The 68,889-nt window shown below is 37.5% G+C and overlaps 1 protein-coding gene across 1 annotated transcript; it reads left to right on the top strand.

The window, feature by feature from the left end:
- Nucleotides 1-29,324: 29,324 nt before the first annotated feature.
- On the top strand, nucleotides 29,325-57,860 carry SEC62 (SEC62 homolog, preprotein translocation factor). The gene is made up of 8 exons (XM_069475288.1): nucleotides 29,325-29,366; nucleotides 37,655-37,763; nucleotides 38,693-38,798; nucleotides 45,127-45,331; nucleotides 45,568-45,660; nucleotides 48,125-48,185; nucleotides 50,077-50,196; nucleotides 55,611-57,860. The coding sequence occupies exons 1-8, from the start codon at nucleotides 29,331-29,333 to the stop codon at nucleotides 56,039-56,041; spliced, it is 1,161 nt and encodes a 386-aa protein (XP_069331389.1). The 5' UTR covers nucleotides 29,325-29,330; the 3' UTR covers nucleotides 56,042-57,860.
- The last annotated feature ends 11,029 nt before the right edge of the window (nucleotides 57,861-68,889 follow it).

Here is a 68,889-nt window from a genome sequence, read left to right as displayed (position 1 = left end):
GAAGTACCACTTCTCAGCCTTTTGGCTAAGATCGGGTGTGAAATATATACTGAAATATGTACAAATAAAATGATACATGTTGTGTCTGGGATTTGATTTAATCCTGCCTACAACCTAATAAATTAGCCTGTTAGTATTTTATGGAGATTGGCAGAACACGCAAGCCTCTTGGGTTGAAGATGAAGGTCTTTATCACTTATGACACAGTAAGCAGCACAAGCATCAGCATATGTGTGTTGGTTCCCCTTTCCCACAGGTGCTTGTTGAAGCTGGCTTTTGAGTACGTGAGGTTCACTATACTACTCACACCAGAGCAACACAGACGGTTTCAGAGGATGCCTGCACATGCAGTTGGTTTGCTTGAAAGATGAGAAACACAACTTAGGGAACCTACCAATTTTATAGCAAGCTGTAAGCAAGCATGCTTTTAGTCTGGGGGTGGTGATGGGTGTGGAGGAATGGAGGAGAGATGTTACCTCATTTATTAAGGTACTATCTGCATAAGTAACCCTGAGAAATGGCCCTAGTAAAAGAACAGTCAAGGCCTTGCGGTCTTGATCAACCGAGCAACTGTGTAAGGAAAAAAAAGAGGCCCAAAGAAGAATGTCTCTCCCAAAAATATCATGACATTTATTTGCTTCCTAAATATCCACTGAGAGGGGAGGGTGTGGGTAAGGCATTGGGAGCATGGGTGAAACAAGTTTGGTCATGAGTCAATACTTGTTCAAGCTGGGTTTTGAGTACATGAGATTCACTATACCATTCATTCTTGTGTATGTTTGAAATTTTCCATCATAAAGTTTTTTTTTTTTTTTTTTTTTTTTTTTTTTTGTTGAGACAGAGTCTCACTTTGTTGCCCAGGCTAGAGTGAGTGCCGTGGCGTCAGCTTAGCTCACAGCAACCTCAAACTCCTGAGCTCAAGCGATCCTACTGCCTCAGCCTCCCGAGTAGCTGGGACTACAGGCATGCGCCACTATGCCCGGCTAATTTTTTCTATATAGATTTTTAGGTGTCCATATAATGTCTTTCTATTTTTAGTAGAGACGGGGTCTCGCTCAGGCTGGTCTCGAACTCCTGACCTTGAGCAATCCACCCGCCTCGGCCTCCCAGAGTGCTAGGATTACAGGCGTGAGCCACCGCGCCCGGCCGTATAAAGTTTTTTTAAAATCTGTTTACTAAAGAGAATAGGTGTGGATACCAATGTTTAAAGAAAACAGAATATCTGAAAATGAATATTTGCTATCTAAAATACGTGGACTATTTTATCCTGCCCACTAATACTAAAAATGTACTACTTCAAGCAAATGTAGTTTCTTATTATGGTAAACATGCACAGTTATTTTATTACAGATATGTGAAAGGTCTGTTTTATAGAGAATTGCAGTCAATTCACTGTACTTATCAACATATCCTCAGGAAGATGAATCCCTCTTTACATAAGTCAACACAAGGCCCAAGGTCTTTGACGTATCTGATAATAGCCACAAAATGTCATTGTGCAGCTGTGAGAAGCTAATCTCCCTTGTAAAGAGAATAGTTCATTAGAACATCATTGGGCACCATTTTGAAAAAATCTGAATGTTTCTAGGTTGTGCACATATTTTTATAAACTACATTTTTATAAACTACATTTGTAGTTTTTCTAAAACTACACCTTCCTCTTTGGCGTGTTCCCTAATTAGGTGATTTTATTTTGCTAGCTGGAGTTACAAAAAGTTTACTAAACTGATTGTTGAATTTAATTAATGTTTCATAGTGTTAGAAGTTATTCTCATCAAACACAACAAAACCAAGCACCGCAAACACCTTGTTACCATAAAAAGAATCTTACGCCTTTTTAAAATACAAGCATACCTCGGCAATATTTCAGATTTAATTCCAGACCATTACGATAAAGTAAATATTGCAATATAGCAAGTCACAAGAATTTTCTGGGTTCCCAGTGCATATGTTTACAATATATTGTAGTCCATTAAGTGTGCAATAGCATTATGTCTAGAAAATGTATATATCTTAATTTAGAAATACTTTATTGCTAAAAAAGGTTAATAAAGTGAGCACATGCTGTTGGAAAAATGGTGCCAATAGATTCACTCAACACAGAATTGTCACAAACCTTCAATTTGTAAAAAGTGCAATATTAGTGAAGCACAATAATATGAGGTATGCCTGTAGATTAGCCCGTAGTCCTTGGCAGGAGAGGAGGAAAACAAACTATAATTCTTCTAATTATTTTCAAACTTTGGGGAAACACTGGTGGTTTTTTCACAGTTATAAAATTAAGCTAATCATTTGTAGTTCCTAGACTAATCCTCCTCCTTTTAATATATGCATTGTATTAGTTCTCTTTTTCAGTGATCTACAGATTCTCAGAAATAATTAGGAAACCATCAGTTCTTCAGTATTGCTATTCAACAGTTCATTCACTGTGAATGGACTAAACTCTCCAGTCAAAAGACACAGAGTGGTTGAATGGATAAAAAAGCAAAAGCCAACTATATGTTGTCTGCGAGAAATTCACTTCACCTAGAAAGACACACATAGACTGAAAATAAAGGGATGGAAAAAGATAATTCCATGCAGATGGAAACCAAAAAAAAAGAGCAAGAGTAGCTACACTTCTGTCAGATAAAATAGATCTCAAGACAAAAACTGTAAAAAAAGACAAAGAAGGTCATCATATAATGATAAAGGGGTCAATTTAGCAAGAGAATAAAACAATTCTAAATATTTGTGCACCCAACACTGGAGCACCTAGATATATAAAACAAATATCATCAGAGCTAAAGAGAGAGATAGACCCCAAAACAATAACCGCTGGAGACCTCAAGACTCCACTTTCATCACTGGACGGTCATCCAGACAGAAAATCAACAATAAAACACTGGACTTAAACTACATTATAGACCAAATGAACCTAATAGATATTTACAGAATGTTTCATTTAACAGTTGCAGAATACACGTTCTTCTCCTCAGCTCATGGATCATTCTCAAGGATAGACCATATGTTAGGCCACAATACAAGTCTTAAAAAATTCAAAAAATTTTGAAATCATATCAGGTATTTTCTCTGACCACAATGGAATAAAACTAGAAATCACTAACAAGAGAAACAATGGAAAATATACAAACACATGGAAATTAAACCGTATGCTCCTGAATGCCCTATGGGTCAAGGAAGAGATCAAGAAGTAAATTAAAAATTTCTCAAAGCAAATGAAAATGAAACACAGCATATCAAAACCTATGGGATATAGTAAAAGCAGTAATAAGAAGAAAGTTTATAGCAATAAATGCCTGCATCAAACAAGTAGAAAAGTTTTAAATAAACAGCCTAATGATGCATTGCAAAGAACTAGAAAAACAAGAGCAAACCAAACCCAATATTAGTAGAAGAAAAGAAATAGTAAAGATCAGAGCAGATATAAATGAAATGGAAATTACAAAAAAAAAAAAAAAAAAAAAAAAAAAAAAGATCAGCAAACAAAAAGTTGGTTTTTTGAGAAAAGAAACAAAATTGACATACCTTTCACCAGACTGACTAAGGAAAAAAGAGAGAAGACCCAAATAAATAAAATCAGAGTGAAAAAGGAGACATTACAACTAATAATGCAGAAATTCAAAGTATCATTAGAGATTACTATGAGCAACCATATGCCAATAAATTGGAAAATCTAGAAGAAATGGATAAATTCCTAGACACATACAACCTACCAAAATTGAACCAGGAAGAAATCCAAAATCTGAATAAACCAATAACAAGTAATGAGATAGCAGCAATAACAAAGCGTCCCCCCTCAAGGAAAAGCTCAGGGCCTGATGGCTTCACCGCTGAGCTCCATGCATTCAAAGAAGAACTAATATCAATCCTATTTAAACTATTCCAAAAAATTGAGGAAGAGGAATACTTCCAAATTCATTCTACGAGGCCTGTATCGCCCTGATGCCAAAACCAAAGACACAATAAAAAAAGAAAACTATAGGCCAATATTTCTGATGACCATAGATGCAAATATCTTTTAAAAAAATACTAGCAAACTGAATTCAACAACACATTAAAAAGATTATTCATCATGATCAAACAGGATTTATCCCAGAGTTGCAAGGATGGTTCAACATATGCAAATCAATCAGTGTGATACATCATATCAACAGAACAAGGGACAAAAACCATATGATCATTTCAATTGATGCTGAAAAAGCATTTGATAAAATTCAACATCCCTTCATGATAAAAAACATTCTCAAAAAACTAGGTATAGAAGGAAGTTACCTCAACACAATAAAAGCCATATATAACAGACCCACAACTAGCATCACACCGAATGGGGAAAAACTGAAAGCCTTTTCTCCAAGATATGGAACAAGATAAGGATGTGCACTCTCACCAGTGTTATTCAACATAGTACTAGTGGAAGTTCTAGATAAAGCAATCAGACAAGAGAAAGAAATAAAGGGCATCCAAATTGGAAAGGAAGAAGTCAAATTATCCTTATTTGTATACAATATGATTTTATAGCTAGAGAAACCTAAAGACTTCACAAAAAAAAGAAGTGATAAATTCAGTAAAGTTGCAGGATGCAAAATCAACATACAAAAATCAGTAGCATATCTCTATGCCAACAGTAAACAATCCAAAAAAGAAACCAAGAAAGTAATCTCATTTACAATTGCTACAAATAAAATAAAATACCTAAGAATAAACTCAGCCAAAGAAGTGAAAGATCTCTACAATGAAAACTATAAAACATTGGTGAAAGAACTCAAAGAAGACAAAAAAATGGAAAGATATTCCATGTTCATGGATTGGAAGAGTCAATATTATTAAAATGTCCATATTACCCAAAGCAATCTACAGATTTGATACAATCCCCATCAAAATACTAATGACATTCTTAATGGAAATAGAAATAATAATCCTAAAAATTATATGGAACCACAAAAGACCTAGAATAGCCAAAGCCATACTGAGCAAAAAGAACAAAACTGGAGAAATCACATTACCTGACTTCAAATTATACTATAAACCTATAATAATCAAAACAGCATGGTACTGGCATAAAAACAGACACATACACCAATCTAACAGAATAAAGAACCCAGAAATAAATTCACACATGTATAGTGAACTTATCTTTGACAAAGGTGCCAAGAACATATACTGGGGAAAGGACAGTCTCTTTAATAAATGGTGCTGGGGAAACTGGATATCCATATGCTGAAGAATGAAACTAGACCTTTATCTTTCACCATATGTAAAAATCAAATAAAAATGGATTAAAGACTTAAATCTAAGACCTGAAACTATGAAACTACTCAAAGAAATTTGGGAAACACTTCAGGAAATTGGTCTGGGCAAGGACTTCTTGAGTAATACCCCCAAAGTACAAGCAATCAAAGCAAAATGGGATTCCATCAAGCTAAAAAGCTGCTACACAGCAAAGGAAACAATCAACCAAGTGAAGAGACAACACACAGAAAGGGAGAAAATATTTGCAAACTACCCATCTGACAAGGGATTTTAATAACTAGAATATATAAGAAGCTCCAACAACTCAACAGGAAAAAATCAAATAATCCTAATAAAAAATGGACAAAGGATCTAAATGGACATTTCTCAAAAGAAGACATACAAGCAGCAAGCAGGTATATGGAAAAAATGCTCAACATGCAGAGAACTGCAAATCTAAACTACAATGAGATATCGTCTCACCCCAGTTAAAATTGCTTTCATCAAAAAGACAGGCAATAATGCTGGCGAGGATGTAGAGAAAGGTGAAATCCTTGTACAGTGATGGTGGGAATGTAAATTAGGGAAACCACTATGGAGAACAGCATGGAGGTTCCCCTAAAACTAAATATAGAACTACCATTATGACCCAGCAATCCCACTGCTGGGTAAATATCAAAAAGAGGGGAAATCAGTATATCGAAAAGATATCTGCATTCTCATGTTTATTGCAGCACTATTCACAATAGCCAAGATTTGGAATCAATAAGTGTCCATCAATGGATAAATGGATAAAGAAATTGTGGTATATATATGCAATGGAATATTATATGGCCACAAAAAAGAATGAAATCCTGTCATTTGCAACATGGATAGAACTGGAGAATGTTATGTTAAGTGAAATAAGCCAAGCACAGAAAGATAAATCTAGCATGTTCTCACACATATGTATAAGCTAAATATTAAAAACAATTGATTGCATGGAGACAGAGAGTAGAATAATGATTACCAGAGGCTGGGAAGGGTAGTGGAGAGGAGGGATAAAGTAGGGATGGTTAATAGGTGCAAAAGTATAGATAGTTTGAATAAGCAATATTTGATAGCATACCAATCAAAGTGACTATAATCAACAATAAGGTAGGGTACACTTTAAAATAACTAAAAGAGTAGAATTGGAATGCCCTAACACAAAGAAATGATAAATGCCTGAGGTGATGGATACCTCAATTACCCTGATTTGATTAATACACATTGTATGCCTGTATCAAAACATCAGATGCACCCTCTAAAGACATGCAACTATTGTGTACCCATAATAATTAAAAACAAAAATTTTTAAAAATGCAATTCATTCACACAATAGGTATTTACTAAGAACCTATGTACCAGTCTTGGTACTGCACACTAGGGAAAAAAGGTGAAAAACACAGGTTCTACCTGTGCAGAGGTTATGGTCCAGCAGATTTGCTGATTAGAGCATTTATCACAGGCAGGAATATTCCTCTGTATTTGTGTGTGTGTGTGTGTGTCTATGTGTGTTTAGCTAACCCAAGTTTGACGAAAAAGGGGTAAATATGAGGTGATGCTCAAATCTTTTACCAGCCCATTCCCTGCCAGTCCCCTCTCAACATTCTTAGTTCTTTGATATCCAAAAAGTATTTAGCAATCTCAGATGCCCTTCTTTCTGTGCTCCTTTTTTGGTAATAGCTAGGTTTCCACACTTTTTTTTCACAGTTGTGCTCCTATATAGAGAAATAGCCTATTTCACTTTAGAAAGGGTGAGAAAGTTCCAGAAAAGATAATAAATCAGCTGTTATAAGAACCTAAAAACCCTGCTTCTTAACCACACATCTTCCTAACTATCTCCCTCCTAAGAGTCTTGAGAAGCACAAAAAGCTCAAAAAGAAAAAGAGTACATCTCCTTTCTGGGGCTCAGCAGCCACTGTGACATTCCTGCACCAGAGGCCTCAGTCCTCCACAGCCATTATGGGTCGTGCCATCCCACTGTTCTCCCAGAAACTGCTCTTCACTGAGTACCTGAAGACCAATGTCAAAACCAAGCCTGTGCCACTGATGTGTGACATAGTGGGCTACGAAGGGCCCACGCATCTGTGTCAGGGGAGAGAGGCCTCCAAGCAAAGCAAAATGTTTAATACATTCTGTTTAAAGCAAAACTTTCTAGGGCACTTCTTGCCTCAGAGCAAATGCCCCAAAACCCATCTGTAGCCTGACCAAAGGCACTCCGGAGAGAAAGCTGTGAAAGAGGAAGATGGAGAATCAGGGACAATGTGATCCTAGCCTACTGTCCAGCCCTACCCTTCGAGACAGTAACAGCTAGGGAAATTATGGCACCTACCATCCTAAGACATCCATTTTTTAAACTGATTCCAACCATCAAAAGGAAAAGTAACTCTGACTCACCCCTCACCCATATAGTCCATTCTGGACCAGACTCTACCTTGGCCCATAGGAAGAGGGAAGTTTCGACTGTACACCAGGTGGAGGGGAAGGGACTGCGCTATGGACTCACTCTTTCTGGTCACACCACCAGGGAAGATGAATGTCCCAGGGGGCTCCTGGAAGGTGGACATCCATCTCTGGCTTCTGGCCCCTGTCCTTTTCCAGCCACTTCCTTCTACTAACACCATCTTGCAGGTCTCCTAAACCGGGGCTCCGAATTCTCTCTCTGCCTTTCCTACACAAGCAAACTCATCCCATTAAGTTTTTCCCAATGAAAACTTCACTCGATTCTTGACGTCTCACCAATCTCAATGTGGAGGGATATTCCTCCCTGTCGTAAGGACCAGCTTGATAGCGTATGTATCTTCCACTTTTGTCCTGTCTCTTCACTCCAAATCCCTTAGGCCTACGGTCCCCAACCCGCAGGCTGCAGCCCAATATGGCGGGTCGTGGCCCGTTAGGCAAACAGGGCTGCGCATCATGGCCTGAGCTCTGCCTCCCTCCCCGCCGTCCCACCCGCCGGCCCCCCACCATCCGTCGAAAAATTGTCTCCTATGAAAAGGGCCCCTGAGTCCACTTGCTCAAGGCTTCCTGGGCGTGGCTCTGGGTCATAAAAAATAAAACATAAATGAAATAAATAAAGAAAACTGTCCCTCGTGCCAAAAAGGTTGGGGACCACTGCCTTAGGCCACCACACTCTAAATTCAGAGCACCTCACTTCCTATAACAGTAAGACATCTATTCTTTTTTTAAAAATTGTTCAATTTTCCTATAATGATCATCTCAAGCAGTCTCCCACTTACTGCCCCAAGGTCTCAGGGAATTTATATGCAAATGACACCCAGGAGACAGGGTCATGATTTCCCCTTTCTCCAGGGGCACAGACCTCCTCAGACACCACACTAGGTTACACAGTCTATGAGCTATATTTATAATACTCCATTGAAGTAGACTTTATATTGCATCTGTAATCCATCCTGCTGCTTCTCTCTGACTTATCTCAATCCTCAAGTTCTCTATTTTAAGCCCTTCTAAGCCTTTATTTCACATTGTTGTAAAGCTATTTAATTTAACTGGATACGTTGGACAATATCAACAAGGCAAAGTTTAGGCTTATCTTAAAAATCAGAAAAGCCTGTTTCTCTTCTAAGGTAGACTGTGCCACCAGCTGCTTTGGATCACAGACTGGAAACATCATTCACTTGTTCTATGAACACTGTTCAAAGTATGGAAACGGTAGAAATTTCTGTCTTATACGGGCCAGGCTGATAATTTGCTTAACTGTCAACCTGTTCTTTAACATTTGTGTGAGTAATCCAACAGGTTCTGTGCAGGAAGCACAATATTTGCTGGAGTTATTTCAAATACAGCGCTGTGCTTTGCTTTGATAATAGAACTGTGCTGCAGTTTTCTTTCACCTGCAAAACAGAGATTATAAGTGTTTACAGAAAGCATTGGTACAATCAGATAAATAATAGTTGAGAACAGTTCCCTGATATTTTCAAGACTTCAATTGCAGTCCTCTACTATAGCAACATTTTCTTTTCAGACACATATTTAGGTCCCCAAACACTGAATAAATAGAAATAGCTTCCTTCGAAACAGTAGAAAGAACTCTTATCTATGCTAGTTTTTCCTTATGAATTAGGGGATGATCAAGTGGCTGATTGTTATGAGATTGGAGTTACTGTCCTAGTCTAACAATTGATATAGAATCCTTTAATAATTAACTTTTCCTAAATGATCGACTTGGTTGTTTATGTTTTGTATTAACACCCATAGTTTTTTTTACTAAAACCACTCATTTACTTGAGCAAGCAAATAAATAAAGATTCACAGCACAAGGATCTGAATGAATCAGTCAACGTCTTGTGCAGGTCACGCAGACATGAGAGGGCCATCGGTAACTTCCAAAGACATTTCTACACGGGACTAAAAGGCAACATTTTTAGTCCTGGGAGCATGTGGAAAAAAATCTTTTTTCCAGGTTTTATGACTGTTCCCATGCCAGAGGCATAAAAATATCATTATTTACCAATCTGTTTCTATAACCACCAATCCCTTAGACAAACGACATCCATGATATGTATTCTAATCACTGCTTCCCTTACAGAGAACTGCCCAAAGTGAATGGTCTAATTGGGTTACTTCTTATGATTACTATGACTGAAATACTTAAATTATAATTTAGGACTTTGTTTAAAGAATTAGGGTAAAGGATAAGACTAAGAACTTTTAAAAAAACTATAGGTTTTAGTACATAAAAGAGGTGACTAAGTGTGGAAAGATGCTATGAAATGCAGTAACAGGTGAAAATTCAAACATTTTTATGAACATTAAAATCTTTAATTTAAAAAAAAGTAGTTTGTTTCAATTATCTTGGTGTATCAGTTAGGATGTTCTATTATGTAAATGACAGAAAACCCAATTCAAACTGGCTTAATCATAAAGGAAACTTACTGGATTTAGTAATTAAAAAGTCTAGATGTCTGCCTTCAGGCAAGGCTGAATCTAGTGGCTCAAATGATGTCACCAAGGATCCAGATTCTCTTTGTGCTGCTTTCTTTTGTCTTCAACTTTAGGTTCTACAGAAGTAGCTTCCAAGCAGCTCAAGACCCTCCTCTCAGGGTAGTAAAACACCTGTTACAGTCCACACATACCATTCTCCAATCATACAGTAGAAAGGAAGAGAATATGTCATTTCTAATAGATTCAAAGTCTAGCAGTCACTCTGTTTCATTGGCTCCTTTGGCTTTTGTGCCCAATCACTGTGACCAAGAGAGCCAGATACATTGATTGGTCCATCCCTGAAGTCTGAATTTTTAAAATCTTTTAGCCCCATAATTTTGTGTTTCATTTTTAACATCTCATCTCACTCTTTTGGTTGTTACTCCCTTGTGAGTGGCAACTATGACTTCTAAATTCCTTGAACTATTTCAAAGCACCCAAAACAATGAAGACTCAGCAAATGGGATGAAGTGAATGAATAATTTAAGGTAACCATTATATTTAATATTTTGTGATGATCATAATTGTCATTTATTTGTTTATGAACAAGGTACTTCGTAAAAAATATATAGTCATCACTGCATGACAATGTTTTGGTCAATGACAGACCACATATATGACTGTGGTCCCATAACACTATAATGCCGTATTTTTACCAAACCTTTTTTATATTTAGATATGCTTAGATACACAAAAACTTTCCAGGTGTTACAATTGCCATAATTGTAACAACATGCTGCACAGGTTTGTAGCCTAGGAGCAATAGGCTATACCGAATAGCCTGGATGTGTAGTAGGCTATATGATGCAGGTTTGTTTAATTAAGTACATTCTATGATGTACTCACAACAAGGAAATCACCTGCAGACGTATTTCTCAGAACATATCCCTGTTGTTAAGGAACACGTGATTCTATTGGACTCACAGGATGATCAATGTTTTCCATGGCCCTTCCAGATCCTTCTTCCACCCTCTCCCTCTTGCTCAGTGCCCAAGAGGCTGACTACAATAGACTGGGTCAAATGGCCTCCCTTCCCTCTAACTTCCACTTGGGTGCAGCCAATGGGAAACACGAAAAGGAGTTTCAGGAGTGGGAGGAAAGAGGGGAGGGAGTATCTATTTCTTAGCTCCTTTCCAGGGTGCTTTTCCTATGGCAGGCAGCCCTCTCCGCAGTTACAGACACACTCTTCCCAAGTCCTGGATTCTGGGAAACCAGTTCCTCCCCCTGTCCTTTCAGGCCTAGGGATGAGAAGGCTCCCTGCCATTGCTGGTTCTTTTTGGTTTCTCCTTCTCCCCCACAACACACACCTGTGTAAATGGTCATTCACTATCTCCTCGATTACCTCATTTAAGTGTGTGCCATTTGTGTACTGCCAGGGTCCTGACACATATGCACACACACTATTAGAAAACCCAACTCAAAGTGGCCTAAGTCATGAGTGGAATTTATTGCAACATGTAACGGAAAAATATGGACAACTGGCTTCAGGACAGTACAGTGGCTCAAATGATGTCACTGAGGCTATTAGAACTGGAAGGGGCTTTATTAATCAGATTGTTACCTTGATTATGGTATAATTAAATCTGTAGGGTGCAGGAGGGGTGAGAGGAACTTTTCTTGCCCCATTTTGCCCCATTTTGCCTCATTCTTTAAGAACATTAAAGAATGAGGAAGGTAGTTACTGGCCCAGTTGTGTCTGAATCCTATCTTAGCACTCTGTAAACATCTGAGATAAATAAATGAGAACTTTCAGAGGCCTAAAGCAAAAATTAACTCCATGGGAACATCCTAAAGAGAAAATAAGTGAATGGTCAATCACTTACATCTTTGCACATCATTAGCTTTATTTTTATTCCTCACAGTATTTACCACAGTCTGCACAAGGTAGGTCTTCAGTAAATTGATGGATAATGAAAAGTCCAAGCTAGCTCTTCTCTTTCATGTGATGCTAGAGATGGTGTAGCAACTGATGTACCCCGCCCCCCCCCCCCCCCCCCCCCCCGTTCCATCTGCTTGCTAGCTCCTCCGGCTAGCAAGGGATTTGTATAATGGAGAGACTGAAGGAGACAAAAGAGCACCAGTAAATGATTTATAGAAGCCAAGGACATCAAAACATAAACAGTTTTGATTATTTGAAATTAAGACTTTTGCTGTGTACACAATGTTTCCAATAATGCTACAATGCCAAAATTATGGAACAAGGTAACATAAGGTATGCTTAAAATTCTTCCATTGTTTCAAGCATTTTGAATTGTTTTTCTTCTGTGAACAATGGACAATTGCCCCACACAGCTGACCTTCTCTCATCTCCAAAGAAAAAAGTCGTCTTTTATACTTTCTAAATTTGAAAAAATATTGTAAATGTTTTTGACTCTCATTTATCTTTTCTGTAGGTAATCAATGAGTGTGTCTCCTTTGTCCCATGCTATTCCAAAGACAGCAGTTTGTTCCTTATGAAAGCATGGACAGAAATAACAAGCAAACCAGTAATGCGAGCATGAGAATTAGTGCAAAGCATTTGTTGCCCAAGAGGTGGTAGAGTGGTAAGATAGGGCCCGAATACAATAGCAATCTCCTCCACATCCATGCTCCTGCCCAACCAGGGCTTCTTGGGGCCACAGCTTTGGGGAAGACTAGAGACCACCAAAGACACTTCAGCATCAGGCTCAAGAACACCTGAGCACAGTCCGTTTGGCTCTCTGAAGGACATATACAGCATGCGTCTTAGTCCATTTGTCCTGCTGTAACAAAATACCTGAGACTGGGTGATTTATAAGGACCAGAATTTTATTTCTCACAGTTCAGGAGGCTGGAAAGTCCAAGATCAAGGTGCTAGCAGATTCAGTGTCTGGTAATGGCTCTCTCTTTGCTTCCAGGATGGCATCTTCTTGCTGCATCCTCTTATGGAGGAAGGGCAGAAAAGCAAAAAGAAATGAACTCTCCCCCTCAAGCCCTTTTATAAAGGCACGAATCCCATCCATGGGGGAAGAGCCCTCATGGCCTAGTCACCTCCTGAGGGCTCCACGTCTTAATACCATCCCGTTGCGGATTAAGTTCCAACATTTGGAAGGACAAATATATTCAGACCACAGCAGCATGTCTTAGTCAATTTTTTTTTTTTTTTTTGAGACAGAGTCTCACTCTGTTGCCCAGGCTAGAGTGAGTGCCGTGGCGTCAGCCTAGCTCACAGCAACCTCAAACTCCTGAGCTCAAGCGATCCTCCTGTCTCAGCCTCCCGAGTAGCTGGGACTACAGGCATGCGCCACCATGCCCAGCTAATTTTTTCTATATATATTTTTAGCTGTCCATATAATTTCTTTCTATTTTTTTAGTAGAGGTGGGGTCTCGCTCTTGCTCAGGCTGGTCTCGAACTCCTGAGCTCAAATGATCCGCCCACCTCGGCCTCCCAGAGTGCTAGGATTACAGGCGTGAGCCACCGCGCCCGGCCTAATTTTTTAAATTAAAAATCACTTTTTTCAAATTCTAAAAGTAATGAATGTTTATTATGCAGAATGTAGAAATTTAAGATTAACCCTCCTCCACAAAGGGAGATGGGAAAGGGTAGCCATTAATTTTACCACTTAGAAATGATTAACATTGTTACCATTTTGGTATATATCCAGTGCTTGCTCACTGCTTCTCTCTCTCTCCCTCTGGGATCTTATTATAAATTTTTTTTCAGTATCTTTACTCATCATTAATTTTATTCATCTGTCATTCCTCACAGAATCTAACACAGGTTCTACCTATGTGAGTAGGTATTCAGTAAAAGAATGAATAATTGCATGTCCAAACCAGCTTTTTCCATGTGCTGCTGGAGGTAATATTGCAACTGCTGCACCATTCTGTTCCTGTGTGCCTGTCAAAGGAATCCCATGTCAAGGCCTTATCTGACACCGTCAAGAAACCACAGTACTGTACTTACTAAGTCCATGGGAAACCTCTTCCTTAAGAGGAGAGAGACTTTACAAGCCCATTGGCAGTGCTTCACAAGTAAAAGTGCCCTTAATGTGGATCTAGAAGATCTGAGTTTGAATTTCACCTGGGTCATTTTATTTCTCAACTTATTTCGTTAAGCCTCCATTTTCTAATCTGTGAAATAAAGGCATCTGCCTATGACCTAGAAGACCCCTAGCAGTTAATACTCTATGGCGTATATCTCTATCCAAACACACACATACATGTGTGTATATGTATGTATATATATTTTTTTTGAGTGAAGAAAGGAGTCAAAAACTATACTTTAGGTGCTAGTATGACAAAATCTGAGTTTGCCTGCTTATTTTCTAACAAGTGAATGTACAGGGTGTCCCAAAAGTCTCCACGCAATGGAAAATTTTGTAATGAATATTTTGTAAATAAAGGTACTTTTAGCTACAATTTCCCATTTTCCCTATGTATGGTTGGTCACTTTTGGGACACCCTGTATTATAGGAAATCTAGCCAATATGTTTTTCATGCCTACAAACACTTTCTGTGGCTAAGTTGGGAAAAATGAAAGCAGGAAACCCAACAAAGAGTAACAGAAAAATAATAAAACCACTCTTCTATGTGTGTGGCTTTTGTTAGTTTTCAGTGAGATTCTCAGATAATTGTTGTTAATTCTGTCAGAAGTTCCCTTTCTTGCTTCATGGCTTTACACTTTGTTGTATCATTTCCGAAACACTCCCAAACTTCCAGGGTTACAAACAGAGAACAGCTCTTCCCTCGCTTGTGAACAATGAATTGTGTAGGAGAACATAACAGCTAAAGCAAAAGAAATCCTCATATCAAAATGGGTTGAGACAGGAAAATGATTAGTAGCTCAAGTGTCTGGTGGAAAGGGAGCATGAACTGTTGCCGCCTTCTCATTCCTTCCATCAAGCTCAGAGCGATTTTTAAACACCACATCAATTCCTTGACACTATTTAAGAAACAAGATGATTCCAACATGATCTTGGTTATGCTAAGGCACCTCTTCAACCCTGCCTGAGTGAGAGTAGGTTAAGTGTAGGGGAACCACAAGGAGCTGTGCTTGGAAAACCCTGCTCCCATGAAGTTTGTCCACTCACGTGCACCAAGGCTATGGAACTCACCACCTCCAGAGTGTCTGCTTTTTTCCAAATAATCAATCAGAACATGTTTGTTCATTCCCAATATGGATGATATACACCCAATTCTTACTCATTTCCTCCAGTGTGGGACATTTTGTCCCTATGCAAGTAGCACAACAATGCCAGCCATCTCTGGCTGGAAGTGTTGTCTTTTATTCCTGCAGTTGAGGCCAGACCTGCTGTCCCAGCTACCACTGCTGGCTGCCAGTGGGCATGTGCTTAGCACCTGGCTCTCCTGTTCCCGCAGTGAGTAGAGAGTGATGACCACTTCCACTTTGTCTGGTAAAGAAGTCCTTTTGTCTTCAGCAGCAGTTGCTCCTGCTGCTGCTACTCCTCAGACTACTTTTTTTAGTATTTAAATTTTATAGTTAAAAAAATTAAGACATATGGTCACAAGGCCCAAGAAGGTATACAGTGAAAAGCCTCTATTCCAATTCCGTCCTCCTACCACTAAATGCCCTTCTGTAACAAGCAGTGTACATATATTCTTTTTAACCTTCTATTTACGCAAATGTTAACATACTATTATACATTTGGGGTTTTTTTTTTAACATAACGAAGTATCTGGAGATTATTTCACATCAGTACCTATAGAGCTTTCCTGCTCCTTTTAAAAGTTATATGATATTCCATTACATGTACTTATCATGATTTATTTAAACAGTCTCCTGCTGATAGAGTTTTTCAGGCTTTTTCCAGTCTTTTCATTATATACAGTATATAGAATTTCATACAGGTACAGACATATCTGTAGCACAAAATCTTGCAAGTGGAATTCTGGGCCAATGGGCTCATGTGGTTATAATTTTCTCAGGCATTGCAAAATTGCATTCCATAGAGGTTGCACCAATTTATACCCTTGCCAGCAATATGAGTGCCCATTGCCCCACACTCTTGCCAACAGTTTTATCAAAACTTTTGATCTTTGTTAGTCTGACAGGTGAAAAAATCTCAGTATACTTTTAATTTGTAATATTTCCCATAGGAAGTTGAAAAAACAAAAAATCCCTGCTGTAGTTTCCTGTTCATTTTGTTTTTCTGGCAGAGGAGAGAACTGACCAGAGTGTTTCCTTCATCAAGCCTGCCCCACTCACAGGCATCCAGCATTGCCTCAGTTCCTAGTCAGGGCACTTTTCCCTCATATGGCAGGCCAGTGGGCATGCGGCTCACCCTGTCACAGGGTCTGGCTGGGAATCTAACTCTGCATAACTCCTGATACTCTTCTTACTAGAGGGCTCTTTGCCTATGTCCCTTCCTCATGCTAGTAGCAGCTGGAGCCCACCACCCCCAGCCCCCTGCCAAGTCCTGAAGGGCCAAGGGGAGGGAACCATCTCCAGAATCCAAATGAGACAGCTAAATGGAGAGGGCCACCTAGCAAGAGCTATGGTCTTAACCAAGGACACGACCAGACCACTGCCTCCTATCGGGGAGGTGAACCAGCAGATTAAACGACCTGACCTCCTCTCCCACCCTCCAGTCTCCTGCCAGGCTTTCCATTGGCCCAATCTAAACAGAAGCTGGGAGTCAAGGGAGAGAATTGATGTAGTCCCTCCAGGTCAGCCTCTGGATTAGAAAGCTAGTGGAGAAGGGCTGAGAAGGCATCTAGAGGGGCAAACAGAAGACACCCAACTTGTCTACAAAATGGCAAATCCTGTGTTCTTTTGGAATTTGCTCCTTCAGATTCTTTTACTCTTGAATTTTCCAAGCTCCAGGAAGGCTCAGGATATTGGCCCTAAAGATTTCAGTCATGACCACCCATGCTTCCCCTCATGTAAGATTTTTCTGGTAGATAGGCACTTAGCTGCACAGTAGTGATAATTGCCTCTGGATTAGTTATACATTTTTTTAAAGTTCATCATCTGGATCTTGGATACAGTCTATTAGTACAGTTAGAATCATGAGGAGAAAAAAAGTCTGAATAAGAAAGAGGAATTATTACTCATTTACAATAGGAAGATAATGTTTCATGAAGTTCTGCTTGTTTTACAGGTTGGAAATAGCTGAAATGTGTACTCTAGAGACCAAATAGGCTGTGGCAAATTATCATTCTAACTTTCGAAATACAGTGTCACACCATCAAAAGGCAATGGGTATGAATGAAGCCCATTGATTGTTAAAAGATAAACTTAAACACATTAAAATTTTAAAGAATTTATTTGAGCAAAGAACAATGATGCATTGAGCAGCACTCAGAACAAGACAAGGTTCAGAGAGCTCTGCTGCAGCAGTGTGGGCAGTGAGCTTTCCCAAGATGAATGAATGCAGAAGACAAAGAAAATATATTTGATTAGCAAGAGTGGAAAGAGGCTAGTTATAGGCTGGTTGGTGGTTTCTGACTGATGAAATCTCTAGTTTCATTTTATTATTACATTGGGCTTCAGTTTACCTACATAGTAACTTAAAGTGCTGAAGCCACTCCAACCTAATGCCCTTTCAATTTACAAAAATTTTAACGTGATATTAATATCTAAATCTCAGTAGTACCTCATTACCACTTGCTCAACTATGTGTAAGAGGTACAATTTTTAACAGTGTCTCTATTTCTGGAAATTTGCTAGAATCTTCAGAGATCTTACATGCACCCATGAGTCACTCGTTGTCACTATTTGTCATTCTGGTAAGCTGGACTAGGATTCCATAACCTCTGGGGCAGATGGTTCCATAGAGATATCACCCAGAACTGAAACTACTCCTGTGCCCACAGCTGTCCCCTGGGTACTTGTGGAGCGGGAACTCAACAATGCCTGGAGGTACATCCAGTGTCACTGAGCTATAGTCTTGCAGCTATGCTGGTAGAGTTGGAACTGAAATGTTGTCCTTGAGGCTAGAAGTCCAAACAGTTGATCTTATAAAGTGAGAAGGAGAATACTCCCTCTGGGTTACACTCTGGTGCAGCAGTACAGGGTCTCACAGCAAAGTTGCTGGGACCTAAACTATTAGACCATTTACTTTCACAGTTCTTTTAATTAATACACTAAGCAAATTTTGCCAGTGGCCATACTCATTGCCATAGCTTTTGTTGAGGCAAATTCTATAGTACCAGTCTAAAATCTCCACCCCCTCTGAAACCCATGCTCTGTTTCTGGGTCTGACTTGCCAGGCTGAGGTCCTTCTTCTCCTATAAGGCACTCCTTGCCCTCATGCCTCATGATGCTCTTTGCAAAACTCTGGCCTCCACGAGGACCAGACCAGTCCACCGGACGTGTTGTACTTGCCTTCACAAAGCTCAAAGTCTTTTTCTTAGAAAGATTTTCAGCCCCAGTGTAAATTAATGGATGCAAACAGATTCATAGCAGATAGATGTTCCTCTCCACAAAACCACACAAGCTCTTTTCCAGATTCCTCCCCCGCCAAAAGCCACACGTCTGCGTATATTATATATTATAAAAGGAAGTAGTTCCTATGGGGTGGGGTGGGAAATGCAGTACACAAAGGTCACCATGTTGACTCTCATTCACAAACCACTCCTAAATGATGGTCTCTAGAGGGTCAAGCCACATTGACAATTTAATAAGTAAGTCAATGAATAAATAAACTCTTCCCTACAGTAGTATCTCAATTATACATAGAAGGAATGATGGAAATAGAAAATCACCCCTTGGCAAACACCATAGTAATAATTATTTCAGGTAGAGGTAAGTAGTGAATACTAAAATTAGAGGACAAAAGTATGATGAAATACAGAATATTTACATAGTTTCAAAGTATCCTCTCAGAAGATGCTTATCAATTTCAAAGGAAAGAACAGTAACTTTACAGTGGTGAAACCTAGCAGATGCCACATTAACTAAGTGATCGCCAATGATGAGACATGTGGACTACATTCTTCCTGCTAGGATGCACTCAGAAAGGCAAAATGTCACTTCCGCGATATTCTTGCCAAAATACATAACCTGAATTTAATCATGAGGAAATACCAGACAAACACAAATTGAGCAACATTCTACAAAATAACTGGCCAGTACTCTTCAAAGAGTCAAAGTCATGAAAGACAAAGAAAAACTGAAGAACTGTTCTAGATTAAAGGAGACCAAGGAACCATGAAAACTAAGTGCAATTCAAGAGCTTGGATTGGATCCTGAACAGAAAAAGGACATCAGTAGGACAACTCGCAAAATTTGAATAAGGTCTGTAGATTACTTAGTAATACTGTGTCAATATTCATTTCCTGTTTTGAAAATGGTACTGTAATTACATAAGATGGCAACATTTGTATAATAGAAGCTGGGTAAAAAGTATATGAGAATTCTTCATGTTATTTTTTACAACTTTCTCAATAAGTCTGAAAGCATTTTAGAAGGAAAATTTGGAAAAAATAAAAATAACTTTTAAAAACTATGACTAAGCAAAATTCACTTACTACAATATTGGTTTGCAGAGAAAGTGAAAATACATATTAATTAAAAGAATTATCTTCACTCTTGAATTTAAGACTAGGCAAGTAAACTTCTCTTTTGATTAGTCATCTGTAAGATTATTCAGGCATTTCTTAAAAGCACACTCTAAACTTTTCAGCATTTATTTTATTACCAAAAGTTGAAGGTCAGAATAATAATTGTATGCGAAAGTACTTTAGTAATCCTGGTCTATTGGTCTACCGTTATTACAACACGAATAGACCTCTGCTGGGAACTATTTTATTATGACAATTGAGCACTAAATACACTGACCTTCAGATCTTCAATTCCTGGGTGTAAGATGGATAGAGGAGAAAATTTTCCATTTGTCAGATGAAAAATCAACACCGCAAAATCTCTTTCCTTAGAGGGTATAGCTTAGGAAGGGAACATAGCACTTTTGTTGTTGTTTGCCCTGAAATATACCACTTCAAATGCAGTAAGTTCATTTATCAGGGGAGGGAAATAATTTGCATAACTTAAAAAACACATGTAGAATAAAAACAGAACAAAGAAAGAAAATAATTGGAGCCTCAGGAAGCAGAACATCTTACACGTCAAATAAGAATATAAAAGGTTATATTTATTAATAGTAGTTTCTTATATAAATACTCAAGGAAAAATAATGGAATAACTGGTAGCCTTAATTTGGGGCTGAGGTCATAATTACCTCTTATAACACAGCCTCCACCAAATTATTTATATAGCTAGGTAAAAGTGAAAATATCCATAAGGTTTACTGGCCTACTCTTCTTTTCATTTCAGAGACATCCGCATTTTTGAACACCCCGCTGAACGATGTAGCACGTCAGCACAAGAGCTGTTGTAACATCATTTGAGGCCAATATATGAAGCAACAAATGTTAGGATTTTTTCCCAATTTATACGTGAGGTCCAGGTCATGAATTCAGTTTGATGAATTCTGTGCTGACCAAGCCTCCATTCTTGCTCTTTGCCATCCCTCTCCACTTTTCCCATCTTACTAGACATGGAGTTTGCACAGAAACAAGGTCTAGGTATACCAGTATCTTATGAGGTTTAGTTGCCTTTTCTTGCCCAAAAGATTTTCATTTTGCAGACTTAGCTTTGCCAAACCCTGCATTTCCTCTCAAATTCCTGGGCTGGAGGTAGGGTGAGAGGGTGTGTGGATCCTTACATCTGTTCTCAGGTAAGTTTACGCTTAAAAGGAACCTAGGCAATGTGACTGATTCCTGGAATCTCTCTTCTTGCACAGGGAAGGGCTTCCTCAACCAAATCTGGGGGAGACTCTTATTAAATTAGTTTTCTCTAAATTCCATAGAGGATTATATATTAATAGATAATAGAGGCCTCAGAATATAATAAAGGCTTCCCAACAGGATGATGTCCTTATAAGTATCTTTTTCTCACTGATGCTCCAGAGGACAAGAACTATGCCATTTTCATCATTCATTATTCACTCCATCAACACCCACTTACGCTGAGCTGGACGTTTGACTAGATATTAACAGAAGACTAAGACATAGTACCTGCCCTTGAAAGATTCACAGTCTGGTAGAAAGCAAAACAACAAATTATGATAGAAATTATATACACCATAGCAATGATTTTTACAAAATGTTGCAGGAGCCCTGGCAAAGGAAGAACTGAGTCTGCTGAAGAGGGAATTCAGGGAGGGTTTTACTGTGGAGATGACATGTTACCTGATCCTTGAGGGACAGGCCATGTGGGAAAAGGAAGGAGAAAAATAGAAAACACATGGGTGTGGAGGTGCATGTGGTGGTGAGGGAGAGTGGGAGAGAAGAGTGGCCTCACAAAGTGTACAGTTCTTTAGGAGAGCAGGAAGGTAGGAGGAGACTGGTTACTCTAAGGAAGAAGATAACGGTTTTGGATATGTTCGACTGGCACACAACCAGTATACTGGATGAAAGCTGAAGTCATTTCCCAGACTCCTTTCAACTACAGTTCTGGTTCTAATTAAATGCACTGATAGGATATTAGGAGGACAAACGTGATGAGGAGGCCATCTTCCTGCTGCTGATGGCCCGCAAGGTCATGGAGACAGGGTTTTTCTACAGCGTGGCTTTAGTGTCCCGTCTTGATCTTTGCGGGAGTGAGAGGCAACTGCAGCAGTGCTGGCAACAACTTTCTGATCCTAGCTTCCTGGCAGCTGGATCACAGCTGTTTCAGTAACTCCCTGAACTCGGTGTTGCTATGGTGGTCTCCTGAGTCCCCAAAGGTAGAGCTTCCGCTGGCTGGTTAGTTCTGCAGAGTCTGGCAGTCATCAGGCAGGCTCAGCGTGGAGCCTGTTCCTCCAAACTTTCAACAATTTTGGAAGCATCTAACTGCCCTAATTAAGTCCTTTTCTTATTAAAATACCTATATTAGTTTCTCTTTTTTTTTTTTTGCACTGAACTCTAAATAATGAAGCAAAATTAAGATGTGATCTGAGAAATCGAAATATTAATAGATGCCCCTTTATGAACTAAGACAGATGCTAAGGTTAAAAAAACAAAAGTTACCTATGAGTCAAGGGTTCAGGGCCTGGCTGGTATGGCAAATTTCTAAATTCCTGCTGCAACAAGAAAAACCACACTCTTGCTAAACTTCCCAATAAGAGGAGCTATCAAGTAAATTATGAGCTGATTGACAACCTAGATCACTGTAACTCTGATTGGACTGAGAACTGGCCTTATATTCTCTTCTGATAAGCAATTGCAGATCTTAAGCCAGCTTCAGCCAGCTTATAAAGGCTATGCACAAATTGTCTTTGTGTTCTAGAGTTCACCTTTTGATGCAAAGAGCCAAATTCCACTTCATTTTAATGCTAAAACCCCACCCCAAAGTGAACATGGGCTGTATGTTACATATATGTTTACCCGTTGCATATGCACTTAGCTCCTTTCATAAATATGTATAGCTTTCCCCCCAAACCTATTAAATATGTATGACTCTATTGTGTCATACAGACCCTCTGAGGGGTAAGAATCCAAACTGCCCCTTCCCTCCTCAAAGAGAGAGCACCTTTGGTCCACACTGGAGATTATTTCTTCCCAGTCTGCAAACTGATATTGCCAGTAAAGCTCTCCTTTCTACTATTTAGCCATCCTGGTGGTCTTTTGGACAACAGAGAAAATCATGAGAACTCTGTATGTGAATGAGAATGATACTGCTAATTTTTCTGTTCAAAATGACAAAGCAATTGCCATTTCCATTAAGAAAGCAAAGTGATGTTTTTATATGTTCTTAGTCTAAAATTAGCATGTTAAAAATGTATGTATTGTACTTCTCAAAACAAAGTATTTGTGTTTTTCAGTGTTACATACTCATTGTCTTATTTATGCCATTTCTTGGGTGGAAGTCTAAATAATTGATTTAAGATATTAATTCAGCCTCACAAACATGGTAACTAGCAAAAATAAAAATAAATTAAATTAAATATTAATTTAATTTTCAAATAATATTACATACTATACTTTATATTAAATATATTTTATATTAAATTTATTTTTTCCTTTGTGATAACATTAAATCATTAACATTATTAACTGTATATTTTTAAATGTTTTTATAAAAAAGGCCTGAGCATTATTTGCTTTAGTTCTCTATGATTCTTTTCTTTTTAATTTTGTCGCACATAAATGTTTAACACACAAAATGGACCCAGAGAAAGTATTATATAGAACAAAAAACTAAACAAATCAGCTTCCAGTTCACATATGTCTGATCAACCAGAATATATTTCTATATTATTTCCTTCCATTTACTGAGATGGTTAGATCCCAGGCAACTGAAATTTTCAAGTTCTCACCTACTCTTCAGTCTGCCAGAGAGGGGATCCAGATTGGAGAACCCTTTGTTTAGCAGAACATGCTAATGAATCTTTTAATTTACAAAAATATGCCCAAAGAAATTTAATATAGAGTGAAGAGCTCGATTTCTTCATTAGATAAAGCAGGAGAAATTCTAAATTTCAGAGACAGCCTTAGGGAGAAGTGACAGAGCCCAGAAAGGAGAAGAGATTCAGAAGGGTGGAAAAGTATTCTAAAGAGAATGAAGAGATGTAGACAGGGGCAGTGGGAAAGGACATGGGGAGGACCTAGAGGGATGGCCAGGGAACCCCTGGATAGCAACACCTGATACTGTTTATTTAAGTTGTGGGCTCTGCTATGCTATAGCTTAAAGTGTGTAAGGAGATAGGGAGGCCACGGGGCACTCCAACCTTGGGAGGAGGAGTGGGAGAGGAGAGTCCAGCAGAGGAGACTGAGAAGAAAAAATTACAGGTAGGAAGAAAAGCAGAAGGCTGTGAGGTGTCCTGGAGGGTTAGAGGAGGCACGTGATCCCTCAGGTTCTTGACTTAAATATCATCTATGCACTGATGACCCTGTAGGGGAGAAAAAATGTTTCCCCTACCCTTTTAGGTTTTGTACCTGAGGCCTGTGAATTAAACTGGCAAAAGACAGATTAACAGAAGAAAAGAGTATCAATTTATAATGCTCATACCCTTACCATTCACCAGAGCATCACAGAAAAGAAGTGCAAAACCAAAGAAGTGGTTAGACTCGGGGACTTATAAACCATCTTAACAAAGGATGATACACTGGGCAGAAGTGACTGATAAAGGAAAGGGGGTTTAGGCTTGGAGAGGTGGTAAATTGTGGGAAGGTGAATATATGGAGGAAACTAATGGATAAGGGTTACAGTAAGGTTTCTTTCTGCAGACTCATCTTGGTGCTGTCTCTGTCTCTGGTGATAAGGGTTGTTTTCCTCTACCTGGTATGGAGAAGAGGGGGGCAACTTCCTGAGCAGAATTCATGCCCTGCTTCTAGACAGATAAAAGAAGAGCAAAGCGCCCTTCATATGTCTCCTTTTTCTCAATTGCCTTCAGCTCAAAATAATCCTTATGCCAAAATGGCGTATTTTGGGGTGACGTATTCTAATCCCCTTCAACTCTCCAGCCTGAACCTCTTCCCTGAACTCTACTTCTCATATAGCCAGGTGTGCATTCCACATCTCCACTTGGATGTCCATTAGGCTTCTCAACATTAAGGTGCCAAAAACCAAATTCCTATTCTTCCTATACAAAATCTCATTCACTCTTATCTTTCCAATTTTAATAAGTTGCAACTCCATTCTTCTGGTTGGTCAAGCCAAAAATCTTGGCATCATCCTTGATTCCTCTCTTTGACTCATATTCAGAATCCCATTAACTCTACCTTCAAAACATATCCAGAATCCAAGCATGTTCCACTGCCTCTACAACAACCCCCAGAGTCTAAGACACCATCTCTCTCCTGTTAGCTGCAATAACCTACTAACTGAACCTCCCCGCTTCTATCCCTGCACCTCTTCCCACAGTCTGTTCCCAACACAGCAATCAGAATCCTTTCAAAATAGAAGCACTATTATGTCACTCCTCTGCTCCAATCCAGTTTTACACACCCTCACATAGTCTCCATTTTACTCAGTGAAAGGCAAACCATTACAATGGCCTACAAAGGCCTATGCAATCTAGTTCCATTTTCCTTCTGACCTTATCCCCTGTGACCCTCCCTCTTTGAATCTGCTTCACCTCCTTACTATTCCTCAAACACACCCTGCACTCTCCCACTTCTGGACTTTTATAGATGCTGCTCACTCCACCTCAAGCAACAGTTCCCTCAAATACCCACTGGGCTTACTCTCTCTCCTTCTTCATGCCATTTTTGGTCAAAGATAATCTCCTTAAAGAGGACTGCCCTGACTGTTTAAGTTACAGTTACACCCTCCTTCCCACTGCAAGCAGTCCCTTTGCTTTGCTTTGTTTCTCTCCTAAGGCTTTTAATATCCTATGGGCCCTCTGTGTCCAAGGGTTCCCCAACTGCGGATTCAATCCACCACTGATCAAAAATATTGGGAAAAAATTTTTTAAGTAAAAAATAATACAAATTTTAAAAACAATAGCACAAAAACTACTTACATAGCATTTACATTATGTTAGGTATTACAAGTAATCTAGAGATGATTTAGAGTATATGGGAGGATTTGCATAGGTTATATGTGTCTACCCAAAATAAGTAACTGAGGCAAAGATCTCATCAATGGAGGTTTTTTAAGCCAAAGTTGAGGACATGCCCAGGAAAAACACAAACCACAAAGCTGTGGCTGTTTTTCTGAAGGGGAATTTGGAACTTTCAGTATTTAAAGGCATACAGAAAGGAAAAAAGGCAAGGGGAAGGGTAATGAGACAAAATGGTTACATTCTTGTGAGACCCAGGAAAATCTACATTTTACATAAGACAAGGCAAATGTCAGAGGAGAAAGGAGTGAAGGAAGCATCAATTATGTAGATGTCCCTGGGTATGTGGAAGAAAGTCTGATCCCATGTTGTCTCTGGTTCTGCACCTGTGTAGTTAAACTTGTAATTCATTGTTAATGTGGAATTGGAACAGACTTTAGTTTTAGGAGCTAGATATTTCTTGGAGACCTAAAGTTACAATTCATATGTCCTTGTTTATGGGAGGCTAGCAAGAAATTTCCTTAATGAATGATATGTGGGGACAGTCCTTCCCTGGTGCCTGAGGTCTTTATCTTCTCTTTTGCATAAGGAGTTGGGGAGGGCTGAGATTTTTATTTTCTTTTACATATGCAAATACTATACCATTTTATATGAGAGACTTGATCATTTGCAGATTTTGGCATTCTAGGGGAGTCCTGGAACCAATGCCCTGCTATACCCAGGGACAACTGTACTATGTATTATACTTTGCTTCCTGTATTTTATTGTTTGTTCTCTTCTCTCCAAAATATAAGCTCCCCAAGAGCATGGATATTTGCTTCTTTATCACTGGTATATCCCAAGTACCTAGAACAAGGACTGGCACATAGTAAGCCCTCAATAAACATTTGTTTAATGAGTGAATAAATATAACTCTCCTCTTTCTCAAAAACCTCCAGTAAAGTCTTCTGTAACTAATAGTTTTGCTTCGGCAAAAGAAAGGAAGAGGGGAAATGCTCCTTATTAGGGAGAGAAATAACAGTCAAATGATCAAACAATAGGAGTGAGATTGCACATTCATTTTTTTTCCTTTTTTTTTTAGTATGATTTTGCAGTGTAGAGATTGCACATTCAAAGGTAAATAAGAACAAGAAGTGGCCAGGAGAAACTCCCCACTACCACCATCAAAGGTATACATAGGGTGCTCGGAAGAGGTTTGAGCTATTTTTACATAAATATTCAATAAAAGAGGGACCCAGAAATTTGACACTTAGGTTGTATGTGTGAACATTAGCCATCATTCATGTTGGCATACACAACGGGGAGTCATGGGAGGGTTTTAAACAAGGGAGTAGATGGTCTAGAGTATAAAGAGGGTAGAGTCCAGGAGAACAATTAGGAGGCTGTTTGCAACAATAGTTCACATAGGTAATGATAAAGACTTGTGCAAGGTAATGGCAGTAAGAATGATGAGGAAGGAAAGAATTCCAAATATCTCAGTTGTAGAAACCATAGGATTGATGACTGATTGGCAGGAAGGCATGGTTGGGATACCTCCAAAGTTTCTAGCACGAGTAACTGAGTGAATAATGATGCAGTTATTAGAATTTAAAAAATACATTAAAAGGGGCAGGTTTCTCCAGAGAGATGGTGATTTCTAGTTGGACATCCAGTAGAGACACCCAGAAGAAAGCTGGAAATAAACATTTATGCAATATTTTGAAATTAAGCTATAAGCATGAATGAGATTCCCCAGAATGCATAAAGCGAAGAGAAGGGAAGAAGCTGAGCGTGGAAGCATGGTGGCCAACATTGAGAGCTGGGTAAAGGGAGAGAAGCCAAAGAGAAATCAGAAGGAAGAAGGTGATATCATAATGCCAAAGGAGAAAAAGTCAAGAAGTGAATGACCAATATTGTCTAATGCTGAGTAAGATGATAGCTGAAAAGAAGTTACTGGATTTGACAAAAGAATTAATAATGAAACATGGAGGTAGAAACTAAATTGTTGTAATGTAAGGTGTGAATGGCAGTGAGAACAAGGGGTCATTAAATTAAAGTTCTTCTGAAGAAGGTGGTAGGGCAGTAACTTGAGGAGGAGACATTGGCCACAAGGGATTTTCATTCCCTACCATAGTCCTAGCCTAACATTTGGCATCTAGTAGGCACTCAATATCTATCAAATGCAATAATATTTTCATTTATAGACCAGGTCTCCTATGAAACAGTCCAGTGTTCTCCAGATGAAACAGCACAAAACAGACTCATCATTCTGGGTGGGAAAAGGACTGAAGGAAATAAAGACATTTCATATTCTATATTATGTTCTGGGTTAATTGGTAAGAATCATTACTTCTTTCTCACTCCTTCCCTGACTACACACACCCAAATTATAGATCATAGAGGAGAAAGGAACAAAATGGCTCACCTGAGACCAGAATTGCTTAGTCCAAAAAAGAACTTTAGCTATCTTTATTAAAAGATTAGGCTCAAGATGCTGCAATATGCCGTAATTATACATTTAATTGCTATTAGATTGGTATATAATTTAGGAAACTTGAAGAATTTTTAAATGGTACAATAAATGCTTACAACATAACATTCAGCGAAAAAAGCAGGTTACCATATTACATATGATCTCAATTTGGGGAATGGGAAAATATGTAAATACAAAGATACACGCACACATGCGTGCACACAAAAAGTAGGAATAGATACTAGAACAAAATAAACTAAAATGATTAAAAGATCTCTAAGTGGTAGAATTGGGAGTTTTTATTTTCTTCGTCTTATTTTTCTGTATTTTCCCAATTTTCTACAATTAAAAATGCTGTAAAAGTCTCCATAAAGTCATGGGAGTTTCTATCTAAGCTCTTGCCAGCAATTTAAGCCGCTTCTCTTTGGCCTAGGTGGCTCTAAAATAACAATAGTTATAACAATTGTAATTCACCAGACTTGAAGTAGCCTGCATCCTTCTTCATTCCCAACTTCTTAGAATTGTTCTCCTATTCATCTTATTTACACTTTCCTGGGTTCTCTCTGACTTCTGGGTTCTAAAGGTACGTTTTGAAAAGCAATATGGAAAATGGAATAGAGGATCCAAAGTTTGTTTGGGAAAAGATAACTGGCTTCGGTTTGGGCCCTGCCATCTACCACCTGCGGAGCCTTAGATAAGTCAGTTCATATCTCTGCCCCTCCATTGTCTCGGTTTTCTCATCTTTTAAATGGAATTTCATGACATTTAAACGGGGTGGGAAGGGCTTGCTGGGAATATTACAGGAATCGCCAAAGGTAAAGACTTCCAGGATCCCGTAGGTCTCAGGCGAGCCCTCAGTAAAAGGCCGCACCCCGAACGTGCTGAACCTGACTCTGTGGGGTGGGGCCCGGGAATCTGTATTTTAGTAGCTTCTCAGGTGATTCAGATGCTCAATTTGAGAACCTCTGATCCACTTCTTGTCTTCCTCCTGCTCCTAGCGATTCTCCAGTTCCATAACAGGAGCGGGGAAAAGAGGAAAGTTAAGGCGCCGCCAAGGACAGCAGGCCCCCAGACCCGCGGGACAGCTGGTCCCCCCTCAGCTGCCGCCAGCCGGCGGGTTACATAACGGGCCGCGAGGCGCGCTCTCGCGAGGTTTCCACAGCCCCCCACCCCTCCGTCCACGTCAGAAGGAACCGGGCGGAGCGGCCAACATGGCGGAACGCAGGCGACACAAGAAGCGGATCCAGGTAGCAAAGCCGAGCCCTGGGGTAGGGGGTCTCAGCGCGCTCGCAAGTGGGAAAAGCGGGGAAGGCTCCCTGAAAGGGCGAGCGAAAGCGAGGACGAGGTGGGGTGGGGTTCCGCCGCGAGGCTGCTGGCCGCGGGCTGCGTCGTTGTGAGGGGCCTGAGGGGGGGCGGTGTTGGCCACGGCGGAGACAGAGACCGAGGTGGTGGTGGAGCTTTGGCGGAAGCACGGAGGCGCCGGGCTCGGAGTCCGGCTGCCGGCCCCGGGTGCCTGTGGCCGCGCCATCCCGGGCCTGAGCTGGGAGGTCATCCTCCTTCTGGGAGCAGACACTGACCCTTCCCGGCACTCCTCCCCTGCTTTCACCCCATCATCTCGCCTTAGCTATCCCGAAATTAAGGCCACGGTAACTGGGGTAGAAGGAGGCGGAGGACTGACCTAAAGCAGCCTGTTCTTTGTGCGCATAGACCGTAGAAGGGGAATGATCTGGACTTGGTCGGCTGCCCCGGGGGCCCAGGCAGCGATCTGCTTATCCAGATGTTCAGTTGCGTTGCCCTCCTTTCTCCTCAATATTATTAATTTAGTAGCCCACTTGAAGCTTGCTGGCTTTCTTCCAGGCGGCACTGTGTAAACAACCACAACCCCTGTTGGTGCTGCAACGAGGTGGTGGCACCCAGAAACCTTTCGCATGCCAGTGTGTCATCTTCATAACCTACATAACAACCCTCCCTCATTCCACATGCATGTCATCTGTGCATTTGTTCCTTGCAGTTTTCCACCTGTTTTTGTTCTTTGTAAATATGTAGAACATCTTAGACTCAGGGTGTTTATTAGTTGTCTCATCAGCTCATGTCCTGAGAAACCTTCATAAGGTATCATAAATGGATAACATGTAGTAAATTGTTAATAATGCTAATCATAAATGGTTACACTCATCATTGCCTTGCCGTTCCTTACTATTTCATTGCTTAGAATGACTGTTTCTATCTTCTATTTTATCCCTCCATGTTTTTAAAGTTTACCAATTTGTGGGTCTACACTACAGGTGTTTTGAGCTATGCAAGTTAAAATTCTCCTGGAAACTTTTAAGTACTATGAAAGAGGTAAACATGATCAGTAAATTTGGAATTTTGGAATTTGGTAGAAATAAGAAAGTTCTGAACAGGGTAAAGAATTAATTAGCAAAAGGCAAATTCCACATTCAGATGGGTCAGATCAGGGCTTAAGGTCAGTAGAAAAAGTTTCTAATTATACCATTTCTAACCTTTTAAGATTTAGTGTTGCTGTTCCGACATGGATATACATATACAATATTTTACTAGAATTTGTATTAAAGTTGTCTGTCAGATTTGTACTTACTGAAGTCCTTATCTTTACACTTGACAGTACAATTTTATGTCCTTTAATATGCATTGTTTTACTATTTCAGCTGCTCCTTAATGTTGTAAAGGTGATATAATTAACCTTTTGAATAGCTGCTCTTGTTTCAGTTGTGATCTTATATTAAATAGAAAGATAGGTAAAGAGGCTGTATGGTACTGTACTGACAGCGGCAGAGAGCTAAAACTTGAGCCAGACTGTGCCTGTTTATACTTCAGCTCTACCAATTGTTAGCTGAGTAACTTTGAGCAAGTTACATTTTACCTCAATTACTGCATCTGTAAGAAGGGATATTTACCTCAAAAAAATAAATAAATAAAAAAGAACCTCAGGGAGGTAGGATTGCTATGAAAACAATAGGTAAGTCAATGACTTATTAAAAGTTATAAAAGATATTAAAAGTGCTTGACACATAACCCCTCCCACATATTCCCACCCCTCTTTGCCCTGTATGAAGGATTTATGTTGGATTGTTATTTTGGTTTTGTTAAGCACTCTTTGATATGCTAAAGAAAGATTAATAGCTCTCTATTCAATAAATAAGCCATTAGATTGTGAGTTATATAAAGTGTAGCTATTTATGTGAGGCTTGATTATTAAAAATCAGCTTGGCATAATGCAAAATGAAAATAAATGACATTTATTTTCCCATCCTGGAAGTTTTCTACATGGCTGTGTAGAGTGTGGGAGACCTTGGAGTACGACTTTTATGTAGTTCACAAATTTATAAAAATACTCTATCCTAGAAAATTCCTCAGTTTTATCCTTCCAGAGAATCAGAGACTCTAATACTGGCATCACTTGTGATAAAAAGATCAAATGTAATGAATGAAAAGTTCAGAGTTTAAGTGACAGAAAAGATTCTATTGTAGAACTTTTAGGCAAAAAGGTCTGCAATATCAACTGAGTTTTCTGTTGTTTGTTACTTGATGTTTCATGCTTAGAAAAGGTTTTTATGTTGAATAGGTTCAGTGACCTTGAACTGTAGTTTGTGCATTGGGAAAAAATGTTTGATACAAATAAGTAAGTTTAGGGTAAAAAACAATGTAACTATTAATAATTTATTTGCTTTTTCTAGTGCAGCACAATTTCAGATTCTGGTGTCCCATCAAACTTGAAAGGAAGAGGATTATTGTCACATTCCCTTCTTGGACTCACATTACTGGTCACTGAAAACCAGAAGTGAGCTATACATGTTCATTGACATATTTAAAAATTTTAATAATTGAGATTCTCCAATGAGAATGATCTCAGTCCAAATTAATGAAACATTTGAAAATAGAGATTTAAGTTATTTAACAAATGCAATTATGTAAGTTTTTAAGGACATACAGTAACTTCATATATGTTAACAAAGTGTTGTTTACTAGAAGTATTGATTTAAAATCCTGGTATCGGCCGGGCGCGGTGGCTCACGCCTGTAATCCTAGCACTCTAGGAGGCCGAGGCGGGTGGATCGCTCGAGGTCAGGAGTTCGAGACCAGCCTGAGCAAGAGTGAGACCCCGTCTCTACTAAAAATAGAAAGAAATTATATGGACAACTAAAATATATATATACAAAAAATTAGCCGGGCATGGTGGTGCATGCCTGTAGTCCCAGCTACTCGGGAGGCTGAGGCAGGAGGATCGCTTGAGCCCAGGAGTTTGAGGTTGCTGTGAGCTAGGCTGACGCCACGGCACTCACTCTAGCCCGGGCAACAGAGTGAGACTCTGTCTCAAAAAAAAAAAATAAATAAATAAAATAAAATCCTGGTATCATGAAATTTTAGAGTTGAAAAGAATCTAGTAGAGTTTGTTTGGAAACCTTTTGCACAAATTCATTCTTACATAAAAGCAGAGTAGTGGGCCCACAGCTTATTGATCTCACCCAATACCCTCCTTTTACAGATAAACTGAGGTCCAGTGAGGTTATGTGACTTCACCCAGAATCATTAATCAAGGTAGTAAAACCAAATTTAGACTAGCTCTTCCAATTCAGAATTGAATATTCTTTCCACCTCACCACTGATAAAAAATAAGTTCCTCTAAAATACTTTAATCCTGAACTTTTAATATTAGATTGTACAACATAAAGATTTAACATGACCTGTCCCTGCTAAAGAGAATCATCTCATTTAGTATTCTATTTATGTGTAAAATATCCAGTTGAGCTTTGAGACATTTAAATGGCTTACTAGTTCTTAGAACTTTCATAACCTCCATCAGTTATTTCTGTTGCACCCATCTGTCTCCCTGGCAATAAAATCCTGATATATCACGGGTTTATGGGCTTGATTTCAGGAAAGAGAAGAAAAGAGAAAGTTTGGGACTCTAAAGCCAGACTACACAAGTCGGACTCTGAGAACATTCTGAAGAAAAGAGAAGGAACCCAGGAAGCCAGTCCTAGTCTGAAAATGCCCCCCAGAGGCTTAATGAAAGGCCTTCCAGTTACCTAGCAAATCCGTTGCTAAACAGGAAATACAATCAAAGTGAATTGGAAGTATTACAGAAGAACCCTGGCATAGTCAAGATACAGACTCTTTATTAGTAACATGCTGTGTGATTTTGAGCAAATGATTCATCTAAGATCCCCTCCAGTTTTCAGATTTTAATCTGTTAACCTACTGTTAGCATTTTCACAAATATTTTGTACTGCTTATATAAAGATACAAATTCACAATTTGTAAACTAAGCCTTTTCTCCATTCACTAATTGACAGGTCAGCTAAGCTTATATCAGAAATTTTGTAAGATTGAAGCCTGTGGCTTACTCACTCTTGATCAATTATTTTTTCTCAAAAAGGTTAAATATTGGCAAAAATAATGGAAATAGTAATCTCTATTTCATTATAGTGTTTGAATGTTGATGTATTCTAAGTAAAAATATTTGTTTTTTTTTTTTTGAGACAGAGTCTCGCTCTGTTGCCCGGGCTAGAGTGAGTGCCGTGGCGTCAGTCTAGCTCACAGCAACCTCAAACTCCTGGGCTTAAGCGATCCTACTGCCTCAGCCTCCCGAGTAGCTGGGACTACAGGCATGCGCCACCATGCCCGGCTAATTTTTTGTATATATATATCTTAGTTGTCCATATAATTTCTTTCTATTTTTGGTAGAGACGGGGTCTCGCTCTTGCTCAGGCTGGAAAAATATTTGTTAAACAATTTTATAAGAGTGTTCTTACCAAACTTTCAATTTAAATAATGTTGGATTGTGAGTTGCAGGAGCCAGCATATTAGTGTTTGGATACAAAGAAAGGCAGTCCCACCTAAACTTCTAAACTTACTGGCTCTTAGCTTCCCCATTCTAAGAAAGGTGTGCTCATTCATTGAGCTAAAAAGTTCTCTCCATTTGTTTGAAGGTTGATGGATTGTTTTCTCTTTATTGGTTAGTGCTGCTGTTCCCAGAAGGCTTGTTAGAAGCCTTCTAGAAAAGTTATGAAAATATCCTGTTTACACCAAAAGGGAACAAAGAAGGACGGTACTGTAGTCCAATGTATAAACAAAAAGAAGGTAAGACTGTTTTATGCCCTCCTAGGCTGCCGCAGGGGAGCAGTGTAGTGAAGACTCCATGTAGGATCTTGTGTATAACCAATTTCCAGGGTTCATGTTCTCATGGTATGCTTCTACAGCAATCTTTCTGGCTCCAAAGCCCCAGCAGATGGCACAAATTATATCATTTTCATTAAAGGCAGTATACAATATGGATAACTTACTATAAGTTACTGATACTTTAAGAAAGTATCGATGGACAAGTAATTCTGTGTCTAGTTGGGAAAGATTTTCCAAGTCCATGTTTTCTGGGTATCTTCTGTACATTGTTGGTTTTTAGTGCCTTTACCAAGGAGGGGATGCAGTTGTAGAAAAGTTTGGTGAACTTGAAGTTAATTGTTAAAATGAAATTTAAAATTTTTATGCATAGTTATAGTATTAGATTCGTTATTGCATAATATAGAATGAACTCAGTTTTTTATGTATGCTAATATTTAATCAGCTTTTGCATGTGATGCCTCTATCAGCAGTCAGTAGATTAGTACATTTATGTCTATGTTCAGTAAATTGTATAATTGAGTGTATGAGTGTGTGTCGTGCTCGAAATTGATATAATTGTTCTCCAGAATCACCTTCCTCCCAGATTTCCTTTCTGTTATTGAAAAACTTTCCTTTTCATTGATAAAGTTAGAAATGTGACATCTTTACCTATTTCATTCATCCTTTATTGAGTCCTGTCTATTCTACATTTGAAATATTTCAAATATCTGAATTTTCTTCCCATTCCTAGTCCATTATCACATCACAATTTACTTTAATACTACCTACTCTTCTAAAGTTTCCCTGCCTTATGGGGTTTTTTTTAATTCATCCTACATACAGCCACCAAAATAATGTCTAAATCATTTTTCTAATTATATCCTTCTATTCAAAAACTACCAATAGTCTTTCTGTTACTTACAGATAAAGTTGAAATTTCTCCACCTACCTTGAAGACTCTATAGTCTAATAGAATAGTAGTCTATTCTGTTAATATTTACACATACTTAACCTCCCAGTACTTCCTAACTTTTCTCTACTGGAGCCAAATTTTGTGTCATTCTCAGCCACAGTGTTTATGCTCTTTATTCAATTTACCCAAAACTTGTTCGACTTTCAAAATCCAGTTCCTTCTTCCAAGAGGTCTTTTCTAGCTGTTCCATCCACATTGATAATCTCACTCCTACTTTGTGAACTTCTAAAATATTTTTTCTACCACTCCTTTTGAGAAATAACAGTTGCTACTTTAGATAGTTATGTAGCAAAGTGTAGGTATCATGCCTTACATAGTTAGGTAGCAAAGTGTCGGTATCATGCCTTACAAATCTTTGTATTAACTGTAGCATCCAAAGATTATAGGGTATGTATTTGATGGAACAGTTTACATTTATTCACACTTCTCCCCCACAATTTTTAATGAAGCACATCCCAATAACATCTCAATCAGTTAATTAGATAAACTTTAAATTGACAACAGATGTGTCAAATGAGGAAAAATTGAGCATATATGGATGTGATTATAAAATAGAATTGGTTTTTATAAACCATTTATAGTATTCAACTATTTATGGTATTGCTTTTTCAGGTGTATGACTATATAGAATATTACTAATAGATGAGGCCGGAAGTGTATATTATATAAAAATAATTAAATACTTTCATCTAACATATGATACCAACATATATTAATATATTTTAGCATGGTTTCAAAAATTTTAATAAGAAATTTTCACCTTTTACCATGTCAGAAAGTATACTTTGTAGCTAGGTCTCATTAAATCATTATGAACCTTAAGATTCTATTTTTGTGATATGTGTTTTTATTTATAAACGTAAAGGTTTTTATTTCATAAATACTTGGTTTTTACAATAGTCTTTTGAGTGGTTTGGACTTTTAATTCTTATTGCCACAAATAACCTACAACTGGTAGTAGCAGAGTATAAGAATCATACACTGTTAATTGGGCTACTGAAAGTAGAAGAGTTGGGAAATGCAAAGGAAAAACGTGAGATGTAGCTGCCAGGTGACTCAACCACCAAAGCACAAGCTTTCACTTCATGTAATAAATTACTGCTTTTCAAAATAAAATTAAAAGTGAAACCCTGGTTTGTTGATTGTTTCTTATTTTCCTCAAACATAACGGAATTCAGACTTATTTGAAATTTAAGAAAACGTGATATAAAGACAGATAATTTAAGTAGATTATTTTTTCTATTTTGTGTATTAGAATTTCTTGCTTAAAATAACTATCTTAATTAATTCTTCTCAGCATCCTAGCTTCTTGGCAAATAATTCTTAGTAGTATTTGGCATTTTATTCTTTAAAGAAACAGACCTTCCTGAAATTATTCACATTTAGATTATATATTGCTGGAAATATTGAGTGTTCTATGTATTGTTACGCATGTAATTAAATACAGTGCATCTGTTTGAATAGCTTACAATAAGACAACTTTTAAAAGTTTATATAGAAGATGTGTACAGATGTAGACTGCCTTCATTTTCTTCAGTACATAGGTGGGAAGAGTAAGTACACAGAAAGAATTGTCAAATTAAAGAAGTTCAGAATGAAAGAGAATAATGGGAAGATGGGGAATGATAAATGGTGAAGAAAGTAATAGAAAATTTGGGAAAAGATATGAAGAAAGAAAATTGGAAAGAAAGCAGCCTTTCCAAAACTTCTGTTTGTCAGTTTACTTCCATTACTCATTTCTTCAAATGAGATAGTAATATCTGTTTTTGCATTTTTTATTTTTGCCTCACCCTTACTGGGGAAGAGAAGACAAGGTGGAAAATGAGTCTCGGACAGTTATCTGGTATCTGCAACCACAAGGAGAAAGAGAAGGGAATACAAAGTGTCATCATCTCAGTAGTGTTAATATTGGGGCAGCTATATTATTGGTTAATTTGAGAATTCCTTTTATGGTTCGCTGTCCAGGATACGTATCTTTAGCTGTTATTTTAACATTTATGGCACCTGTTTCTATTTACTTTGACATTTGGGCAGTCATTATTGGCAACTTGTTATCCTTTTTAATTATTGTTTTGTGACTTATTAAAAGAGACCATACAAGAGTGAAGGTGAACTGGTACAAAATAGTTGCCATGCTGCAAAAACAACTCAGATGCTTGATAGTTGAGGACAAGAAGCAGACAGGCTTTGCCTCTATCAACTTGTATTTGAAAAACATGTAGTTGTTTTTAAAAAAAAAAAAAGAAAAAGAAAAACATGTAGTTTTTTAAATCTCTGTTTTATCTTTTCTGTACGTAACCATGTCTGCTCCAGAGAAAGCTTGAAAACAAGGCCTCTACTTCACTCAAAAAGATTCATAGAATAGATTTGTAAATTATTTTTCAGTACATGAATTTCTCAAGTAGACGATTGCATTAAAGTAATATTCTTATGTTGCAGGAAGTTGGTGAACCATCTAAAGAAGAGAAGGCTGTAGCCAAGTATCTTCGATTCAACTGTCCGACGAAGTCCACCAATATGATGGGTCACCGGGTTGATTATTTTATTGGTAGGATTATATCAGTAAAATCATATTAGTGTACATAATCTTATGAAGTTACCTAAATTTGGGTTGTGTAGAAGTTTTAAAAATTCTTTCCAAGTATGGCTGTCTTTTTATGAATGAGAATGTCTATAATGAAAAGATAAAATGCTTTCTAATAATACTTGTTGGAAATTTTTAAAATGGGATTTATTTTCAGTATTTTGAAATACCACCTTTTGTTCAGATAATACATGTACTTGGAACTAATTGGGAGCTTTGGTTCTTTACATTATCCAGACAACCTTATCATAAGCTGATACCTTTTATAATATAGCCCCATAGCTTATAAATAGTGGTTGAGTTTGCTTGTCTCATAAATTAAAATTGAATTGCCAGTATGGAGAAATATTCCTTTATCTTCTCTTTCTTTAGTGTTATTATTAGTGATTTTGACATACATTAAAAGTTTAGAGAAAAGGCATGCAAATCTCTTTGCATCTAATATATTTAGCTGCTTCTAGTAACAGCATTAGATTGTTTATGGAGCTTATTTTTCAGTAGGTTACAGTAAACCTTGATGAGAATTTTCATGGGCTGGGGGGAAGAAGATTTTTGGTTTATCCTACATTTGATTTTGATTAGTTAATAAGGGTGATAGTTATTTACAAATGTTAATATATTGAATTTTTGAACATTTCTCCATTGATTTGTCTTACTTTAATTAGTATTTCTGAATGCCATTTATTTTCCAGCCTTACTTTAAAAATATAGTGTATTTCACAAGTTGAAGTTTTGAGGAACTGTTACCATGATCATATTAGACTTAATTTTCTGTTGAGCTTGGTTTTCTTTTCTGTTGCCAGAATGTTGAAATTTTGCTTTATAAAATATTATTTAGATAGCCATAAGTTAACCATGTGTACTAAATTAAAAATAATGAATTTCTTCTTTAGCTTCAAAAGCAGTGGATTGCCTTTTGGATTCAAAGTGGGCAAAGGCCAAGAAAGGAGAGGAAGCTTTATTTACAACCAGGGAGTCTGTGGTTGACTACTGCAACAGGTAGTATTTATTTCTTAGTGAAAGATAATGTAAATAATAATATTAAATTTTCTCCATAGTCATGAAACTCCTTACATCATTAAATGTAGTGATATTACACCATAAACATAGTTTTTACATATAACCTAGATTTCTTCGATACTTCTGGAAGTGTGCTTGGTATTAGACTGTTTGGTATTTTTAACTGTATATAATTTTTATTTATGTTCTATTACTTTTGTATATTTACCAGGCCTACTGAAGGGTCAGCAATAAAAATCATACACCAGTGCCTACAGTGAACAAAAATGTTCTATCTTTTGTAGAGCAAATAAATGGTCAGGGATCTTTTTTCCAAAACGTTTGCAGTGATTCCTGTTATATCTGTGTTTTTAGTGTGACGCCCAGAGCCATACGCCAAACATCCTTTCCTGTGTTGTTTAGTGTTTGCTAATGTAGTATTCCTTGTAAAATCTAAACAGCTGCAACATCTACCTTGTCTTTTTTTTTGAGGATTGCAAGATGAAGTACGGATAATTCAGTAACATACATGTTTTTCATAATAGGTACTTTTTCTTTTTTGAAAAAACATTTGATATGAGTGGTGTATCTAAAAGACAAAATCACCTTCTTCTTGGGTTTTCTTTCCATTTATGTCCTTAGTTTACTTACTACTTACTGTTTCTTAATAGATGTTAACTAAATTTTGTTATCATGACACTAAAGTTTATAATCTATGGAAATTTGAGATTATTTTATGTGTTTGGTAGAGAGGTACACACAACACTTACTAATATTTTGTTTAATGGCACTGAAAGTATCAGCCACCTGAGAACCCTCTTATTTCACAACCTGGTTTTTTAAGCTGTCTTGTTAAGGAATTATCAAATATTTCTTAAAATTCTTAGTTGGCAAAGACTAGAGATTACTAATGGACCTTTCAGAAACAAGTTTCATTTTTGGGGTAAGGATGAGCTAACAGTGATGCAGTTGATATTTACTTATCTTTTACAACAATTTGTCTAATTAGAATTAGCTCCAAAGTGCAAACTTTCTTACCTGACACAAAATAGGTTTATTTTTTACATATGGTGTAAAAATCAAGAGATCCTACAAAATGCAGAAACTGGGGCACAGAGAATGTTAAGTACCTTGTCCAAGGTCACACAGCTAGTAAGTGGCAGATCTAGGATTCTAAATCCAGCAGTCTGGTTCCATAGTCTATGCTCTTAACTACTATACTATACTGTCTCCTCCAACAAAATGATGATGCATTTAATGGAGCAGAAATTAAAATTGGTTCACCTGCCAAATACTATTATTTCAGATATTAAATCTGTGAGCCCAAATCTCTGAGGAAAGCAGTCAGTATTAATCCACATCTCTTGGCTTTTTAGAGCCTTTTTACATGAAAAGCTCAAAAGACCTGAGTACAGAGAATATCCCAGAGACACATTTGATTTTCATTATATATGTTATCCCCATTGATGTCAGGTTTTCTGGGTCCTTTTTGCATTAAAATGAAGGAGAGAAGTATAACTCTACCTAAGGTCTTCAGAACCACTTCTAATACAACCATTTGAGTCCTTGTGATGGCTAGTCCTTGTGGGTTCCTGCCCCAAAACAGACAAAACCACAGAGGAACTAGTGGTTTCTAGTTTCATTTCCTGAAGCAACTAAGTGGGCATGATGTTGTCTGAGGAAAAACAAAAGAAAATAGGAAAATGTAGGATGATAACAAAACAATCTTTCTAATATAATCTGTACCTTTTTATGGTCTATATCATGTATGAACTCTTCAACCTAGTCTCCAGAAGACTTTGTATCACCAAACACCCAGTCCAGTTATGTCCTCCTCAATCTTGTATTAATACATATACCATATTCGTTCTCTCTTCTGGTCTCTCTTTGATCATAACTTGCCACATTCCCTGAACGGTTCTCCCTCCTCTATCCTATCTGCCTCTCAATATTACAGATACATTCCTCAAGTCCTACCTCTACCATGTAGTATACCACAGGTCCCCAGCCCACATTAGCCTTTGTATATAAAGTTCTACTGAATTTATCAAGTTAGTATCATCCAGTTTGGCCCTTAACTATTTTAGAGTTGTTACATTATTGCATATATGTTAGTTTTTTTTTTAATCTCTTACTAGCTAAATCTGAAAACAGTTGTAGGACTGTTTTATACTTTATTGTTACTCCATAGCACAATGTGGACCCTTAATAAAAACTCACCATTGCCATGTTGGTGGAAGTCCCCAGTATGTATGTGGCATTCAATAAATGTTTCTTAAATCTGGAAGAAAAAATTAAGAGGTAAGGAAAAGATACAGAAGAAATTTTAAAATGTTCTACAGGCTGTTTTAAAACCATTTATTTATTCAACAAATATTCATCAAATACCCTATTATATGTCAGGCCTTAAGAATACTGTGACTGTGACTTGGTCCCTACCTCAAAACACATACTCTAATCGTTAGGGAAGATTTATAACTAATTACAATGTAGTGTGTTCTATAAGGAAGACATAGATGGTGAAACTATCAAGAATGACTTCACAGAGAAAATATTTTAATCAAATTTTGAAACAGAAATAGGTGATTACCCAACAAAGAAGAGAAGAAAGAATATTCATCCAAACAAGGGCATAGAACACACTGATACAGTGTGAATAGTTCTGTGAAAATGTTAGAGAACTTTGTGTTAGTGATTTGTCCTGTTTCATTTATTTAAAGCTAAATAAATGAAAGCTCTGATACTATCACAGAGGTTAAATAATGTCAATCTCACTTTTCTTGACATAGAATGAGTTGAAACAGATACTCTAAGGGCTCATCAAGGAGTAAGTCAATGAGTCTACGTATTACAGAATGGAATGATGCTATAATGTGGTGATTTATGAAGCCAAATATGTATATATTCCATATCTATTAAATGAAATTGGAGATTCTGCCATGTCGATAATGGCTAACATTGAATACATATGTGTCAGACAGTGTGCTAAACAATTTACATGCTTCTTGTTTAATCCTAAAAACAACTTTATGATATAAATACCCTATTTTAGAGGTAAACTGAAATTAAGTAACTTCCCAGTATCACCCAGCTACTTAAGTAGTAGAGGTGGTATTTGAACCTGTCTACCTAAATGTAAAAGTATTTTCAACACCAATTTGGGTTAAGTTTACTTGTTTTTCCTTCAGCTGCACAGGAAGGTTGACAGAAACAAATGATCTTGCTAGTTCTATGCCCTTCTGTATCTACTCATCATGGAAGAACTTTTTCCTATTAGAGTTCTATGGTTTATTTTTTTAAATTATTTCTTTATTAAGAATAAGTTTTGGCCAGGCGCAGTGGCGCATGCCTGTAATCCTAGCACTCTGGGAGGCCGAGGCGGATGGATTGCTCGAGGTCAGGAGTTCGAGACTAGCCTCAGCAAGAGCGAGACCCCCGTCTCTACTAAAAATAGAAAGAAATTATATGGACAACTAAAAATATATATAGAAAAAATTAGCCAGGCATGGTGGCACATGCCTGTAGTCCCAGCTACCTGGGAGGCTGAGGCAGTAGGATTGCTTGAGCCAGGAGTTTGAGGTTGCTGTGAGCTAGGCTGACACCACGGCACTCATTCTAGCCCGGCAAGAGAGCGAGACTCTGTCTCAAAAAAAAAAAAAGAATAAGTTTTTCTACTAACATAAATGTGAGAAAACTGAAAATGTAGAAAATGATTTAGAAGAAAATCCAAATTACTACTAATGTTGCTTCATAGACAACCACATTAACACATGTATTCAAGTATATATGTGTGTGTGTACATAATGTACTCTTAATATATGGACATCTGTAATATAAACTGTAATATATAATGCTGGTCTTTCAATTAACATGATGAACAGGATGTATTTTTGTTTTCATATTGAATGGTAATAAACGTTCCTGAAGTGAGGCGGAAAATGTTCCTGACAGAAAATCTGGAAATCACATAAGTGCATAAACAAAGAAAATTAGAATATATGTTCATTATAAATTTTTTAAGACATTCTGAAGTGAAATAAAAATTATAAAACTCTCCTTGATATTCAAACACCCCATTGCTACTCTTAAATCCCATTTTCTATTCATATGTAGTTAATCATTAAGGTCTCATTTCAGATTTTTGTTTGTTTACATATATATGTGTATGCATAGCAGATGTTAATGGTAGTGCTTTGGGGGGGCAGTTTGAACAGTTACACAATTATATGCTTAATAGGTCTTCTGAACAAATGGAATGGGCCAAATGAAGAAACCTAGAAGTTAGCTTTGTGGAAATGCTCTTGGCCTATACCTAATTGGGCAGCAGATGGAAGCCCAGCCAGGCAGATAAAACACGGGTGCTTCAGAGCCCCAACACAATGACAGGAAGAAGTGATTATCTGTGCAGGAAGGAAGCATCTAGTTAACAAGTGGTATGATATGCTAGAGCAGGCACCAGTGAGGTATAAGTAGAAAGATAGATAGTCGCCATTATGAGCAGGCACAGACAGTGGTAGCGAGACCTAGTTTCTAGATTATGTTGTGGTATTTGTACATTATCCAGGCAGAAATGACGAAACAAATCAGGAACTCTGAAACTGGAACATGGGGTTTGAAAAAGTAGCTTTTAGATGACTAAGGTGTAAGGGTAACCCAATTTCTTGAATAGGATTATAGGGTTAAAGAGGAAAGCATTGACTTAATTTGGAGTCAGATTAAAAAATGAATAAGGCACCATTAAGCAGTTTACAGTCCAGTGAAAGAGCAAACTTATATAACAAATTATATAGTGAGTTAAAAGATAAGTGCTATGGATAGAAGAGGAGAGAGGATGGGAGCAGGCTTACAGTTTTAAACAGGGTAGGTTGTGGTTGAGGGAAAACTTGAAGGAAGTGAGAGAGTGAAACAAAAGGGCATGGTTATTTGGGGGAAGAACATTCTAGGTGAAAGGAACAGCCAGAGTGAATGCCCTGAGATGGGAAGGTAAAAAAATAATAATAATTGCTAAAGAGGGAGAAGAACAAGGTATTTAGAGAGAAATTAGTGAAACTAGGAATACATAATGTTTTGCCAAATATATTGCACATTTTTCACTTTGATGTTAGAGTCCTTTTCAGTGTCCACAAATACTACTTTAGTATTTTCATTATTCATTGCTTACTTGAAGATATTTGATTATAGTGGCAGACTGAATAATGAAGTAGAGGTAGAAAAAAATAACATCAAGAAAGACAGCTAAAAAGACATTTGGGGCCGGGCGCGGTGGCTCACGCCTGTAATCCTAGCACTCTGGGAGGCCGAGGTGGGCGGATCGTTTGAGCTCAGGAGTTCGAGACCAGCCTGAGCAAGAGTGAGACCCCATCTCTACTAAAAATAGAAAGAAGTTATATGGACAGTTAAAAATATATATAGAAAAAATTAGCCGGGCATGGTGGCGCATGCCTGTAGTCCCAGCTACTCGGGAGGCTGAGACAGGAGGATCGCTTGAGCTCAGGAGTTTGAGGTTGCTGTGAGCTAGGCTAACGCCACGGCACTCACTCTAGCCTGGGCAACAGAGTGAGACTCTGTCTCAAAAAAAAAAAAAACAAAAAAAAAAAAAAAAAAAAAACAAAAAAGACATTTGGATCAATCAAATTGTGGACATACTTTTAATCTGTTAACATTTCTTACATTGTTTATTTCTCCCCCACCTGCCCCCCTTTTTTTAAGGAACAAGCTCTTACTGTGTTGCCCAGGCTGGAGTGCAGTGGCACGATCATAGCTCACTGTAGCTTCAAACTCCTGAGCTCAAGTGATCCTGCCACCTTAGCCTCCCAAATAGCTAGGATTATAGGCACACGCACCTGCTACCTCACCCAGCATTTTTTTTTTTTTTTTTGTAAAGATAGGATCTCTCACTAAGTTACCCAGGCTGCTGGATTCCAACTGCTGGCCTCAAGCAATCCTCCTGCCTCAGCCTCTTGAGTGGTTAGGATTACAGGCATGCACCACCACCGTGCCCAGCTTGAATACTCTTAATGAACCCAGAGAGAAGCTTTATATGGATAATCTCAAACCTATAATCTCTTTTATACCTAAATCATACCGTTAAAAATGAAAATTAAATATCACTGAGGTTTGACAAGTTTTATATAATTAGTTATAAAGTTTTTTGATTATTGGTGGAGTTGACTATTTTTCCATGGGCTTATTAGTTGTAATTTCTCTTATGAGTTGCCAAATTATGTCTTCCTTTGCTCATTTTATTCAGGTCTTAATACTTTTGCTTTTTAGTCTGTATCTATATAATCAATGAGGAATGAAAAGTCATACTTTGTTTTTTCCAAAGGCTTTTAAAGAAGCAGTTTTTTCACCGGGCACTAAAAGTAATGAAAATGAAGTATGATAAGGACATAAAGAAAGAAAAAGATAAAGGAAAAGCTGAAAGTGGAAAAGAAGAAGACAAAAAGAGCAAGAAAGAAAATGTAAAGGATGAAAAGACAAAAAAGGAAAAAGAGAAAAAAAAAGATGGTGAAAAGGAAGAATCAAAAAAAGTGAGTTCAACTAAAATTAAATAAAAATAAGAATCATTATGCACACATGTGGCATATGAACACATTTAAAATATGCAACAACCACTTAACCATATTAGGGTTATTATAAATACTATGGTTGAGAAGTTTTATTTCTGTGTTATATAAATAGTGAACATTTTTTGACTGTATGAATGTCATATTGGGTTTTTTTGCTTGCTTATGTTACTTCTTCTGTTCAACTCATGTTTTTATAGGAGGAAACTCCAGGCACTCCCAAAAAGAAGGAAACTAAGAAAAAATTCAAACTTGAGCCACATGATGATCAAGTTTTTCTGGATGGAAATGAGGTGAGAGTATTTAGCCTATATTTAGAAATCTAGTTTTCCACAGAAGTTTTTAGAAATAAGTTTGATGCCTTCACTAATGAAAGAAGTCATTTAGATAAACATAACCATGCATTTAAGTACAGAAAGCTTCTCTATTTTTGAAAGTCCATAATTTCTCTGCATTTAGATTTTTTGAAAGTCAGAATTAGATTTGGTTGTGTGTGAGTGATAGGAAACCTGAAATAACAGTGGCTTAATACAAAATAGATGCTTATTTCATTTTCATCAATGAAATCTAGAGGTAAGCAGTACAGATGGGCAGCTCCATGGTGGACCCAAGCTCTTCCTATCTTTTCTCCTCTGTGTGAGGCTTCTAGCTAACATTACTTCATGCTCCAAAATGACTGCCAACCTCATATCTGCATCCAAAAGGGGAAAGGAGAGTGAGGAACCTGCCTCCTCTTTAAGGAGATCACCTTAAGGGCACTGCCCAGGAACCTGACAGTTTCATTCTTGCTTGGATTCCATTGTCCAGAACCTAGTCACAAGGTCATGCTCACCTGAAGTAAACATTTGGAAATGTACTTTTTATACTAGATGATAATTTGCCCAGCTAAAATGTAGGGTTTCCACTATTATCAACAGAAAATGAGCAGAATGGTTAATAGGGTATACCTACTGGTCTCTCTTATACAGTATATAGTCAGACACATCACATCAGGGGCCTAAAATTTTCAACACTACTTGATGCTTTGCTCGAGGAGATGGTTTTTATTGTATCTTTTGTAATGGGAGATTTGTATGGTGGTAGCCTTCCATGAAGACTATTTAATTTAGTCACTTAACCAATACATAAACTTTAGTTATATACTAGCCATTGAACTGTTGTGAATTTCAAGACGTATCTCTTTTGCTATACCTATACAAAAGTAACATATATAAAGTAGTGGCTCCTAGCGCTGTGTGTTTGAAATTCTGGGACAGCTTTTCAAAAATAATGTGTTCTAGGGTCATTCCAGACATACTTACATGAGGATATCTAGTGTATAATGGGGGGAAGGGTATGTATCTGTAATAAAGTGTCCTCAGGTGATTCTGATATAAACCCCTGGTAAAGAACTGCTATAATAGAAGAACATAGATCATTTTTAACATGAGAACTCAGATACCCTCAGTTAAACACTGAGCATCAGCTCTATGCCAGACATTCTTATGGGTGCTGAGAATAGCATGATAAATACAATAAAATTCTTTGCTAGGAAGCTCTTATAGGCTAGCAAAGATAAAAGCATTTAAACATGTTAGTATATTACAGTGTGGTAAGTGTTAACGGTGTGAAAACACCAATTAGGAATAGTTAATTTAATATGAAAGGATAAGGAAGGAGGGTCTGGAGACCCTGGGCATGCGAACTGAGCCTTGAAGGATGACTGGCAGATTGCCAGGAAGGAGTTATAGGTAATATGAGGGAAAGAAGCAGCCTAAGCAAAAGCATGGGTGTTTGCTGTCTTGAAAAAGCTAGATTTTATTCTGTAGAAAGCAGCATGCACTCTATAACTTTTAAAGTTGGGAAATGTCTATTTTTAAAAAATGTATTTTTTTAGAATGGAAACTGGCAGAAGTAATGTCCATGGATCTGATTCCTAGGGAAAATGTATAGAGTGAAATAGGAAGGGGTTTGAAGTGGAACCCCAGGTGTTAGAAATGGAGAACCGAGTTGGAAAGACACTAAATAGAGTTCTTTCTGGTCAATATAGAACAAGGAAATGGAAGAGTACTATAATTTGTAGAAACTGAGAGATGAAAGCAAGAGGTAAAACTACGAGTTTTATGGATGATGATCAGCAGAGTTCTGATCTGAATGACAAAGTAAATTTCTATTGTATAAAATAATAGCCCGATAAAAGTAAATTAAGCTTTGAAGCAGTGGTTCCCAGCTTATGGGCTATTGGCCCTCCATGGATGAGTGGGCAGTGAAATTAGTATAGGGAGTCATAGAATCTTTATGTTCACCAAGCATGATCTTTAATAATGGTTCTTCATGTCTTATCAGTAGGAGACAAAAGGGTGAAGTTGAGAGCTGCTGGATCTGTGATAGAGTGTGGTTGGAATCTATCTTAACTGTGTTAGCCCAAACATTATTACATTAGGGACAAAAAGGTTGACAACTGGTGGCCTTTCAGTTGAATAAATAATGATTTAAACACATGAACAAATTGTTAAATGCGTATAAGTACATACAAATCTATAAAGTTCATTACAGAATTTATAGTTTTCTTATAGTTGTTTTCCAACTGAATGAATGCCAAAAGAACCACTACTACTGAAGAAGGAAAAGGTCTTTGGATTTTGTTTACCTTAGAAAGTATTTCTTATGTGTTAAGAGGTTGATGACTGCCTCAGGGTACCTAAAATAAAGAATTAAGCATTACTTTCTAATGTGACCTTAGAACTTTTAAACACTGAAGTTTCTTGATTCTTCTAGGTGTATGTGTGGATCTATGACCCAGTTCACTTTAAAACATTTGTCATGGGATTAATTCTTGGTAAGTAGCAGGATGTGAGTAGCTTTAAAGTACAATCTAAAACTTAGAAAACAAAGTGCAGATGCCATAAGAGAAAATATTTCTAAACTTAAAATAGCTATCATTTAAAATATGTACTTTAAATAAAGTCAGAAGATAAATGATAAACTAAGGCAAATTTTTTGAACACATTAAAACAAAGAGCTTTGAGAAATTGACAAACTGAGTAAGAGGATCCAACAATTGATATAATAGTTATGTCCATTATTTTAGTTTTTATGAGGACAGTTTAGCAGTATCTTTCAAATTCTACGTGCATATACAATGACCCAGCAATTCCACTTATAAAAATTTATCCCTTGGCTGTTCTCATACAGTTGCACAAAGAATATGTATTGACATATTATCTATTTTAATCTAAATCCTTCATACTGTACTTAGAGTAATCTAGCAACTATCTTTCAAATTTGAAATGCCTATCCCCTTTGATCTAATAATTCCACTTTAAGGAATTTATCCTATGCTGTAATCACAGGTACACAAATGTACACATACAAAGGTTTTTGCAATATTGTCTGTAACAGGATAAAATGAAACAAGTTTCTCAATAAGAGAATGGTGAAGTAAATTACAGTACAGCTACCCAATAGAAAACTGGTCAGCTTTTAAAGAATTAGGATGTACTGATGGAAAGATATCTAGAATAGATTAAATGAGAAAAGAAAGTTGCAAAACAATAAGAATAGTATAAGCTCATTTAAGATAAAAAAAATTGATGTAGCTAGTTTTAATTATATGTAGGCAGTCTCAGGGAATACAAATAAGTTTAATAGTAGTTAACCTCTGAAGAGTGGAGCAAGAATTAGATGAAGACTTAATCTTCGCTATACCTTTTGATTTGATTTTGATTTGGTTTTTTAGTGTGAGTGTATAGTCCTATGAGTTCAGGGCAAGTTTTGTGGGGAAAGAATGATTTAACAAATAGAAAAAAAATAGCAGTTAAAGTAAGCTTGATCAATATGATATCATAGGATCCCATTCAAAATAACTTTTATAGCAGAGTTGAAAATCAATTAAACCCAACCCAAATAGCTAACAGTTATTGATTACTTACAATGTAGTAGTCACTTTGCTAAATATTTTACATACAATATCTCATTTCATCCTCACAACAACCTTTAAAGAAGAGGAACAAGCACTTATTAAATATAACTTAGCCTCAAAAGGGTTAAGTAATTTGCCCAGGGTTACTTATAAGTGATAGAACTAGATTTGAATCTTGATTTTCCTCTAAAGACCTAAAAACGAAGCTTCTAATTTTTTATAATTCATTCATGTGGCCCCACTTGTGGGGGAAAAAAAAACTAGAGATGCTTGTATACAGTTTCCCTAAGTACTAAAAACCATCTGTGGCAGAATCACCTGGGGACCTTTTTCAGTCTGGAGATCAGAGCTCCATTCCAGAATCAGAATCTCCAGGGAAGGGTCTTTGGAATCAATTTTTGTTAGGTTTATTATTTTATTATTTCTTTTAGTTCTCCTACTCAGTAGGAAAATATCTTAACATTTAAAAAAAATAAGATAAACATAGATTGAAAATGGCTGTAGTTAATAATTTAAAGAGCCAGCAGTTTTACATTTTTACATGGCTTTTTTCCTAAGGATACGTAATTTATACTAAAAAAAACTAACCTAATTTAAGAACAGTATAAAATTTACATTGAACAATATGAAATTGCTCATAATTGACCATTTTTTACCTGTGAAAATGGCAAAATGGCAATTTTATATTCCAATATGTTTCATGTTTCATACTTTTTCTCCTTATGAATATGTTCACTGTTACTGCAACCATTCCATTTAATTTTTCTTCTAAAAGTTATCCATGTAACTTTGTCATTTCTTCTTCTAGTGATTGCAGTAATAGCAGCCACCCTCTTCCCTCTCTGGCCAGCGGAAATGAGAGTAGGTGTTTATTACCTCAGTGTGGGTGCAGGCTGTTTTGTAGCCAGTATTCTTCTCCTTGCTGTTGGTAAGTATTGTTATTAGTAAAACTGACTTCAGTAAGGTAAGTATTGAATAGTCGGACTATAAATCTGGAGCTTCAGTAAAGTTCAAGCAAAATTAATATAGGCAAATCAAGAAGTATATGGTTCTACTTTCTAGGTCAAATCCCAAAACTGACTGAGGCTTGATTAGATTTGTTCTAAACTGAAGAAAGGGGATTTAATGTATTTTTTTTAATTTATTTTTTAAATATTGGTATTATTTTCTTTAACAAATTGTAGTTGTATAACATTTATGAGGTACAATGTGATATTTTGATACATGTATGCAATGTAGAATGATTAAATCAAGCTAATTAACATAATTGACATATCCATCACTTGGCTGACCTATCATTTTTTATGGTGAGATATTTGAAATTTACTCTTAGTTATTTTGAAATACATAATACATTATTATCTTAATCTGCAAATAAATGTGCTTTGCAAATAAATGTGCTTTGAAAACTAGCTATGGCAAGGGCTATATTTTTGCAGTAGTTGATCATTTATTAGACAATACTTTCAGGAAAACATTTCTATATTTTGACTTAAGGCAAATGAAATGTGTATTAAATATTTAAATTGTATGCATATATTTAATAAGTGGTTCTAAACAATTGATTTGTCATTTGGAGAAAATCAGTAATTTTCACCCAGGTATCAAAATAAATTCTAGATGCATTAAAGAGTTAGATGTTCTAAAAATCAAGCAGAAAAACATAAGTGAATGGGTTTTTTACATTTCTGGATGATTGGGGTCTTTCATAGCTAAAAACCAATATAAAAATAACAATAAAGTCTGGTAGATTTGGATCACATATGAATAAAACAAACTTTTTCATGTCAAACAGACAAAATTAAAAACAAGCAACAAACTGGCAGGAGAGTCAAAAGCTTAAAATTCCCATTTACTTATACCACTTGATAAGAGGATCCAAATATTAAATTGGCAAAGGATGTAAACACCCTTTCATCCTTTGAAAGAAGGAATAAAAAACAAATGATTAATAACTATATAAAAATGCTCATTACTAGTAATCAGAAAATAAAATTAACATAATGAGATATTTTTACCCTACTTAATTGGGAACATTTTTTTGAAATGGTAATACCCAAATGCCAGGCAGGGTTTGATTGGAAGGAAATGTAGCCAAATGTGAATAGTAGTGTTAGTTACAATTTTAATTTTTTTATCTATACTTTTCTGTATTTTTCCACAATGATGGAAAATTAGGGAATAATTATTACTTGTTTAGTCAGGGAAAAAAAAAAACCCAACAAATATTTTACTTCAAATCTTAGTTTTTGGCCAGGCCTGGTGGCTCACACCTGTAATCCTAGCACTTTGGGAGGCTGAAGCAGGAAGATTGCTTGAGGTCAGGAGTTCCAGACCAGCCTGAGCAAGAGCAAGACCCCGTCTCTACAAAAAATAGAAAAATTAGCTGGGCATGGTAGTGCGTATCTGTAATCCCAGCTACTCAGGAGTCTGAGACAGGAGGATTGCTTGAGCCCAGGAGTTTGAGGTTGCAGTGAGCTATGATGATGCCATTGCCCTCTAACCAGGGCAACAGAGCGAGAATCTGTCTCAAAAAAAAAAAAAAAAAAAAAAAAATCTAGTCTTTGAAGATTTTCCCATTTAGACTGGGCAGCTCTAATTTTTCACCTTGGAAAGATACATGAATTTTTTTCAGCTTATCGAAAGCTGTCTAGTGATTTTTTAAAAAAGTTATATTGAATTCCTTGATTCATCTAGAGTTTATGTTGGTATATGGCATAAAGTTCTGATTATTTTCCCCAAATGACAAATCAATTTTTCTACCAACACATAGGAATACTTCTTTATAAAACAAAAAAAAAAAACTCACACCCACATTGTTGACCTAATATCTGTTATTAGAGGACATAATTTGACCAACCTTATCTAGACTGGGTGCATGTTATTCTGAGGTTCTATGATGTATAATAGATATTTATAAAGCGTTACTCTCGTAGCCCTAAGCAGTTTCCCTTTGCACATCCTTCCCTCTGGCTATCAGGGTATCCTAGGTTGGTGCCACTATCTATGGACCCAGGAGCTCATCGGTATCTTCTTTCAATCAGTCATGGTTATGGACCTTTTTTTTCCTCTGTGATATCTGAATGAAGCTTTCTCCACCCACCTTTCATTTTTTTCCTTACTCTAGCTTAGTCACCTTGAGAAAATCCCCTGCTGCTTCTGCATGTAACACAAATGCATGCACATTTGTAGGCCAAGAAATGACATCTAAGCCTGTTAAGCAGGTAACTAGTGTTAGTATAATACTAATACCTACATCAAGAAGGAGAAAAGCCATAAACTTTGATCTGATGTTAGACATAATAATTATTAACTGATGCCTTCTGCCTCTCAAATCCCTGAAATTTAGAAGCTCCTTGAAAATTTTTAGCAAAGGTTTAGCTCCACTGAATAGAATTATTACCTTGCTTATCTTTAAATTAAACCAGTATTCACAATAATTTATTGTTATTATATAATTTTGCTCTTTAAAATACTGTTTCTTCAGTAATGTTTTTTTTCATTTTAACTTCTATGAATTTAAATATGCACTATGGATCAAATAGTGTTCCATATTAAACCAGGAAGCAAACCCAACATTTTATGTTGATTCTGTTAGAAAATGCAATTTCAAATATACTTTCAAGTAGTTTTGATCTGCACTCCACTTATAAATTAGATATTTCTTTCATATTACCCTATGCAGTATTAAATATTGGTCACAATCACATTTGGTGTTATTTTGAATATGCATTATTAATGTTGCCATTTAAAATAAGAATTCTGGCAATTTCTAAAATGTGTCACTTTTAGTATGGAAACAGTATAACAATGCATGTCACAGTTTTCCCATGAGTCTTCCCTTTTTGCCCTTGGTAATCTAATGCCACATAGAGAAAACCTATAAAGCATGTTAGAATTCTGCCAAGCTGGCCGGGCGCGGTGGCTCACGCCTGTAATCCTAGCACTCTGGGAGGCCGAGGCGGGTGGATCGCTCAAGGTCAGGAGTTCGAGACCAGCCTGAGCGAGACCCCGTCTCTACTAAAAATAGAAAGACATTATATGGACAACTAAAAATCTATATAGAAAAAATTAGCCGGGCATGGTGGCACATGCCTGTAGTCCCAGCTACTCGGGAGGCTGAGGCAGTAGGATCGCTTAAGCCGAGGAGTCTGAGGTTGCTGTGAGCTAAGCTGACGCCACGGCACTCACTCTAGCCTGGGCAACAAAGTGAGACTCTGTCTCAACAAAAAAAAAAAAAAACAATTCTGCCAAGCCCAGTTTATATGTGGTAAGAAATAAGGTTTTATTTGTGCCATTTCTATGTTACTTTTTCTTGGATTTGATACAAGATTTCATATTATGAACCATCTGTCTTAACAATACTACAAAACCTATCATAGCATCATAATTATATTTGGAGAAAAAATGTGCACCTCTTTAAATGTTGTTCGTTATCTTTTATCTATCAGTTGAATTTCTTCTTAAAATCATAATTTTCAACATGTTTACCTTTTCTGTTTGTACCACAAAAGAGTCTGATGTATACAGGAGTTTTTCGGAACATTTATATTCTTGTAAAGTAAAAATTACTACTTTATAAAAGTCAAGGCAGCTATAATCATTTCCTTCTGTTTATCCAAAGCAAAATAATGGAAAAAGCATAGATGAGCTTTTTTCAGACTTTATATGAAGACAGTGATATAATTGTCTGTAAAGAAAACAAAAGCAAAAACACCAAAAATCCTGCCATAATTGGTTAGTCTGTAACATATAATCATTATGACCTTTTAGAAAAAGGAAAAATCTGGCTGGGTGTGGTGGCTCATGCCTGTAATCCTAACACTTTGGGAGGCTGAAGTGGGAAAATCACTTGAAGTCAGGAGTTCAAGACCAGCCTGAGCAAGAGCAAAACCTCATCTCTACAAAAAAACAGGAAAAATTAGCTGGGCATCATGGCGCAAGCCTGTAATCCTAGCTACTCTGGAGGCCAAGGCAGGAAGATAGCTTGAGGAGCTTGAGGAGGTTACAGTGAGCTATGATAACGCCATTGCACTCTAGTCGGGCCACAGAACAAGACTGTGTCTCAAAAGAACAAAAAGAAGGAAAAAAGAAAATCACTCAGCTCTACATAATTGGTAAATTTAGAAAAAACTATATGAAATACTGGGGTTTGTGATAACTTACTACTACAAATTTTAAACTTCAAATTCCATTATTCCACAGTTTTATCATAATATAATGTTCTAAAAAATAATTTCATAAACTTTATATATTTAAGTGACCTTGCCTTCATTAGCATTGTCTTGTTTCCTGATATTGAAAAGCTTGGTCCTTAAATAAGCAAAAATTATGTAATGTACCTAATTGATAAAATAATTAGAAGATAGAAACTTACTAATAGAATTCTTTTTCCAGGGACAATTTATCCTTTAGGCAGGGTAGGCACATGCCATGGACCTGCAAAATGTGTAGGTTTTCATTTTCATTTCTTTAAAATCAGAAGTAGTAAAATATATATGTTTATATGTATATATAAATAAAAATAGTAAACCTATGCAGTATTTTGTTTGCATTTATACCAATACAGTCATAAATATATATATTATGTATAATGTTTAGTATTTTTTTATGGAGGAAGTACCCTACAAAGGCAAAAGTACCTAGATCCTAGTAAAGTCACGTTGCAGTCCTGCTTTTTATTTATTCATTCATTCATTCCTTTTTTTTGTAGAGACAGAGTCTCCTCTGCTGCCCAGGCTAGAGTGCATTGTTGCTATGCACTGTAGCCTTGAAGTTCTGGGCTCAAGTGATTCTCCTATCTCAGCCGCTCGAGTAGCTGGGACTATAGATAGGCACAAGTCACAGCACTGGCTAATTTTTTTAGAGACAGGATCTTGCTCTGTTGCCTAGGCTGGTCTTGAAGTCCTGGCCTCAAGTGATCCTCCTGCTGCAGCCTCCCAAGTCGCTAGGATTACAGACATGAGCCACCACACCTGGCTCTTTTTACTTTTCTTACACTATGATCTCATGAATACTTAAACTTCCAACTGACTGCTATGTTTATTGACGTATAACATCATAAAGTATGTAAATCATAAATGTATATCTATGAAACAGCACCCAGATGAAAAAAACAGAAGTAATTTTTTGAGAGTGACATTATAGCATTACAACTTCAAGTTTCTCTACCTCTACAATACTGTGACAGCTGCTAAACTAGTTAGGATTTAAATATTCATATTTAAGATATATGGAATGTACAAATAATAAAACTGTTTTCCCAGTTTTTTATTAACAAATATTCCCTTCCTTCTGAGTCAAGGCTTGAATTATTCAATTAGAGAAATTTTTCTTCCACAGCTCGTTGCATTCTATTTCTCATCATTTGGCTCATAACTGGAGGAAGGCATCACTTTTGGTTCTTGCCAAATCTGACTGCTGATGTGGGCTTCATTGACTCCTTCAGGCCTCTGTACACACATGAATACAAAGGACCAAAAGCAGACTTAAAGAAAGATGAGAAATCTGAAACCAAAAAGCAACAGAAGTCCGACAGTGAGGAAAAATCAGACAGTGAGAAAAAGGAAGATGAGGAGGGAAAAGTAGGACCAGGAAATCATGGAACAGAAGGCTCAGGTGGAGAACGGCATTCAGACACAGACAGTGACAGGAGGGAAGATGACCGATCCCAACACAGTAGTGGAAATGGGAATGATTTTGAAATGATAACAAAAGAGGAACTGGAACAGCAAACAGATGGGGATTGTGAAGAGGAGGAGGAGGAAGACTAATGGAGAAACACCTAAATCTTCACATGAAAAATCACAATCTGTCTAATTTGGGACTGAATAAGTACAAGAGGTTGGATTTTCTATGTTGGCTGAGCGTCATAATGTACACATGGCATCTGTAGCATTCTTTAAATCTATTTACTGAAACGTATTTGACATCCAAGAAGTTATATTCAGTCTTTCATTTTATAGAATATTGGTACTATTATTGGTACAGTTTAAAGCCATTAATGAATTTTATTCATTTGATAATTTTACAGTAAGTAGGTCTCATTCATTTTGATAGTTATCAAAGAGGCACTTTCCACAATGACATTTAGATTAATGGCATTTTTGATAGTTGTATGGCTTTTTACTGTTAAACTAATCAAAATAACTTTAAAAGAAATAAACTCCAATATTTCAGATTATGCATAGTTATGTAGCCATTTCATAGTTTCTTTAAGATGCTTAAAACTCATTGTTCTTGGTAGGTAAGCTTTTTTTTTTTTTTCATTATAAAATTATACCAGGAAATTTCTTTTAAGATTCTAAGTTAGCAGGGTTCAAAAGCATTTGTGGGAAAAAAACCAATAGTAACAACGCAGCAACACTTTTAGTTTAGCTACAAATTCTCCTTTTCCAATGTAGGAAATCCAAACTGATTTGTACATCTGATTCAGAGAAAGGTGGTCATGTCCTACAGAGAAAGTGAACAGCATTGGTTGGAAAGTCATGGCTCTTATTCCCCATTTCCTTGTCATAACGTAAAGTGTATTCTGTACATAATTTACAAATAAAACATTTTATTTTAATTGTTACTTATTAGACATTTCTCAACACTTAAATTTGTAAAATTAAGACCATATAAGGGTATGTTTTTAGAGAAATGGAAGTTTCAATAACCCAGAGAACATCTGTGATCTTTCTACAGCAGCTTCAGTTTTGTGCCAACATTCCATGTATTTGAATATGAGTAAAAACTGATCTTTATTAAATAAGGGCAGGCTTAAAGTAGCTGTTTGTACGCCTTAATGTTCATTTTGATTTATTTTAAATCTTTACATTCAGAAATGGGGTACTGTATTATCAGACCAGGAGGCACTGCTGTGAAAGATAATTTACTGTTCTAAAATACCAATTTAAAATAAAGAATATAAAAGAAAACATAAGAGAACTATTGGACTCTAATTGCTTTGAACTAGTTTTGCAGTTTGATTTTGTGTCTTGCATACCTTAGTTACAAATCTTTTGGAAAAATCTTGTTTACTTATAAGCATAATCATTCCTTGGTTTTATACTTTTACAAACTGATAATGAATATTAAATGATTTTCCTTCAGTCACAGTAAGAGCATTTTGCTTGGTAGTTGAAATAGGTAGTGTATGTCAGTCTTTTATTTTTCTTTAGGCAGTTTTCCATCTAAGTGTTTGACTAGATGTTAAATTTTGCTAACTGTGAAAAAATACATTTTCTGTATATTGACCCACTTTATTAAACATGGCTTGATTGCGTCCTTATAGTATTCCCTGTTCAGTGGACAGAAATGTGGCTATTTGATGTTAATGCAACTCTGTCAAGGCTGCAATCATTTTAAGAGTTTCTTAGCAAATATTCATTAAGTGCCTGGGTGTTTTCCACTCATATTTGCAGAGCTCTACTACTTTATTTCCACGGTAAGGATATGTAAAATTACAGCATCTGAGCTTCTTAATCACCAGTACCATTAATATCTATTTTGGGGTATGAAAATGTTGTTTTTCAGAAATAAAAATGATTTAGTTAACCTTGACTACTAATGATAATACCCAGGCACTCAGTATTTATCCTGATGTTTTTTATGATATATGTACTGTGTCTAGTCTTAAAGACATTTGGAGCATGGCAAACAGGAAAGTCAGCTTATCAATGTGTATGGATTCTTACAGAATGTTAATACAAACTTTTATAAATATTTGGTGATCCCTGGGGGAAATAATCATTCTTACTATGGTTAGAAAGTATGTTAGAAATTTCAGCTCAGTGTCTATTTTACTATTCAAGGTTATGTACTTTAAACAAATATATTGATAAAAATTAAAAAGCTGCCTCTGTTATAGTCCTCAGAAGAATAGATAGCTGTTTTTGTTGGCTAACATTAGATATTCTTGTACCAGAGCATGGAGAACTGTTTACAGTAGTTAATAGAATGGTCATTTTAAAAAAAAGAAAAGAAAAGAACTTCATATTTGCTATGCTATGAAAGTAGAAGTATGCAGCTTTTGGATAATGTAGGGTTTATTGTGGAGTGAGGTATATAAATTGTCCCAACTAAGCAGGATTGGATTAACAAGAGGCTAAGTCCAGGTAGTAACAATAATGCATACGTGATTGTTCTTAAAGTCAGTATATTAAATAGGGTGTTTTTCCTTTTCCTTCCTGCTGAATTCTTTATTTTTCAGACCATATGGCCTTTTAAGCAACTTTAATTGAAGTAATACAGATTTGGTTGAACATTATTCAGAAAGTAATAAATTTTAATATATGATATTGAAATTATACAGTGGGCAATGGGTTTTGGTGTTTCCCCTCTCTTTCTGGTTTTACATGATGAGTATCAATTAGCTGCTGATAAGAAAAATCATCTTATGTCTTTTGTAAATTGAATTTTCTTTTTTAAATCTTTGTTAGGAACTGGAAAACAGGAAGTACAGTTGATTCTTGTTATTTGAGGTATTTTCTGTAAAGTCACTGTGAACATTGAATTGGCAAATACTGAACCATTGCTCCTGGGGGAAATACAGGGCTAGTTTTCTGCATCAACTAATCAATACATAAACTTATTTTAGGTGCCTTTCTGTTTTAAAGACGCCTTACTTAATATAGTTGACTCATTGACATTGAACTCATGACCAGCTGCATTATAACTTATGCTGGAATGACGCTTACCTAACAGGTGTTTTCTCCATAAGGCACATCACAGTCTTTTTGCACTTAGAAACACTAGACGGCACGTCAGCACTATGTTTGGGGGCTATTTTAAATAGTGAAATCACACACACAAAAAGCAAAATCCATGGCATTAAATAGAGTAAAAAGGACACTTGTTTATAGTATGAAAGCTGGAACAAGAAGGCCTTGTTCAACCTCAGCTGAGAATGTGTGCGTTCAGCAAGTCAAATTTTTGCTGCTCTGCCTGTGGCATTGAAAGCACCGCAATAATTTTAGATTAGGCATCTTCGCAAATACAGAATCCACAAATAATGAGGATCAACTGTACTTACCTATGTTTTAAAGCTGTGACATTTATCTACCTGATCCACAGAATAGAATTTGTTGCTGAATCATGCTCCAGTATTTGCGTGACACTTTAGATATCCATTCTGTCTGAAAGTAAATAATTCCTAATGTGTAGTAGATAATTTGCTTTTCTCTGTTGCAGAAATATTTCAGGTCTTTGTTCATTCACTCAGTAATACTGAGAACTCACCATGTACCAGAATTTTACTAGGCACAGCCATGAATAAAAATACAATTCTACCCTCTTGGACCGTCAAATATTGTGATAAGTGCTATGGCAGGGATTTACCAAATGTGCTGGATATTTTATTTGCCCCTTTAGCCCCACTCTGCTTTCTTCCCCACAGCCCACAGAGCTGACCTGAATGGACCACAGCAGTGGGCTCCCACCTCCTGTCTTCTGGGTGGGTTTGGCCAAGGAGTGTCCTGGCCAGACATTAGAGGATGCTGAGGGTGTCTATCCTCTGCTCTTCTCCCAGAGAGAGCTGCCTTAGCAGTCAAAGGTCACCACTTCTCCCAAACTTACTTCCACCACTCTCCGAGTTACCACTCCTTACACTTTCCTTCTGGCCAAGGATGATGTTGGTTCTGCTGCTGCTAGTCCAGAGTTGCTGAAGCTCCTGTGCTGCCTCTGTGGGTCTCTATACCTACACTTTTATGTAGTAGCTCCTCAGAGTATTTTAGAGAACCATCTGTCATTGGAACTAAGACCGATAAACCAAGAGAAATTCCTAGGGAACAAGAATTACAATGAGGAGTTTATCTCTTTGTCAGATCCTTGTCACCAAACATTATTAGAAAGGATCCCATAACTTTATAGGGCATGTCCTAAGAGTTTTGATGACTAAAATCTTCTAGTGGATATCTATGCGGATAACTACACAAGGAAATGAATTTAAATTTGCCTTCTTTGGCAAGCCCTTAAACCAATAGCTGCAGCATTTAGTTGTGCGTTTTTGAGTAGGTCCAAATGTATTTACTCCATTTTTTCAACCTAGTCCAGAGACTTTAATTACATGGCTTTTCTGTCCAGATAAAATTTCAATCTGAGAGAGGACATCTTAGGTTTATAACTTTAGGCTTGTTCAGAAGGCCTATGATCTCTTAGCATGACATTAGAAAGAGGGCAATATAGGTTAAGTTTTTATGGAGTCAGATCTGTCACTGGTCTCATTTCATTTTAAGTGATTGATTAGATCACTTCAACTTTTTTTGTGCTGTGGACTCCTCAGAACACTGTTTTTAAATGCAGAAAATGAAATGCATTATATTACAAGGGAAACAAACTACACTGAAGTATAAACTATCAAAATATGGTAATTTATGATACAGTAATATAGGTGTGCATTTAAAAAATATGTTGAGATCTCTGAAACACCTGTAATCTAATATGAAAATATCTGATTATTATTGATAGAGTCACAATTACGACTAATACAACTGGATTGTTGTCTGCATTTATAATGAAGGAAATCATAAATTTCAATTACAGTCTAGTGAAAATAAATTTTTTTCCCATCCAAGTTCAGGTATCTTCGAGAATTCTATCCTTGAATCTCTTAGAGGTCTGTGTATTCCAGATTAAAAACTCCTGACCTAGCTAATCAGATCCACCAATGTTTCAAACAGGACTATAACATCATATTCCAAGGCCAATGATACTTAATCTAGCATAATTTAGTGTTTAGTATTATCCACACTTCATATCCACTTCATTAGCACAAACTTAGTAAGTTACACATGTTGTTATGAGATTTTGTGTGAGATAGCTATCTTATTCCTAAATAAAAAGTCCAAGATGCTATGTAGCAACTTTTTTTTTTTTTTTTTAAGAGACAGGGTCTCTTTCTGTTGCCCAGGCTGGAGTGCAGCTGCACGATCATAGCTCACTGCAACCTTGAATTCCTGGGCTCAAGCAATCCTCCTGGCTCGAACTCCTGGCCTCAGATGATCCTCTGGCCTCAGGCTGCGAAAGCACTGGGATTACAGGTGTGAGCCACTGTGCTCAGCCTAAATATAGCAACATTTAAATGGGAGAAGCAGGTAAGAGTCATACCCACACTGAGATTGTCTGTCAGTCATTCAGCAAACATTCATGGAGTGATTTCTATGTGGCAAACATTGTACTATCACAAAACTAAAAAAGCTAGTTTAGTGAGAGTCACAAGTATTCATGCAAACAGTTACAACAGTATTGTGTGATGTCTACGACATGCTTATGGGATTACATAAATGAGTACCCAGCCCAGATTAGGAAGGTCAAGAAAGGCATCCCTTAGAAGTATCATGAGCTAGATCTTGAAGAATGAGTTGGTGTTAGCCAGGTAGAGAATAGAGTAAGTCTATTCTGGGTCAGTACGACAAGGTATGCAAAATAAGAGACAATGGAGCAAAGTTGGCATGTTTCTGAAACTGAACAAAGCTTAAGATGCAGCTAGAAAAGAGATGAGTGTGGAGAGGGATACAGGTGGTAGGTCATTGTTTGCCTAGAGTCCCTTGCTTTAGGAAATAGTCCTTCCCCTTCTGTAGGAAGTGCTAGCTTTAAGGAAGAGCGCCCTATTAAAGCCAGGCCAATCAAAGTCCTCTCACTTCCTTAGGAATCTTGAATTTTAAGAACCGTATGAGCCTGAAGATGCCAATAGCTATGTTGCCTCCACATTAACAGAGCCTGTCTAGAAATAAAGCCAACATGAAAAAAAAGCAATACCAAGGGATGGATCAGGAAGACAAGGCCTTAATGCTGTCTTTGAATTCCTAGATCGAGAACAGCCTAAAGCCACTTCTGGGCTTTTCAGTTGCAGGAGCCAACAAATTCCTCATATTTGCTTTAGCTATTTTGAATGAGATTTCTGTCACTTGAAACTGAAAGGTGACTGATTTGTACACACAGTAAGTATGAACAGTGACACTGAAATACCTTTGGCGGGTTATTGACTCAAAGGAAAATGAAACAATCAGCTTTGCGTTTTAGACTATGCTACTTACATGAGAAATGAACTGGTGAGGGGCAAGTCTTAGATATTCTCTGGATATTTCCAATAGTTCTCAGATTTACACATTCTAATCACAATTCCCCTCACTTTTAAAATAGTTTAAAATTTTTTCCTTGTTACAGAGAAATCAGAAAATACTTATAAGCAAAGATAAACAGAAAACTCCCAAACCTACTGTCTTAGTCCATTTTGTGTTGTTGTAACAGAATACCACAAACTGGATAATTTTTAAAGAAAAGAAGCTTATTTAATTCATGGTTCTGAAGGCTGGAAGGTCCAAGAACATGGTGCTGGCATCTGGCAAGGGCTTTCATGCTGTGTCCTTCCATGGTGGACGCTGGAAGGGTAAGAGAGCACAAGAGCCAACAAGCAAGAGGGGGACCAACTTGCTTATGTAACAAGCCCACTCTTTGTGATGATGACATTAATCCATTCATAAGGGTAGAGCCCTCATGGCCCTAATTACTTCTTAAAGTTCTCACCACTTAATACATCACAATGGCAATTAAATTTCAACATGAGTTTTGGAGGGGACATTCAAACCATAGCATTCTGCCCCCCAAAACTCATGTCCTTCTTACATACAAAATACATTCATTCCATCCCAATACCCTCAAAAGTCTTAACTTCTTCCAGTATCAACTCAAAAGTCCAAAGTTCAGTCTTATTTGAATCGGATATCGGTGAGACTCAAGGCGTGATTCATCCTTAGGCAAATTCCTCTACAGCTGTGAGCCTGTGAAATTAACAAGTTGTATGGCTTCCAAAATACAATGGCAGGACAGTCATAGAATAGACACCCCCATTCCAAAAGGGAGAAATAGGCAAGAAGAAAAGGATAATTTGTCCAAAGGAAGTCCAAAACCCAACGGGGAATAAATACATCATTAAGTCTTAAAGCTGAAGAATAATTTCCTTTGACTACTCCACGTTGTATCCTGGACACGCTTTGGCAGAGACTGAGCCCCCAAGGCCTCAGGCAACCCCTTTCTTATGGCTTTGCTATCTCACTACACCCAGAAGCTCTCACAGATTGGAGTCTCATGCCTAAAGCTTTCCCAGGCTGGAGTTGCAGGCCGGTGGCCCTGCAATTCTGGGGTCTGCCAGAACTGTGGTGGCCTCACTCCCATGGCTCTGCTAGGCATTGCCATAGTGGGGACTCTCTGTAGTGGTTCTGTCCCTGTGACAAGTCTCTGCCTGTGCCCTCAGGCTGTCCATGACATCTTTTGAAATCTAAATGGAGGAAGCCAAGCCTCCACAGCTCCTGCATGCTGCACCTCTGTAGAATTAGCACCACGTGGACACTGCAAAGGTTTACAACTTGTATCTTCTAGAGTGGTCAGTCAAGCCACACCTGGGCTCACTCGAGCCTTCACTGGGGTAGCTGAGAAGCACTGCATACGAATGAGGGGAGCAGAGACCTGAGGAAGCTCTAAGCAGTGAGCCCAGGGAACACATCCTCTGTCCTTCCTTTAAAACAATTCTGCCCTTCTAAACCTCCGGATCTGTGATGAGAGGGGCAGCTTCAAAGATCTTTGAAATGCCTTTTGGATCATGATCCCTTCCATCTCTACCAACATCCTTAGCAAATGGTCACTACGCCATGCCACTGGCTGGGCTGAAAATATTCAAAATCTTAATGTTCTGCTTCTCTTTCAATTACAAATTCCATTTAAGTCATTTTTCTCTCGCCTCTTATTCTATGCAATTGAAAGTAGCCAGGCAGCTCCTTTGATATTTTGCTTAGAAATTTGTTCTGCCAGATATCCCAGTTCATCACTCTCAGATTCCACCTTCCATAAAGGCCCAAAGCATGGACACAATTCAGCCAAGTTCTTTGCCACTTCATAGCAAGGATGGCCTTTACTCCAGTTCCCAATAAGATATTCCTCTTTGGCATCTTGAGACCTGATCAGAATGGCCTTTGCCATTCATATTTCTACGAACATTCTGATCACAACCACTTAAGCAATCTCTGAGAAGTTCCAAAATTTCCTTACATCCTGAGCCCTGACCAGAATTGCCCTTCGTGTTCCATTCATGGCAATCTAGGCTTTTTCTAGCATGCTCCTCCAAATTTTTCCACTCTCTATCCTTTACCCAGTTCCAAAGCCACCTCCACATTTCCAGGTATTTGTTACAGCAGCAGCCTCACTTCTTGATACCAATATTCTCTCTTAATTCATTTTGTGTTGCTATAACAGAATACCACAGACTAGGTGGTTTATAAAGAAAAGCAGCTTATTTGGCTCATGGTTCTGGAGGCTGGGAAGTCCAAGAGCCTGGTGCCAACATCTGGCAATAACTTTCCTGCTGCCTTATCCCATGCCAGAAGGAAGAAGGGCAAGAGAGTGCAAGAGGCAAGAAGAAAGAGGGCTCAGAACTTGCTTTTATAACAAGCCCACTCCTGTGATAATGACATTAATCTATTCATAAGGGCAGAACTTTCAGGGCCCTAAACACCTCTTAGAGGTTCCACCTCTTAATACCATCACAATGGCAATTAAATTTCAACATGAGTTTTGGAGAGGACATTCAGATGATAGCACCTATGCTTCAGAGACAATACGGTTAAAACTCCTGTATATATCCTTCTACCACCCTTATGTGTGTGACATGTGTGTTCACTGAGGTGAGAAGAGATATTAAATAAATGGGATCATACCATGCATACCATACACTAAGAATATTCAGTAATTGATGATCTGGAAAAAGAACATGTTATGTGAAACCAAGGACTTAACATTTTTCCAGAAGAACAAATCATTGACCAGGTTATGATTTTAAATTATATTTCTGCTTCAACTTCAAGCTTCAAAATGTCAACTTAAGTTAACCTTAGACTAAGTATATGCCACATACATGTTACAGACTAAGTGTTTCACATTACAATGTATTTAATGATCAACATTAGAGGGGATTAAGAATGCCATATTCTCAAATATACATCATCACCTTTTACAATTATGGCACATTACATTGCAAAGAAAAATAAAGATCAGTAACAAGCAAATTAGTCTACAACTGAGGACAAGAGCAATGAGTACGTAGAAACTGGTGTGCACTTATATAAGGAGTCTATACAATATCTGACAGACTTCACAGCTACAAAGAGCAGTTGGATGCTACCCAAAGCAAAGCAGATCACATCTCCATCCCTATTCTCTAGCTGCATGTAGTCTGCAAGGTTTACAAAATTGAAACCCTATTCCTAACTACTTTTCTTCTCATTGGCCCTTAATAAAGGAAACCTCAGAGTTCTCCGCTTTTCAATTTCCCATATACTTTCCTCTCCCTCACCTTCCATCCCACCCCCAACTTAGTCTCTTTCTAAAGGACTGATTGCAAATTTCATTACTTAAAAATAACATATGCAAGGTCTCAGAAGATGTCTAGTGCTTCCCTCAGCCTCCAATAAAATTTTCTTATTAAATAACAGCATATAGGGGGAGTATGGAATGTTTGTTTTAAAGGTTCCATCCATTCAAGCCACAATTATACTCAGATAATTTCCCTACAGCAGGGAACCAACTCATAGAAAATAAGCTCAAATGTTCAGCCTTACGACCACCATGCACTCTTCATTCCACCCTATACAGATTGACGTGGGTGCGGGGATCAGTGTGGACAGCAGAATGTCATTTAGACTTCCAGTATAGACCACAGACTGCTTTTTTCAGGAGGCAATTACGGTTCTCTGCAGCGCTTCAGTTGTCTGAAGAATCTTAAAACTAGAAGATTTGATCCACCATCCCCTCCCTTTCTTCTTTCAGCCAGCACTTATTGAGCCTCTACTATGTGCCAGACAATGAAGATACAAACATGGCGAACACAAAGTCCCTGCCCCCAAATAGCTCACAGTCCAGGGAAGGACCAAGGGACCAGCATCTGCCAGCAAGTGAACACTACGCAAGAGATCCATCTTCTACCCTAACAGCTACAATCTCTGCCATGGGAAAGCTTCCAGCTTGATGGAGTTATGATAAAGCAAGTTCAGAGCAGAACCCTATGTGTCATAGAGCTACAAACAAAGTGCTGTGGCTTTTTGGAAAGAGAGGGATTATGAAAGAGAGATTGGGGAAGAAAAAGAGAAGACTGATGGGATACCTCTCACCTAGCAAGCAAGGATTTTGTAGCTCTCATCGCTCCCAATTCCCCGTGTTTCCTTTTTACCATTGACAGGAATGCCTCCCCAAACTGGAATGTCACCTACCAGGAATTTACAAATGCAAATGAAAAATAACTAACTGTTGGAATAGAATGGAAAGGAACAAAAGAATAACTCCTTCAGCCTCTTTGTTATAGAGGCTTCTAGCACAGAGCCTTACCATGTGGGACAATACCAAATAAGCATTCCATTTATGTCTTAAATATCTTGTGTTTATTATGGTTAAACTTAAACCTGCTTAAAATAAAATTTATCAGGACGCTCATTTTGTTGACGCTACCTCCACCTGCCACATTACAGAGAGGAAGCAGCACAGGACAAAGTTCTGTGCTGCTGAGAACAATTCCATTTCATTCTTCTTGGTACAACACGTAATTATGGGAAACTTTTAAAATTCCAAAAAGATTTGTGCTATAAAACTCATTTCCTCCTGTATCAACATAATATCCCTCTGCAAATCAAGGCAGCCAGGAATTGTGCAAAGAGGGTGGTTTGCTATAATATTGTGTACAACAAACTTCTGTTGCCTTTTAATGTTCTGCTACTAGTACTGCTTAGTTGGATAATTAATTAAGAAGTACATGTGATGCTGATTTTGTTTCATTAAAACATTTACAGAAGTTCAAAGTTAAGCATATGAAACATCTAATTGATACTTGTCTTCCACTACAATCTTTCTAGGGCATGACACATGCACAGCTACTTTTTGAAAAATAAACTTTTAAAATAAAGTGTGACATACCTAAAGAAAAGTGCACAAATTTAAGTGTGTGGCTCAGTGAATTATCCCAAAAGGGACACATCCATGTAACCATCAGTCAGACCAAGAAGCAGACCACCAGCACTTTAGAAGCCCCCCGGGTGCCCTCCCAGCCACCTGACTCCTCCCACCCCCATACCCACTTTCAACACCATGGATTAGTTTTGCCTGTATTTGAACTTCATGGAAATGGAATCGTATTATGTACTCTTTTGTGTTTAGCTTTTCAACATTGTGGGATCCATATTGTGTGTAGCAGTAGTTCCTTCATTATCTTAGTACAGATTATTAATCACATCTTGGATGGGAGAGAGACCTACAGCAGATGATTGTGCGGTTTGCCACAGACTGGGATTCCAAGTGCAACCCCATTTCCTCATCTCCACCATTGTCCACTTAGTGCATATTCCTGGCTAGAAGGATAATTTCCAGACGACTCTCTAACCATTGTAGCTCCAACCCTATTAAGAATTTTTCTGTTCCTTTCACTGTGAGTTCAACTAGCATTTGCTGAGCACCTCCTATGTGTAAATCCTGTGTGAGTGCTGCAGGGAAAACAATCCCAGCCATGAATCAGCTCACTATAATTCAATGACATAATCTGATTAGAGATGATAAGAGCGATACAAGTTGCTTTGGAAATTTTAAAGTTGGAGGAAATCACATTCATTTGGGGACTAGGATTTGCGATGGTGTTTGAGCCTTGGAGGACCCTTGGGATCAACAGGATAATCTGTGAAGATACTGCAGGCCAAAGCTACATCCTGAGTAAAAATAAACAAATAAGCAAACAAAAAGAGATGATGTGGAAAATATTAAGTGTCCCGGTTGGCTTAAATAGGGAATATTGGGAGTTGAGTCTAGGAAGCCAGGTGGGAATCACATTGTGGGAAACCTTAAATGTCAAGGTGAGAAGGAATTGGTTTCTGTCTTCCACTGGTTTCTGTCCTTCAGCCTACAAATGTTTCCAGACCGCCCCTTTCCAACAACAATTAATAACTTCTGCCCACCTTTCTGCCTCCCTTCACTCCTTGGTAGTTTTTGTTTTTGTTTTTGTTTTTAAGAATCCCATTTTCCACTTCAATTTAACCACTGCAAGCTGGTTCCTATATCCAACATTCTTCTGAAATTACTGCTGCTGAGATCTCTGTATCTTTCCAAGTTCTTGGTTGCAAAGAACCAAACCAGCTGTGTCTAGGGGAAGCAGAAATGGGATTTATGGGAAAGGGTAATGAATGGCTCCCAGGATTGAAGGGAAGCCTGGAAAAATAAGCTAAGAAAACAGGAAGGAACCAAGAAATATCTGGCATCCCAGGGCCCAGCCACCAGAGTGGGCTGCTCAGTCTTCAGTGCCATCAAATCCTCCTGCTGAATCTCTGCCTAGATAGGTCTGACTGCCCAGCTCTGTGCATCACTCAAGTCAAGGTCCTGAGTGCGAGCATCCTTCTGGCTGAGCTTGGGTCAGGGCAGGGGTCTGGCTTCTCACCCAGAAGTCAGGAAGAACTATTTACCCTCCTCTCTCAGGCGTCTAATGAGATGCAGAGTGCCCCAAATAGTAGGGTATGTGAATGAGTACAATCTCTCAACTGCTGAGCCACATGCCTCTTTCTAGCCTTTATCTGGCTCTATCTCCACATCATTCCTTATCATCAGCACCAGCTCGCCACCT

The sequence above is a fragment of the Eulemur rufifrons genome, chromosome 7 (genome assembly GCF_041146395.1).
Source record: "Eulemur rufifrons isolate Redbay chromosome 7, OSU_ERuf_1, whole genome shotgun sequence".
Taxonomy (NCBI): domain Eukaryota; kingdom Metazoa; phylum Chordata; class Mammalia; order Primates; family Lemuridae; genus Eulemur; species Eulemur rufifrons.
This window is presented reverse-complemented; position numbering and strand designations above follow the sequence as displayed.

Excerpts from the sequence above, each read along its gene's own strand:
- SEC62 (XM_069475288.1), top strand. The coding sequence starts at position 29,331 with ATGGCGGAACGCAGGCGACACAAGAAGCGGATCCAG. Across the intron at positions 37,764-38,692 it reads CCGGGTTGATTATTTTATTG|CTTCAAAAGCAGTGGATTGC; the intron begins GTAGGATTATAT and ends TTTCTTCTTTAG. Across the intron at positions 48,186-50,076 it reads TGTCATGGGATTAATTCTTG|TGATTGCAGTAATAGCAGCC; the intron begins GTAAGTAGCAGG and ends TTCTTCTTCTAG.